Raw genomic sequence first — 72089 nt, 5'->3', positions numbered from 1 at the left:
TATCAGAATCATATTATCCACATATATGAATCATATGAAAATAACTACATAGGATTTTCATATGAATGATTTAAGTGTGTTTCGAGCCATTTACATATGAGAATCATATGAAAAGGACATCATATGTTAATCATATGAAACATTTATGTGTGTTTCAATCCAGTTACATATGAGAATCATATGAAAAGGGCATCATATGAAAATCATATAAAACACTTATGTGTGTTCTCTTTCAATATTTTTTCATTTCTTGTACACATTTAAAAATCAGAAATTTCTGCTTTAGATGAAAATTCATTACAATACAATGATCTATCTACTTTGGTTAAATAATTTAAAATATCTTACAATGCTTGCACAACTTTTTGACAAAATTATTTTCATCAAGAGAAATAACTTATTTTTCACAGTGTACTTTCTAAACAAGAAAAATAAATTACCAACAAGTCGGTAGCATTTGTCGATACATGTATTTAACATATTCTCCAATTAATACAACTTATTCTTAAGATATCAGCAGAAATGATTAACATGAACATGTGCGTATGTACCAATGTAGAACATAATATTATATAGATCATGTAATAGAAAAATAACAAATGACTAGGTAGTGCCTGTAGAAAATTGAAATATCTGCAATAATATTGTCAATACATGTCTTCCCCATTTTATCTATCTGATAGTTCATTAGTTATTCAGATTACATATATATACAGAATATTTAACATAATTGTGATTTAGCAAAAGTAATCTTAATATATATATATATATGAGCCTCAACTGATAGAAATCGACCTTATCGTATGCAACGTCAAAATGAGAAAAAAGCGAATAAGGTTGAGAAAGATATCCCGGTATTTTTACTACACATGGTTTCCACTTTAAGGAAAGTTTTCGACATCGTCAACTGCAGTTCAAAGATATATTATACTAGAAATAAGATTGTACAACAGAAAATAAAGACACTCCAATATACATGGAATCAATTCATTCTGACAAGATTTTATATGTACTCTTGTATGGTCAAAAGAAAAAAATATATCACATTATTTTTAGCTCACCTGAGCCAAAGGCTCAAGTGAGCTTTTCTGATCAAAATTTGTCCGTTGTCTGTCGTTGTCGTCGTCGTTGTCGTTGTAAACTTTTCACATTTTCATCTTCTTCTCAAGAACCACTGGGCCAATTTCAACCAAACTTGCTAAAGTATCCTGGGGTGAAGGGGATTCTAGTTAGTTCAAATGAAGGGCCACGCCCTTTTCCAAGGGGAGATAATCATGAATTAGAGAAAAAATAATGGCATTATTAAAAAATCTTCTTCTCAAGAACCACTGGGCCAGGAAAGATGAAACTCATGTGGAATCATCTTCAGGTAGTGTATATTCAAGTTTGTTCAAGTAGATTCAAGTTTGTTCAAATCATGACCCCCGGGGTAGGGTGGGGCCAAAATGGCCGATCAAAGTTTTACATAGGAATATATAGGAAAAATCTTTAAAAATCTTCTTCTCAAGAACCGCTGGGCCAGGAAAGATGAAACTCATGAGGAATCATCCTCATGTAGTGTAGATTCAAGTTTGTTCAAATCATGACCCCCGGGGGTAGGGTGGGGCCAAAATGGCCGATCAAAGTTTTACATAGGAATATATAGGAAAAATCTTTAAAAATCTTCTTCTCAAGAACCACTGGGCCAGAAAAGATCAAACTCATGTGGAATCATCTTCAGATAGTGTAGATTCAAGTTTGTCAAATCATGACCCCCGGGGGAAGGGTGGGGCCAAATTCGCCGATCAAAGTTTTACATAGGAATATATAGGAAAAATCTTTTAAAATCTTCTTCTCAAGAACCACTGGGCCAGGAAAGATGAAACTCATGTGGAATCATCCTCATGTAGTGTAGATTCTCGTTGGTTCAAATCAAGATCCCTGGAGAGTTGAAGTTCCCCCCCCCCCCTCAACCCCCCATGAAACTTTCAGTTCTGATCTGATATGTGCTTTTTCCTAGCCAATTGCTCAGGTGAGCGATGTGGCCCCTGGGCCTCTTGTTTTCATTCAGATTCATAATATTTATACATTGTATAAATCATACAATCATTATACTGAACAATTTAGTACTGAATTGAAAAAAACAACATTGTTTTGTTATCTATCAAACAGCAGCAACACTTATTCTAAATATTTCTTCATCCTCTTTTCTTCTTTCTCTTGAAGCTTCTTCCATTTGTCGTCCCTCTTGTTTTCGACAACTCTGTTAAAATATTCTTTGAATTCCGTCCAAAAGGTGAAATCTCCTCCTCTTTTTCTGAAGAGTTTGTTCGTGGCACAAAATGATCTCTACAAATTATTTTCAAAAAGAATTAGCAGTGAAATGATAAGAAGAGGCCCAAGGACCACAGTGTTCACCTGAGCAGCAATGGCCAGTTTACTTGAATGACACAAGTGGGTTTTGTTAAATGCAAAAAAAAATACCCTGGAATGAATTTAAAAGTAGTTTTTCTATTTGCTTCATACTGATAAAATTTACTCACGATTCCCTCCTTAGGCCCCACTATTGTAGCAATGTTTAAAGTAAGACTAAAAAATGTTCCTGTATACGAGTATAAATGACTATGTAAAACTATTCAATCCTTAAGGTGCCCCACTGGTGATTTATTTTAGCAAGGAATCAGATATGGTCTCATTACTGCTACAGTGTTAGCCAGAAAATAGAATAACACATTATGAAGATGAAAAGTTAATGCCAACAATGACGATGATAGACAATGGACAATTTTGATCAGAAAAGTTCACCTGAGCCTTCAACTCAAGTGAGCTCTAGACAAGACTTCTACATAAAGATGAATAAAACATCCCTTTACAGACAGTAAAATTATTGTGGATGTTTACATATGGTAGAAAGACTGCGCATGCGCTGATTAGCTAATATGCATAAAATTAAAGTGCACATGTCTGAACTAAAATACTTCAATACAATGCTTAGGAATTTCTACCCTCACATTTTTATAGGTTCAAAGTACAAAAACTGCCTTTATTTTCATTCAATGTACTTAAAACTTTCCATTTATTGCAAAAAATGTATAGGTCACCATATTATTTAAGATGCGAAACATAAATAAATAGAAGTGTATGTCAACATAAAAAAATTGTACATTTTTTGTAAACAATATTCAGAAAAATATGTAAAAACTGGTTAGAATGCATAATTTTGATGCTGATTGTTCCTAAATACTTCTTACTTTAAAGATACTTTTGAATTGTGAATACCAGGTAAAATATTTTACAGAATAGCGAATGCCGGAATGAAGAGACTTTAGAAGGAGTTATTGCCCAGGTAAACATTATTTTAAGATTGAATAAATGATTAAATATAGAAAAAAATGTACTTTTTAAATTCTTTAACTAAACAATATTTATCATTTCACTCACTGTAAAACATTCTTCCAAGAGATATTTTTTCTATGAGGTATAAATTTAAACTAATTACAGTTTTTGCAAAAAACTATGACATCATAGGAGGGAGGAATTACCTTAAGTCCATGTGTCCTGGTCATCATTCATAAACTATTTATATACATAAATTTGTTCTCTAAAAGATTCTGGTAAAGAATTCCAAAGATTAGCAGACTCATATCTAAAAGACTTCAGCCCATATGTTGTTGATCTTGTTTTTGGTTTGGTGTATCTAAAAAAATCAGGTGTTTCTTTTATATGAACAGAATCATGCAAGTAAGACAAGACTTTGCTTGTTTAAAATCTTGAGTTAGGGAGTGATTGACCAATGCTGGAAAGTAAAGAAATTCTCCCTAAAAATCCGCAAAAAATCTTGCGCCGTAAATTGCACCTTTTTGGGAGTTGATTATATCAACGACTCTATGTCACTGGTCCAGACAGGAAGTGCAACTGACAAACAGCTGCCAAGGAAAATGAGCATTACGAATAAGAAAATAGTTCCCCATTATACTTACTATAAAGAAATCATAATTCTTGACAATATAGTCCACAATCACTTTGTATTCAACTTTAGTCTGTCATTTTAATTTCCTCTAAGGCATCTGTCACCTAAATAATCATACCGATTCTGATATGTATTCATACATTGTGCATGTTTTCTAATTTTAAGACAGGAAATTCCCTACTAACAAACCGTCTGCAATGTGATGAGAAAACGTGATGGTATTCTGGTGGTTAAAAACAGAAAAAAAAATTGATACAGTATATTTAGACAATAAAACAGTGGGCTTAGTTATCAGATGTGCTATAAAATTTAAAGTCAATTTGGAAAACAGAGAACAAAAGAGCTGTTTTGTTTACGATACATGCATGTGTGTGTGCACCTGACTCAGGCTGATTGATAACTCAGTGGGCATTGTGTGCTTAAAGCTTAATTTAGATAAGATCTCCCCACTGCTGCAGAAGTAATCTACTGCAAGGACTAATATTACTTCTCGCCTTTTACTTTTGTGTCCGGAGTGATAGTTAATGAAAGCTGATTTATGAAGCTTGTTAATTTCTTTTGCTTTTGGAAATTTGTACAGTTATATATAAAGTATAATGATAGTCAATTTGCGTGATGATGTTTGACCAGGGACCTATATACTAGGTCCCTGGTTTGACTAAGCAAGATAAAGAGTGGAAATAGATTATTGCAAATTTTTGGCACATTGAGTATTTTAAGGACGTGGATGGATGATGGGGTATCCAATTTCCCTCTAATACAGATCTGTGTAATACTAGTGCATAAACATTTTGGAAAAAAAAGTCCAAATACACACGTACTAGTAAATTATGCCTTGTGGTTAAAAAATATCTCGTTTCAATTTCAATTAGATTTCACGGAAATCAGTCTCAAAAAAAATATATAATGTTCATTTTAAAAATGAATTACACCAGGCAAAAAGGCATAATTAATATGTCATAATCTAACGATTTCTATTAAGTATGAAATACATACACCAATCTGTTACATCACAAACTACATGAACTATACCTATATTCAGATTTTTGAACATCATTGAACTTATTTTATTGTATGTACATGAAATTTGGGGGTTTTAGCCATTTACAAAAAATATATATACGTATATATGATAAAAAATTATAAAAAGCAACCTAGTTATTAAACTTTATTTTCAAAATTTACTCCTGCTCAATCTGTGAAAAAAAAGTCAATTTATTTTTTTTAAACTCAATACCTGGTGTGTATAAATTTGTTACTAATTTTGCTGTAGGAAATTAAATGTAATTTCTGAATCTGATAGATTAACCCTACACTTAGAAATAATACTAGCGATGGTAAATTGTTGATATGGGCTTGAATAGTCTTTTCCTATTTTACAAGATGAATATTGTGAACCAAAATCTATATTTGTGAAATACCTTCAAAGTAAAGTTCCGTTAATTTTCTCATCACCAATTTAGATTGTATTTGTTATTTTACTACAATTAAGTTTCATTATATCGAAAAACACTGTCCTCCTTATTCATGAATTGATTGTCATGTCGTAATCGTTTGATGATATTTTTATCAAGTTATGTCAATATTTATCCATATTAGTATTTCCCCATACCTAAATTAAGATAATTGCATTTTCCCCACTGAGTGCTTTATTAATTTTCTCTCAAATTTGTCTTGAGTGTCATTTTCATCCTAAAACAACTTTTTTATCTTAGATACTGAAAGTACAAGTTCCATACTTTCATCTAAGATAAAGACGAAGTCTGTGAGGAAAACAATCAATCTAACAAGATTTCGCATATCGTTCAAGCTATTTTCAAATTACTGTAGATCACTTAATTTTCGCCACACCTTATTTTTGCGAGATAGTCATTACATGTAACTATTTATTAGCATGACAAAATTTTCTTTACGAATTGTGGTTATATCTTTAAAACTGTCAAAAGCACTTGTATATGTGCGAGAGAGAATTTACGCTGTCTTGCTTAGTTACGCAGAAATAAATTTCTAATAAAAAGTGATTTACAGTAGAACAAACCATACCGCTTTGACTCTGTAAGATCACGAAATCCACTTATGCATTTGCTTCTCGAACACATACCTCAATCAAGAAGCATTAAAATAAGTATAATTTGGAAAGTGGGCAAGGTTACACACATCGAATTCAGGTTCGAATCCCATGCACCAAAAGACTTGGAGACTTGTCCTTTAGATGAGACCGTGTAAACGAAGGTCCCTGGTCGCAGTAGGTGCTGGCTCGAAAAAAGACCTCTCTCTCTGGTCATTGGGTGCCGAGTATAAGTAAAAAAAAATTGCAGTTCTCCACTGGCAAGTGATGGCATCTTCATATGAGTAAAAAATTCTCGAGAGGGACGTTAAACAATATAAATCAATCAATCATACATCGAATTGATTTAATAATCAACTCCCATCAGTACTTTCAGTACTTTGATTGCATTTCGGGATTAGTAGCCTCATGGTCGAAGACTAATATATAAAACCATAGCGATACAGTTCTGTAACTAATGGATGAGAGTGCAGGATAACTAGGGCGTTAAGGGAATTTTTATTTAACATATTGCGAATTTCCTTTTAAAAATGATTTGTTCATTTTCAAATTATTCGAGTGTGATATTTCAATTGAATAAATCATTGCGTATATGAAGTATCTCCACTGGCCCGATCGATAACCTTGAATGCAGTCCAGTCGAGGCTGCTTCAGCAAGGGTTGTAACAGGCGGTTTGAGGAATGTATTCTTGAGGGGTTTTTTTCCAAAGGAGAAAGGGTAAAGCTTGTCTCCATGATATATAATAAAAATTATATCTGAGATTAAACACTTTATTATAATGAAGAAATGAAAGTTTTAAATTTAAAAACAGATTTAACTTAAATCTTTTGGTCTAGTTTTACCAAAAATTAAATATCATAAGTTTTACCAGGTCAAAGGTCACTCGAGGTCACCAATAGGTCTGTTAGAAGTCAAATAGGAGATAAGTGTTCTTATTTAGTAATACTTCATTCTCTCTTATCTTTCACAAGTTTTTCTAATAATACAAATGAAAGCGAGAAAAAAAAAATACTAAGTTCACACTAACACAAAATAAAGGAGTGTGAAAAAATAGTCTTTGAAAAAAAATACTCTCTGGTAATTGCGAACAATATCAAAGTATGCTTAGAGAATTCTATAAAACAAAATTAAATGTGCATCGTCAAATATGAGTAAAAACTTGCATATATTGCAAACTTTAACATTGAAGAAATATCCAATCAAGTCCCTTCTCCAACGATGTCCCAGATTTGTGTTCACAGCTGAACCTGTCCAATTCTCACCAATCTCACCGTGGATGCCATTTTGTAACAAGGGTTATAGAAAATCCCTTACTATAAGACTTAAATATTGGTTGCTTACATTTATGACCTGTTAATGGTACTGGATTCTTCGTTACAAGTTGTTCCAATTTATGTAAACTCATCCAACATTTACTTTAAAAAAAAGTTTTTTAAGTCTCAACTAGTTTAAATAACTGAATCGTTAGGAATTGGAATGCAGAAATGAAAGTTTTAAATTTAAAAAAAGATTTAAACTTTAATCTCTTGGTCTAGTTTTACTAAAAATTAAATATTATAAATTTTACCAGGTCCAAGGTCACCGATAGGTCAGATAGAAATCAAAGAGTAGAAAAATAGGGATTAGTGATTATTTAATAATACATCATTCTCTCTTATCTTTCTCAACTTTTACTAATGATAAGCTTATCAACATTTGCCTGTGCATCGAGAGGAAAACACACGTCTTATTCTGTGTTAATCTTACCGGGTACTGGGAGTCATCCAAGGCCATCGATCTTTGAAATAGTTGCCTGTAACAACTGTGTGTTCAAATGCATTTGTACTTGCAGTTGCTCAACTCTAAGTAGTTCACAATTTTCTTTTCTGATGCTAAAAAACAAGACTATAATTTAAAACAGACAACAAGTAGTTTGAAATAAATATTTGATATATTTAAGAAAAAAATGTGCTGAAGCATTTTAAATACCCGATATGGTAGGAACTTGCTCTTCAATTGATTGTTGCATTTACTTTTTGTTGGATTTTGAAGTCAAAGGCTGACTTGGAGGAATTGGAAAACCTTGCAGACTTGGTTGGGCCATAAACGTAGTTATATTCTACCTGTATGATATTATAAAGGCGTTGTAATTCATGACATGATTGATTTATATATCATGTCTATATATGCTATCTCTATTACATGGATAATGGAGCTTGTAAACATTGCGTGGCATTTATATTTTCCTTGTCTAGTCTCTGTGAAGGACACCAAGGCCGAAGTGCAGAAGTATGTACTGATGTTCCTTGCATGTAGAACAAGCCAATGGAGAAACCTATGCCTAGTAAAAACACATGTATCAACACAACAAATGACCAGACAAACCCACTCCATGTTGTCCCCACCCCAGACAACTATGACCCTAAAATCCTCCTCATGGGACAAGTCTAAGTAATGAGAAAGCTACCCATATTTGTATCGACTTAGGTAACTCTCGACTGTCTTATCACAGAGCGAGCGCTCTACCGACTGAGGTAGGTGTCATTTGAAAGAGCTTAATTAGTGATGTATACGTACTAATTATGAAATATCCATCTCTCATGGTTCAATAGTTATGGCGAAGATTAAAGTTGACAACAGGCAGACAGACAAATATACAGGGCAAAACAATATACGGCCCGGATCTTTGTTAAACACGAATGGAAGTAATGATGCAGTAGTTCTAAACCCTACAAAACAATCAAAGTCTTCCAAGAAGGAGAAAAAGGATAAGCAAGCCTAAGGTAATGTAACATTAAAATAGGATAAAGTTACCAATACTTCTTGTTTTGCCTCTTCTTGATTTTTTAATCTAATGAGATGCATGAACTTTCCATCCTTAATTTCCTATTTCAGCATACGTCAGTCGATTTATGTCTGTCATCTTTGGCCACCCTTGCAGAGAAATCAAAATTATCAACATGCTGATTGACATCACTTACAACTTCTTTGATCTGTTCGCAGGCCTCACAAATTTTAGCATGGTTTTGATTGAATTGCGAAGGAAACCGTTTAGAGCTGTCACTTAGAGCATACCTACGGCAGTGATCTGCAACATGTGATGTTCTGCCACAGGAGTCTGAAAAATGAACAAAATGTATTAGTGTGGATAAATAATGAATGATTTAACTTTTTTATACAGTATTGCATTCTAATTGAAATGAATTATAGACAAGTTCTGTCAGGACAGACTAGACCTTCCTTAAGTATTGATAAATTTTTATGCGCCCGGATCGATAGATCCCGGGCGTATATTGTTTTTGTCCTGTCTGTTTGTCTGTTTGTCTGTTTATCTGTTTGTCTGTTTGTCTGTCTGTCTGTTGTCAACTTTAACCTTGGCCATAACTTTTGAACAAAAAAAGATAGAGACTTCATATTTGGTATGCATACTCCACAAATAAAGTCCTTTCAAATGACATCAAGGTCAATGACCTTGTGACCTTGACTGTGACCTATATGCTAAGAATAGCTTTTTCCACTGTTTGTCATAACTTTTTAACCATAGGAAATAGGGACTTCATATTTGGTATGCATACTCCACTAATAGAGTCCTTTCAAATGACATCAAGGTCAATAATCTTGTGACCTTGACTGTAAACTATATGCTAAAAATAGCTTTTTACACTTTTTGCCATAACTTTTGAACCATAGGAGATAGGGACTTCATATTTGGTATGCATACTCCACCGATTAAGTTCTTTCAAATGACACCATGGTCAATGACCTTGTGACCTTGACTGTGACCTATATGCTGAAAATAGCTTTTTCCACTGTTTGTCATAACTTTTGAACCATAGGAGATAGGGACTTCATATTTGGTATGCATACTCCACCGATAAAGTCCTTTCAAACGACGGCAAGGTCAATGATCTTGTGACATTGACTGTGACCTATATGCTAAAAATAGCTCTTTACACTTTTTGCCATAACTTTTGAACCAAAGGAGATAGGGACTTCATATTTAGTATGCATACTCCACTGATTAAGTTCTTTCGAATGACACCATGATCAATGACCTTGTTACCTTGACTGTGATCAATATGCTAAAAATAGATTTTTTGAACTTTGTTGCCGCCGGGTGCATAGTGTTTCACAAACACATCTTGTTCGAAATATTGCTACTTAAACATGTTTACTCACAAAAAAGTGAGGAACCTAACCAGGCATTTCTGCACGATATCAGGGGTAGTTTTTCTTATATTATTCTTTGGGCAAGAAAAATTTTCCAATTTCAAATGTTTAAATGTTTGCATCTTTTAAAAACGTTTAAAAACTGTTTAGAAATCAGAATGTTATTAAAATTTTGAATATTTTTCATACATTACGAAGGTATACAAAACAGATTTTGATTGATTATATATTGTTTAACGCCAAGGTCGGCAATATATCAGCCATATTTCGGCGGGCAGGTATTAACCGGTTTATGAAATATTTTGGTTTCTCTGGCTGCCCAAAATGAGCCTACTCTTTAAAGAACTCTAGAGAAGAAGGATTTGGAAATAACGAACAGTATTCAATCTCAACGTCCATTAAACAAATATACAAAATAAGAGCAGAGCAAACACGGACCTCCGAAACATCAGAGGTGGGATCAGGTGCCATGGAGGAGTGAGCATCCCCTGCTGATCGGTCACACGCGCCGTGTGCTCGTTGTCATAATCAGGATATAACGAACAAAGTCCATGGTCAATTCAGTGTATAAATAATGGACTAACAATTGGTATGAAAAACGTCAGTGAGCATTTCATTCAATGATAAATTGTATTTGCTGACAAGGTCATCGTATCGACCATAGAATTTACGAAAATCTTGAACACCCCTCTTACAGAGGAGACATTTTTTGCAATTTTAGCACCGTCACATGAAAAACGCAGGGTAACAGTAGCATTCTCAATGTACCTCAGGTATTTTTGGTGTTGCAGAACAAACTCTAGAATGTCTGCCTATGTTAAGAAAATATTTTTTTAAATAAAAGTAAATGGTCTATGCTATGAAGTGTTTCATAAAATTGATATTAAAATGATGCAATAAAAATATTGAAAGTGATTAACACATTTAAATGCAGTGCATGGACTTACTGAGGGATGGCTCATTATCTCCAGAGTTGTGTTGAGACGGATTTTTTTTTCATTGATGGTTGACTTGCTTGGAATAATTGAACCAATCATGTGTAATTCGTGTAAAGCTTCATCAGAAATTCTGAACTTGTCCTTGACCGCTATCTCTTTTTGAATTACATCAAGGTCTTACGCATTCTTTAAACCTTCATTTTCCAAAGTACCATTTTCATGAGGGGACACTTTGCGAGGAAAAAAAGGATGAAACTTGTCCATTATTGAAATTAAGCTGAACTTTGATGGATGAAACATCAGAGTGGACAAGACTTGAAGCATCCCGAAAAGCACTTTGGTATTTTCTTTTTAGCTCACCTTAGCCGAAGGCTCAAGTGAGCTTTTCTGATCAAAATGTGTCCGTTGTCTGTCGTCGTTGTTGTTGTAAACTTTTCACATTTTCATCTTCTTCTCAAGAACCACAGGGCCAATTTCAACCAAACTTGGCACAAAGTATCATTGGGTGAAGGGGATTCAAGTTTGTTCAAATGAAGGGCCACGCCCTTTTTCAAAGGGAGATAATCATGAATTTGTAAAAAAAAAATGAATGGTAATTTTAGCAAATCTTCTTCTCCAGAACCACTGGGCCAGGAAAGATAAAACTTGTGTGGAATCATCCTCAGGTAGTGTAGATTCAAATTTGTTAAAGTCATGACCCCTAGGACAAGGGTTGGGTCAAAATGGCCGACCCAAGTTTTACATAGGAATATATAAGAAAAATCTTTAAAAATCTTCTTCTCCAGAGCCACTGTGGCGGGAAAGATGAAACTCGTGTGGAATCATCCTCCAGTAAAGGTAATTTAAGTTTGTTCAAATCTTGACCCCCGGTACTACGGTGGGGCCAAGTTTTACATAGGGATATATAGGGAATATTTTATTATCTTCTTTACAAGTACTTCAAAGCTATGATTAGTGGTATTTATATGGAATCGTCCTCAGGTAGTGTAGATTCTAGTTTGTTCAAATAATGAACGCCCGGAGGGGATAGGGTGGGAGTAAATTCAAGCCTGATGTGCTCAGGTGAGCGCTGTGGCTCCTGGGCCTCTTGTTCTTTCTGCCCTTTGTGAATGCTTCAGCTCAAAAAATCCTTTTCCTTTACGTGGTGTCTTGTTCTTGCATGTATTTTCCGTATCATAGTGGTCCTATTAATATTTGCAAGAAAATGTGTTCAATGAATAATAAATCATTTTACCTTATCAAAAAAACAAATACAAACACAAACAAACAAACACTCAACCCCCCCCCCCCCCAAAAAAAAACAAAAAACAAAAAACACACACACACAGTAAAGCTTCAATCCAACACTCTATTACTGAGTTTTTAAAAATGTGCATTTGTCAAATATATATACATTCATGTGAATTTTTCGAATTCACTTTAACCTCAATTTATTAACATTTGAAGTATTCTCAATAGGCGCCTTTAATCACAGGATCACCGATGAAAGAAAAAATGCGTACGTACCTGCCTGTTGGTATTCAATGGAAACATTACACGTGCTTGCACAGGTGCAGACGGTCGTGCCTCCATTCATGGTCGAAAAAAATTCGAAATTTTCCAAATAAAAAACTTTTTTCTTATTCTTACTTTTTAGTTTTGCATTTCCCACCAATACATAATGAAGCGCTGTCTAAAAAGCGGAAAATATTCAGTAGTGACAATTATAAAGTTTTGGATACATTTCACAGCATAAGTACAAAAATAATATATTATTAAATTACATTTATTAACACATTGCAGAAAATGACAACCGTGCAAATATGATCATATTTCTGATTGAATTTTTTTTAAACTCATCATTATTCAGTTCTCTCTTATACGACGTTACTTATACATAATCTTAAAACTCTCTAAACAAAACATATCTGTGTAATGGTCATTTCATCATAATACAAATCAATATTACTTGTATCAGCTTAAATGTATAGAATATTTACACGTATGTAAATCAATAAACACATACAATATTTTGCATTTTAAAAAGCTTTTCCATGAAAATGTTTTTGAGATTGTGTTTCTAAGTGTAAACAATATGGAGGCAATGAATAGTAAAATTATAAGTCATAAGAATGATTTTTTATAAAATTACTATGTGACCGTCTATGACTCTTTGCTACCATCATAATTTCTCTAATTTCTCAACGCATATCTCCGAGTTATAAAACTTCATCCTGAAGCCTGTTGTAAACAGCTGCTGACCTAAATTTCTATACTTTGATATCACTGCTCTAGTGCCTAGCGGGTTTTCAAGCAAAATCGGCAGACCTTAATTAAGTGTATAATTGAGGACAGTTAACTAGGCTTATTCTAAACCGGACGGCATTTCTTTGCATGATACATAGAAATAAAAAAACTGATGTACAGAATTCTGTATCTTAGTGTAGTCTACTTTTGTGCTAAGTTATAATGAAATTGGACCAAAACTGTAAGAGAAGTAGCATTTAGAAAAGTTCACAGAAATTTCTATTTTTAGAAACCATGGCAACACCGTTCATCGAAATCAAAAACCAATGCATAGAATTCTGTATCTTAGTGTAGTCTACTTATGTGCCAAGTTATATTGAAATCGGACCAAAACTCTAATAGGAGTTGCATTTTTAAAAATTGTTTACAGACAGACAGACAGACAGACGGACGGACGACGGACGCATTACTCTTGCATACGCTCTACTGGTCTCTTACAAGTAGAGCTAATAATCAGCTTTTTCTTTCAATCTCATATCAACATTAATATCTTCATAAGGCCACAATGAAAGGAAATTAATTAACAATATCCAAGTAAAATCAATTTACCTTTGATTTTTTGAGTGCATAGTACCTTTCCCGAATTCCTCATTTCCTTTCTCCGATTTCTCATTTCCTTTCTCCGAATCTTGAGTATTTACTTCCTGAAAGAAATTTTTTCAAGTGCTCTGAAATTCAGGTAGCTCTTGAAATCAAAGCCTCATCCATATCAATGAAAATACCACAGACACTTTCAAACAATTTTTTTTGTATCTTATAGCTAAATGTAATTCTAAATTAATTTAAAGTGCATTTCATAATTTGCATTGATTTTGGAATATCATGTTTGTCAATACACTCACTGTACTACATCTATAGATTCCACTATTTAATTAATAACAAAATAACTGAACAGCGGTATGCTAATATTTTTGCTGGTCATCCGCATTGCATATAGAAATAAGGAAATCAAAAATTATAAACAGGGTATCAAAAATTTTCTTAGAGATTCTTCAGTTTTCTATAACAGAGGTGTGAGGTTATTGTCACGATATGTATATACCCTTCTAGAGCGTACCTCTTACAGTATGGAGAGTCACATACTGTGTGTTTGTTCAGTAAGAGACCATTCATAAACATCAGAGACACATAAATCCAGAGATTCGCAACTCTCCGAAATCTCGCGGGTCCTATTGTTAACAATTTTTCAAATCTCGGACTGTGCGAGAGTTAAAATGGAGGCTACCGACGATGTAAAAAAAAAATTACTGATATTTTGGCTTGAGAAGGCGATAAACAGGCTTTTTTGTTGTTTTAATTACAGAAGAAATATAATTCACAGGTGCTTGTGGACAGGACCCACCCACCCCCCCCCCCCCCCCCCCCCGATATTCAACCCCAGGGCTTATTTGACATTTTTTCACAATTTACATTTAGTACACATATTCAACATGTTTCTGATAGAGATGTTTCTGAATATGAATCGAATCCGAATCTGAAAATGAATATGAAACGAATCTGAATCGGAGGGATTCCGATCCCGATTTGAAAATAGCTATAACTCTAAATTATACACTGAGAGTACCGGTATGATTACTGATGTTTTGTCTCTGATGTATCAATAAATACTTGTAACCTGTATAAAACATTAATGCATGTGTAGCCCCCCCCCCCCCTCATAAATAACAGATATTCTTCATGAAATAAGTCTGATTTTATTTGTTTTATTATATGGATGTTACAAATTAAGTGAAAATAAGGGTCTAGATTAGTTCTATTTTTCTTTCTCGTGGCTTAGGGAGTGTGTTTGTAATGCCAACGGCGAACCAGGGATTTTACTAAGGGGGGGGGGGGGGGCGACGAAGGGGGGAGGTTATATCAATAAACTTCCATTGGCATGTTTGTGGAGTTTTAATTCTCTTCGACAAAATTTGGGTATATAGCGCGATATTCTGATATCTGGGCGCTAACATGTTCGCACTAGGGAATAAGTGAGGGGTACAGTTGTATGTGATTCCCAAAGAAGGGGGGGGGGTGGAAATAATTGATTACTAACATGTATATAGCACACAATATTGAATTTATAATGAACAACATAATCAAAGGCACTTTGCTCTCATGGTCGCTACTGATCGGCTTCTCATTAGAATTCGTCGTAACTATTGACATGATACAAAGTCTATAAGAATGGGGGGGGGGAGTTCCCCACCCTTTCTATTAATTTTCGCATTGTAAACTTCAAAATATCTACATTTCCACTGTCTTTAAGTTTTAAAGAGATAAAATTACAAAAAGTTACTGAACATAATTTCTACATAAATGTACAGACTCATCAAAAGGTGCTGCATGTGGATTGGCGGAATCAAGAGCAGGTAAATATAAGTAAAAACTGTCAGATTTTTCAATTTCATGACTATGATCAATCAATTTGCTTTCGACAAAAATTTGGACAGCGAGACATTGCATGACCATAAGATAACGTTGTTAAAAAAATATCCGATACATGATATTTTTAATTACTTCTTAATACCTAAATAAGATTACTCCTTTGAATGCATTTACTCTTAATAAGGTTCAGAACACAATCCTTGCGAAAAACAAATAATGTCTGATAATGTAAAGTACAACAATGACATTTTCGAACAGGATTTTCCATGAATTGAAAGGGTACTTGTTCTGTTATTCAGTCTATAGAATTTGACTTATCCAATTTAAAACAATAACAATCCCAGTGACAAAAATATAAACACCGTACACTATTTATTTCCCTTATTGTTAAAATGCGGATTTAGGAAATATTCTTTTTCTTATGTTTTAATCAATTTTCGAATCGGGATCGGGATCTCACCGATTCAGATTCATTTTCAGATTCGATTCATACTCAGAAACATCTCTATCAGGAACAAATCGTCAAAACCCCAAAATAACCGCTCCACAAAAAAATACCCCTCTATACATTATAAGAGAGAAGGTAAGCCCTGGGGTTGAATATCGGGGGGGGGGGGTCCTGTCCACAAGCACCTGTGATATAATTCGGCATTTAGGAAACCGATCCATGTTTATTTTACGCTTTAAATTGCCTTGAATCCACTATTAATATTATGTATTTTCTTCCTGTCTTAATTATTATACCCCCGCAAACGAAGTTTAGGGGGGTATATTGGAATCTTCATGTCCGTCTGTCTGTCCGTCTGTCTGTAGACGAGATTTTGTCCTACCATTACTCAGAAACTATTGGGAGGATTTGTCTGAGAATTGTACACATATTATTCACCATATGAAGTTGTGCACCTGGTATTTTCATCTTGATTGGATTATTATTTTGAATTTTAGAGATGTTTTTTTTTCATTTTTATTTTGTGGTTTGGTCTGGACCGTTTCCCAGAAACTATTGCAAGGATTAATCTGAAAATTTGTACAATTATTATTCACTGTATGAAGTTGTGCACCTGGAATTTTCAACTCTTTTTCTTCATTTTTCTGCATTTTACAGGTTTTTTAAAATTTTAATTGACTTGTTCATTTTGGGCTCATGTATAAGGTTTGAGAAATAGAATCTAGACGTCAGTTTATTTTTACAAGCCAACTAGTTCATCGGCTATGGTACTTTTCTTTGAAGACAGCAATAAGACCGCCATTTAAGGTATGTATAGATATAGTTTTGATAATTAGAAGACGTTGGTAGCAACACAGAAAATATAATATTTACCATTATTAATTTATTATTATTAATATTAATAATTATAATTTTAAAATCATGTATATAATTATTCAAATGTTTGTGACCAAAAAAAAATTTTTCGAAGACATTTATACCACTGAAATAATAAGCCAAATGTTTTTTAGAATCTGCAAAAAGTGAGATAACAAATAACTCATTATTTTTTATTCTTTTTCAGCACATCAACACAAGTTGAAGAAAAGTTCCTCTGAGTATGCCGAGAACAGCCCTACACAACCAAGCAACCCCTTAGATGCTCACGCCATTGAGAACATTTTCCAGCCAGCATTCGAGATGAGCCTGGAGACCATAGCCAAGGATCCCATGAACCAGTTATTTGGGGACAGCGAGATTATCAAACTGTGCCGTGTTATCATGTGTTTGTCAGTTCATCAGTTTTTCCTGGACATTTTTACCGACATTTTCTCTGCCGGTAAAACCCTATGCAGCACCCTTGACCGAGAGTTCATGTTTCAGAAGTTCAACCAGACCAGAGTGAGTGAGGAATTCATACGAGGATACATGCTCTTGTTTGCAACATTAACTTTAAGTGACTTTGTCAACATTCTCATGATGGAGCTCATTGGGAACCTCATCAGCGAACGAGTGAAAAGGGGACTGAAAACGCAGTGGTAGAACATGACAGGATTTCCGACAGTGATCAGTGCATATTATTCTACATCTGTGGTTTTATTGCTCGTTCCCTGAGGAAACGCTATCTTAAATTTAAAAGTGTGTGTTCCCAGAAGCAGAAGTGCCTGGACAAACTAGTGATCAAGTCACCAAATTCAACCTTTGTGAGCCAGTTTACAACATGGACTGCCAAGAATAACCGTAGTGGCCTCCTACATCCATGTGATGAGTTGTTCTTACTCATTAGAGAATTTGAGACACTCATCAGACAACAGGTTGACATCAACAACTTATCCGCCAACTCACTGCTGTATGACCGCTTAAAAGAGGGTGTTCTTGAGGCATTTATGGTGAAACATTATTGTGAGAAACTCTTTCGTGAAATGGATGAACACATCGAGGAAGTGATGCTGGAAGACATTCTCAGTCTCTTTCTTACCATTCGAGGGTATTCGATTACTCGTGTTCAACGACAAAAGATTGCCAAGAACACAGTGCCCAGGAAAAAGTCATCAGGACTCCGCCGGGTGTTGCTAAAACGCGGAACGGAAAACGGAACGGAACGGAAAACAGAAAGTATAATTTTGGATTAAATCACTAAAAATACATAAATCTAATCATTAACGATATATCTTATACATATTCAATTCCCCAATATTAAATACAAGTTGATTTATTCATGATCAGTCTCTTATTTACGAAAAACGCTGATATAGCATGCAGTGACCTAGAGTCGAATTTGAAAACGGGGGGGGGGGGGTAAACTTGCTTGAAAAGTATTTGACAAGCAAAAAACAAAAACAAAAAACAAAAGAAAAAGATGACAATTGTTTGTTTTAAGTGGGGGGCTTACCCCCCCCCCCTAACCCTCCCGAAACAAACAATTGTCATCTTTTCAACATCTTTCAGTACTATGTTTTTACACAATTTACTACATTATATTGATTACATTAACAAAACAACGGTGTCAATGAACATTTTTATAGTAAAAATTAAGGTTATGACTGGAAAAAGTTGGGGGGGGGGATATTTGATATCTAGATATCGAACCATGGAAAGAGAAATAAAGTGTAAAAAAAATTATGAAGATTGGTAGATTTAATGAAGCATCTTTACATTCAATGAAGTTAAAGTTTGTTTGTATGCGGTGTTTTTGTGTAGGGGGTGGGGTGAGTTTCAATTTTTTCCCGCTCATCGGAAAGGTCTGATAAGTTCCAAAGTGTCCGCTCCCCTTTTTCTGCCTAAAATATATACAAGTTTTAATAAATTGATTTCTTTTAATGTGGCTGTGGTCCCCTACCCATACCCAAACTGCCCCTTTCAATATTCCTGGATTTGCTACTGCTTGCATAATCTGAATGACAAAACTAGTTATTTTTGTCTTTACAAACATTGGCGTCGGAAACAAATTGGTAGGAGGGGGGAGGGGGGATTAAGTGGAAAATTCCAACGTACAAAAAAAAAAAAAAAAAACTTGACAAGCCAAAAAAGGAAAATATATCCTTTGCCCAAACATGAAAATCCTATTTCTTGGGGAAGGGGGGGGGGGGTTGGAGGTGTCGAACTTCTTTCAAATGGTTTCCACACACTACCACTTAACCTTCCTTGGCTTTCTGCAACGTTCCTGTTGAAAGTGGGGAAGGGGGGGGGGGCTAAGCCTACATGTACGCTCCAATATCCATTGCCTATACCATAGCTACCTTTGCAAAAAAAAATAAAAAAATATATATATATATATATATATATATATATATATATATATATATATATATATATATACATATGCATGTACATACTAGTACTTTTTTCCTTCTCCCTATTTCAAGGAATATCTCTTTTAGAAATGAACTTTCTTTTAAAACAGAATTTGTTTGAAACGCTTAGATGAATACTCAGGATTTTGAGTCTATTTAGTATGTATTTTATAGATCTTTCGCTCGTACACCAGTTCTGAGCGGAGGGTGTGTATGATTCATGAATATCTAAAATAGTTTACAATAAATTATATTAAGTATGACTTCTGCATCAAGAATGTTGCTTTTATATCTGATAAATATATCGAATCTATGTTATTTGATTGACATAAATTTTCCGTTTTCCGTTCCGTTCCGTTTTCCGTTCCGTTTTCCGTTCCGCGTTTTAGCAACACCCGACTCCGCCGTACCCTAAAGGACATTAACTCTTGAGTTGTACATTGTTTATGCTTTGTCAAGAACTGCACATGCTATTATGAACTGTATGCTATCTTATAAACTGTATGCTTTGTTATGTAAATAATGTACATTTTCAGGAAAGCATTATTTATTTCTAAATTTTACAAATAAATAAACAAATATGTTGTCCAGTTTAAACTTTAAGTTAAAATAAATGTATTGAAATGTCGTAAATAAAGGTTTGAGACTTATTTTGGGAACAAATAAAAAATGATGCTACATCTATGTAAATTTAAATACATGACAGAACCCAAAAAAAGCAAATGGAAAACAATAAAAACTCAATAATTTATTTTCAAAGGTATTTATAGATATTCAAAACATGTTTTAGTATAGTGCTATTCTTCACTTGTTCAATTGTCATGCATTACAAAATATATAGTTGAATGTTTATGCATCAGTTTAAGTGCTTTCTTTGTTCTATTTACAATGCATTTAATTGACTGTTGCAATACATTGAATAAACAACTGTTGAATGCTTATATTGTCAATAAAGTATATAAAAAAAAAACAATTTACTTTCTTCTCAGTTCAAAAACCAGTTATGAGACCATTCAGTCAAGGAAAATGTAGTTAATAATAAATTCTCATATAAAAAAGTACAAATATTTTGTGTCAATGTGATACAAAATGTAGAATATTTGTGGATTAAAAAGTGCTCTGACAAAGAATTATCGACATGAAATTATAAATATTGGACAGGGAAAAAAGGAGATTAAAAATATGTACAATATCAAAAATGGTATAGTTGTGGCTTTGTGGCTTATTAAAGGTATATATACATGACATAAATATATACATAAGCACAAGAATTGAAAACAAAAGCCAACTGCAGTCTTCCTTCAAAGAGAGTGTTGTACTCATATTTACAATAATTCAAGAAAGTATCAGATGAGAGTCTAATTTGCACACTTCAACTGCATACAAAGTACTATAAGCATTGGATATATACCGAATACAGTTCTGTATTAAAAATTATATGACAGTTTGAGGCCCGTTAGGGCCAACGCATACCATTTTTTCCAGCACTGGCATGTTTCTGCTGTTGGTTCCAAAAAAGTCTCTGGAAACAATGCTCGTCAGGAAATGTTCTTTCTACTTCCTCTCTACAAGTTACCATCAAGTCTTTAATTTCACTTTCTTCAAAAGTCTCCTGTGTGATGCCCTTATTCTTTATCTGTCGGTCACATATCTTCTTTAATCTGTCCACTTCGCTGGTGAACGACTTGATTTCTTCTCTTTGCTGCCTTATTTTGGTAAGCAAATTTTCCCTGATCATCACTTTATGTGCCATTCTGCTATGAACGTAGTTCTTTTCTTGGGTATCGCCACGTCATTCTTCCTCTCTTGACTTTCTTTGCCTCAGAATTCGTCGAATTTCTTGACACGGCTTGCATCTATTTCCCTCTACCATCAAAGTGCAGTTTACAAATCGTATGCATGACCTGTAGGATACATCTCCCTTGGTGGCACAGAAATCCCCCTCTCTGTATGCAATAATATCTTCAGTGATTCCACTGCTGACACCACAGTCGACAGGTGTAATGCTCTGAAAATCTTCATCTGGACTCCCAAAACACACAGAGAATGTACATAGTCGTCACATCAGGTCATCTACAGTTGCTGCTGATGTAAACTCAGTAGGCATTCCTCTCCAGCATGAGTGGGTTCGTGAAACTTCTTTTCTGTGTACAAATAAAACTGCATGGAAGTCGGCATCAATGACAACTGAAAGTTTCACACCTGATTTCCCTGGTGAACTATGGTACATTTCCATGATCTTCACAGTGTCAATTCCCAGGTTCACAACATATTTCGTGCAAACATGTTGAATATGTGTACTAAATATAAATTGTGAAAAAAATGTCAAATAAGCCCTGGGGCTTTTTCCATTCTGTGATTTTATGCTATTGCAATTTTAGCTGCAAACTGAAATTATGAAGGAAAATTAATCTTTTATGTCACTTAATCTTAAATTAATTATTCGGAAAAAAAACTATTTTAATTTAATAAAAAATTACAGAGTGGTGAAATTTTAGTCTTAGTCGTAAGAGTTTTTGTGTAAAGGACCACAGATCAGTCCTGGAGTCGTTACAACTCCGGAGAACTGTCCTGGAGTCGATAGAATTCAGGAAAACTGTCCAGGAGTCATTACAACTCAGCGGAACTGTCCTGGAGTCGTTAAAACTCAGGGGAACTGTTCAGAAGTCGATACAACTCAGGAGAACTGTTCAGGAGTCGTTACATCTCGGGAGAACTGTCCAAGAGTCAATACAAGTCAGAAGAACTGTATTGGAGTCGATTGAAGTCATGAGAACTGTCCTGGAGTCATTACAACTCAGAGGAAATGTCCAGGTGTCGATTGGAAATTTAATGACGTTTAAGAAATACTGCACTGGAGAAATGGACACTTTCAACAGAAATGTACACCGAATTGTGTCAATTTGTTTTGGAATATTAATAAAACTAGACAGCTCATCTCTCTTCTAGTTCATTGTGTGTAATATGTTACACTTCCAAGTTTATGATATTTAAAAAAAATTATTTCAAAGTGCGCTGTGTGAATTTCGGCTTTAAAATCAACATGCATTTTTTTTCATTTTGTTAATATAGTGGTGACACCTTGCGTTTACGCGAGTTTTCGTTCATGGCTCCTTGAGGCGAAGGACCATCCCATTTAGTCGCCTTTTACGACAAGCAAGAAGGTGCTGAGGACCTATTTTTACTCGGATCCCCAACGGGGGGGGGGGGGGCATTATTTAGAGAATATATATTTAAAAGATGGAAAATCCTTAAACACAAAAGAGAAAAAAAAAATCTTTTTGAATTTGAATGAAACAGAATAAAGACTGTATTTCCATATTCTGCATTTGTTTGATTCTATATTTTATGCTTCAAAGTAGTATGGTTAAGATGAAAACAATAATTATAAATGGATTGAGAAAATGCAAGTTGATCAAGTCACAATGTGTATAACGTCAATATGTATATATGAATAGGCTCAGGATTTATTTATTTGTTTAAAAATATTTTTGTATATAAGTAGGGTTTTTAGCCTGTGCTATAGCATGCACCCTTACAATTCTGTTGATCATCTTAAAGAAATACCTTTAGAAATAAAATGCTATCTATGCAATTGTGTACGAGCACAATCAGCCCAAAACCAGACATTACTTTATCAACCATCCACACACCACCTTCCCTTGCAACAACCCCATCATCAAACCTCAGCACACCCCAACAGTCTGATACCTCAGCTCAAACACCTTCCTCAACAAATCCTCTTCTCAACAACCTACCAGTTAAGACCTCAACAAATCCTCTGGATGCAAGACCAGAGGAAGAGGCTTATGTATACATACAAGAGGAAAAGTCCCCTTTTTGAACAATAGAATTATGAGTTCCAGTCGTGAGCAGATGTCAGTACAAAAAAGGAACAGTGGACACGGTCAGCCTACTTCGGAATCCAACACTAGCGGTATATCCTTTGTTCCTCAATTCATGCCGCCGTTCACGCCTGAGTTACTCGGTGCAATGCAGACCCTACCGAACTTGCAGATAAGCCTGGGGGAAATAACAAAATCTTTAAAGGCAATTAAAGGCCTAACACAAGATATAAGTAATATAAGGAAAGATCTATGGGAAGAAGATGGATTTGATTTTCGTATATGTCATGTTGCTCAACAACAGGAAGAGAACATTGACAATATCCAGATGCTTCAGCAGGAAAACAAAATGTTAAGAGAAGATGTCAACATGTTAAAATCAGTTGTCATTAATTTAGACAGAACAGTCAGAAAACAGCAATCTGAAATTACAGATTTAAAGTCAAGGTCGATGAATCAGAATATTCTTATTCACAATCTACCAGAAGAGGAAGATGAGGAAAATTTATTTGAAAAAATTCCCCGTCTTATAAAGGAACATTTTGGAGTAGACACTTCCTTCGCAAACATTCATAGAAATGGGCCAAAAACTTCAGGTAAGCCTCATATCACTGGCAGGCTTTCAAAATTCAGTGATAAAGAAAAAATTCTCCAAGCGCAAAGAGAACTAAACAAAAGAGAGCGTGAAGCCTCTGACCAGACGGATCAGACTGCAGAACCAAAGTCACCCAAAAGAACCTTTTACGTCACGCCACAGAGACCAATAGAAGTCGCGGAAAACCGAAAGCAACTTCAGGAAATAAATGATCAGTACTGGAAAGAGAAAGTGAAGACACGATTCGTAGGAGACAAGCTAGTATTTCCAAATGGAAATGTGTACAGAGACAAAGTATTGAAACCAAGGCCAGAAAATATCCTAGATATGACCAAAGCAGATAAGGAAAAGCTTCAGCAGATTCCTATGTCTACCATTGAGTGCTCAGACGAAGGAAATACTTTCAAAGCAGCCGCAGCAACATCAGATACATACAACCAGGTTAGAAACTTTTTACAAAAAAATTGTTATAGACCCATCATACGCAACGGCAGAACACAATATTTTAGTGTATCGTTTCAAAGATGGTAACGGCGCAATCCATGAGGGCTACAACGATGACGGTGAGTACGGTGCAGGAAGGCGGCTTATTCAAATTCTACGATCGATGAATGTTACAAACATGACATGCGTGATTTCCAGATTCTATGGGAAACATTTGGGCTTTCGCAGGTTTCAAATCATGGAAAACTTAATGGCAGACATTGTTCTTGCACATAGTGGCTAATTATGTACTCAGGTCAGGTAATCAGTATATTGGAACTGTCGTGCTAAATGTTATGAGATGTATTTATAGTTAACCATCGTTAACATGGTCAGCAAATCATATGTAATATATGTAATGTATTTATTTCCTCTTTATCAAAAGAACTGGTTGCATAGTAAATGTAGTAAAATTATCAATGATTATTATTATATATACTTACGAATTTCAGATTAACGTCTAAATTGAAAATTGAGTAAATTTTCAATCCATTTCTAATATTTAACAAAACGGAATTTTCAGATCCGTTGTGTTTTGAGTCTAAAATTTGTCACCGTTTTTCCTTTCCGGTATCGAACCCGATTCAAGATGATAAACACATTTTGGGTTAAAAGCTAAGGTACTCTGAATAAAAATGAACTATCCATTTTTGTATATAAGCTGTATGTTTATTTTTTTGTGTTTTTGTTATAAACCTGGCTCTTTGTTAAAAAGGATTTTTTTGTTTACTTGCAACTGCATTGGTATAGACAATGTTTATCGCATTCGTTTTTGTTTTTTTTATGGTGAGCTTGTGTTGACGTACTATAACGAAATGGAAATAGATTATGTCTTTTAATATATCTATTATATCTCTGAATGTAAGGGGATTACGATTAATTAGTAAAAGAAGATGCTTGTTTACATGGTTTAAAGAAAAATTTCCTGATCATTTTATTTATTTACAAGAAACACATTCTACTGAGCTAGATCAACAAATATGGAAAACTGATTGGGGATCTGATATAATTTTTTTGCCATGGAGAATCAAATAACAAAGGAGTAGCAATTTTATGTCCACATAATATAGATTATAAAATAATTGAAAAAATAAGTGCAATATTGGCAGATTTTTAAAAGTATCCATTTTAATAGATGATTCAAAATTTACATTGATAAATGTGTATGCTCCAACAAAAGATAACTCAGCTGAACAAGTTGAATTTTTAGAATTTTTGTTGACTCATTTAGATGAAGAGAGTGATAAGAATTTGATATTAGGTGGTGACTTTAATATTACTTTAAATCCTACCATAGACAAACAGGGTGGAAGCATTGAAGGAAAATCAAGATATAGGGATAATCTAATTGCTGCAATGGAAGACCTAAATTTAAGTGATATTTGGAGAGAAAAAAATCCTGACAGAAAACTGTTTACATTTTTGCGAAAAAACCCAATTATTTTGTCAAGATTAGATTTTTTCTTGATCCCATCTTTTTTGGTACCTTTTGGAACTGCAAGTATAAAACCATCGATAAAAACAGATCATAGTGTTATAATCATAACTTTGAAAGGGAAAATATTTGTGGATAGAGTGTTATGGGTCAGAATAACCCTAAATGCCAGCAAAGATCAATCACACAGTTTAAACTTAACAATAATTTATTTACAGTAATATACAAATCATTAAGTACAAACTTAGCAAAAATCTAAAAATACATACTTCAGAGTGTCCGTTGCTGCACACAATGTCCCAGTGAAATTATATCCCAGTAATACGTACCTCAATGATGCTTGTATGACAATCGTATCTATGCATCAAATTGTCAGGGTATTTATACAGTAATATAAATCTATAATATTCTAGAAGTTGTAAGTACATGATATTACTGGAAAGTTCTGGATATACAAAGTTCAAGAATGTTCTAGAAAATTACCGAACATGTTGACCACTCTGGAATGTTCAAGAAACTTAATGTTACTAATAATAGACACGATGAAACAATACAAATACAACACACCTCACAACAAGAGGCCCTGGTTTTTGGAAATTCAATGCATCCTTACTACTAGATGAGATATTTGTAGAGAAAATAAAAGAAACAATTGTACTGTTAAAAGAAAAATACTCTAGATTAGAAAATAAACAGTTAAAATGGGACACAATTAAATGTGAACTAAGGGGTTTTATTGTAAAGTATTCAAAACTTAAAGCACGTAGAAATCGAGAGAATGAAGAATGTCTAACTAAGAAATTAGAGGAACAAAATGTAAAATTAGCAACAGACCCAATTGAAGAAAATGTAAACACATATAATAAAATAAAAGAAGAGTTGGAAATAATAAATGATAACAAAACCAAAGGAATTATATTAAGATCTCAGGCCAAATGGCATGAAGAAGGGGAAAAATGCACAAAATTTTTCTTATCTCTGGAAAAAAGAAATTATAGAAATAAATGTATTTCAACATTAAATATAAATGACAATATAGTACAATGTAAAAATGAAATATTAGAAGAGGAGTTGAAATTTTACAAGAAATTATATACATCTGACTTGGATTTTAATGAATATAAAGAAAATCTTGGTTATTTTTTGAATAATTCTAACATTCCAAAACTTGAAGCTGAGGAATCCCTTTCATGTGAAGGCCCAATTACAAATAAAGAATGTGAAAATATTTTGAAAACATTCAAACATAATAAAACACCTGGGACAGATGGGTTTCAAATGGAATTTTATGAGTATTTTTGGAAAGAGATATCAGAACTAGTTATAGATAGCATAAATGAAAGCATTAAAAAAAAGACCTTCTCTGTTGACCAAAGAAAGGGAATAATAACTTTAGTTCCAAAGAAAGATAAGGATAGAACTTTCTTAAAAAATTGGAGACCAATATCTCTTCTAAATTTTGATTATAAAATATAATCAAAGGCATTGGCAAAGAGAATGAAAACTTATTTACCTCATCTAATAGATTCTGACCAAACTGGATATTTAGAAAATAGATTTATAGGAGAAAATATCAGAACAATCTTTGATCTTATAAACTATACTAGTATCAAGAATATCCCTGGATTAATTCTTTTAGTAGATTTTGAAAAGGCATTTGATACAGTAGAATGGTGTTTCATTGATAAAGCTTTAGAACTATTTGGTTTTGGTGAAAGTTTTAGGAATTGGGTTAAAATCCTGTATACAGATATATCTAGTACTGTCATAAACAATGGATATGCAACATCTTTTTTCAAATTAAGTAGAGGGGTAAGACAAGGATGCCCTTTATCACCGTACTTGTTCATTTTATGTGTTGAATTGCTTGCAATAGCTATAAGAGCAAATAAAAATATACGCGGCATAAAAATAGGAGAGACCGAATTTAAGATTAGCCAGTTAGCAGACGACACTACATGTTTTCTAAGTGATGAAAAATCAGGAATTGAAATATTAAATGTTATTCAAAATTTTAAGCATTGTTCTGGATTGAAAATTAATCTGAATAAGACTGAAGCAATTTGGATAGGAAAGAATAAAAACTTCAAACCAGGAATTCTGCCAGTAAAATGGTCATTTTTTTTACCCTTGGAATTTGGTTTAGTTCAAGTGGGGAACAAAAAGTTCTTTTTAAAAACTTAAATACAAAACTAGATGAACTAAAAGCAACTTTGAATTTATGGAAAATGAGGAACTTAACACTTATTGGCAAAATTCTAATAGTAAAAACTTTAGCAATATCTAAAATAGTATATCAAGCACAAGTACTTCCACTTCCCCCACAAATGATAAAGGAAGTGTCTAAAGAACTGAATAAGTTCATATGGAATAATGAAAAACCGAAGGTTAAAAGTTCAGTATCTTGCCAAAAAATTAATAAGGGTGGATTGAAAGTTCCTAATTTTGAAGCACAAATGAAATCATTAAAACTTGGTTGGGTTAGAAGGATATTAAGTAATACAAAAGCAAGATGGAGAAGTACAATTCAATATTATCTGAAGGATATAGTATTAAATGACTTTATAATTAGCAGAGGTTGCTTAAATAGCCTATATACAGATTTAACATTACCACAGTTTTACAGAGAAATTTTTGAAACATGGACACAACTAAGATGTAAGGATATTGATATTGAACCAAAAATTTTTAAAGAAGCTCTTTGGTTCAATGATAACATTAAAATCAATAATGAAACTGTGTTCTGGAAAAAATGGTACACAAAAGGAATCTTATATATTGGAGATATTTTAGGTGATAATTATGATTTTTTAAGTCATGAGGAACTAGGTAAACAGTATGACTTAAATGTATCTTTTTTGATTACTTTTGTTTAAGGAATGCCATTCCATATCATTGGCGAAAATACTTAAGGCAAAACAAAAAAGTTTTAATCAATAGAGATTCTTTGTTCTTAAGATTCAATGATAAAATAAGTCCATTGTCAAAATTATCTTGTAAAGACTTTTGCTGGATTATAATAGAAAGTCTAAATGAAGTACCAACATGTGTACAAAAATTGGTGAAATATTTAACACAAACTTTTCACCTGCAGACTTAGAAAAAATTTTCATGCTACCTTTTGTGTGTTCTAATGAAACATCATTACAGTCTTTTCAATATAAGCTAACTCATAGATTTTTATCACATAATAAACTACTTTTTCAAATGAAAATTCATACTTCAGCACAATGTTTATTTTGTAAAAAAGAAGATACTTTAGAACACAAATTTTATTATTGTACTTGTGTTGCAACTTTTTGGAACCATTTTCTAACATGGTGGAATGATCTATATATATTTAATGTAGAAAATCTTTCTTGTAAAAATGTTATTTAAGGTATATATGAGAGAAAATGTGACTGTTTGAATTAATGCATTTTGCTCGCAAAGTCATATATACATTCGGTGACAGTATCTAATTTGGATGTCATTAGAAAAGTAAATGAACCAAAGTTTCACAACTTTTTAAATATGTTGAAAAAGAAATTACTGCTTAAAAGAGAAGTGTATTGCTTTAATAGTGATTTAGATAATTTTAATGAAATCTGGCAACCAATATTAGATATATTATAATAATTATCTTATATTTTATTTATTTTTCATATACTATGCTATTAAATTAAGTGTTAAAATCAAATGTAATTTCCCCAGTATAGATTTCTTTGTTAAAACAATGAACAGATAATTTGTATAAATTTATGTAGATAGTAAGCTCCACAATAGTTTTTAATGATTTATAAATCAGAAACATTGTCCTAAAGGATGTAGATAGATGTTATTGTCTATAGTTGAATTTGTTGCATGCTTTTCTATTTTATAAATTTGTATATGAAGAAAGAGCCAATGAAAAAATGAAAAAAAAAAAATTTACAATCTTATTGTTCAAAAAATTGACAAGCTACATGTAAATAAATGTAAATTTCGCTTTATTCCTATTTGAACGATTGCAGAATTAAAACGCCTTATAGACTGCCGATTATCAAAAGAAATTTTTTTAAAAAGTTAACTGAAATGCCAAGGATCAATGCCAAAGTCTTTCGAGGAATTCTCACCAGCAAGAATAGCAATGGATGGCACAGAAGTAACAAAAGAAGTACCAGCAGATATGAAAAGTCAGTCTTTAGCGTATAGTAACTATTAGAGAGGCTGCTCCTTCCCCAGAGTGCACACCTTTTCCCGTCAGATGCCAGGAACGTGAACCCTCATTTGTGGAGTGTGACGGCGCCTGCAAGTGCATCCATTATGGATGGAGCAATTGACTAACTGGGAATTTGGAATGAAAAGGGTGCTATGGAAGAGTTGCACCAACAAAGACTAAATGACCCAGATGTATTGTTTCTGAGTAACGAGAGAGTATAGAAAGAAGAAATAAATCCAAACAAATGTTCAATTTTCATGAGTATCTCTGATGTCAGTTCCAGAGGAGAACGTGTCATTGGATGAAATAGAGAATTTAGCAGACGTTTACGAAGCAAATGTCCAGTAGATGTGTCTTCATTAAAATCCAATGTGTTCTGATTTATACTTGCTTATTTGTGATGACAAAAACTACTTTTAGAAATGTTCTCTAACAATTCTGACGAAAACATGGTTGCTTCCGATAGTTCTGTCATAAAGTTTTTGGAAATGAAAAATCTTTTGTATTGAAATGTTTCAAATTGTGAGCTCTGTATAAAACTGGTTTGAAACGTTGCTACACCTGTCGTCACAATTGTATCGGCAGTCCCAGTTGAAAATGAATTACAACTTCCGCCGTGCCCAACGTCCTAGATCTACAGAGACGTTCATTGAAAAGGAGGGGAAAAAACCTCAGTCAGTTTTTGACTTATTTATGATTTGAAATGTATTTGTAATTGCCCTGACAACCCCATACTGGTATTTTGTTTTTGCTTTTAAAATGTGACCTGTATTTTCTAACTTTAAGACACCTTTTTCGGGGTATACTAAGGGATTTCGCTAACGAAGGTGGTAAGGCTTAAAGATCCAAAATCTTGGTCTTGTCGAGCCTAGTGATTGGTTCGGGAAATGTGGCTTACCATGGCATATTACAAGGGCTTTCCATAAAAAAGAAACTAGTGTTGAGAGTCTAGGCTTTGTGCACATCTTCCATGATCATTGATGTAATGGAAAATACTTATTCTAATGATGCATCGACTTCCCCTTTTACATGTCTGGTCAGACAATGCAGGCTACTATAAGTAAACAGAGATGATGGCCCTCCTCAAGTCATAAGGCAAGGTCAGGTCCTTTATTCTTCCTCTGTGAAGCACAAAAAGGCTAGGGCCCGTATAGGTCTGGGGCAACTTTAAAGGTAGCTCTCCGCCGCTTTGTGAACCATGATCATGATGTACCCACAGCATATTTAATGAGAGGTTTAATATCTCACCAATTTACTTATTAGATTATCTTTTCTGTTAAAATTCAAAATGTTCATCGATGTGAACTTGTTTTCTCAATAAGCCTAGATTGTGTCATGGTGCGGTACTTTTTTATGTTCGTCATACATTTAATCAAATAGAAAAACTTTGTCTGATTTTCAACGTACGAGGGGTGATCAAAAAGTTCGCGAACTGTCTCTATATCTACAAAACCGGAATTCAGATTAGAAGAAATATTAAACTCACGTAGCCCGACACAAGTTTTATAATTGGCGTATGTTGAATAACGTTTTGTTCCTTGTCTATGACGTCATAATGTGAAAAATGACGTCAATATTAAAATGGAACTGGAACTGAGTTTCTCGTTCTACTCTTAGCACCACGGGGATGGACGATGGGTTTCTAACTCCCTGATCCCCCCGAACCCAAAGTTCGCTACATGGGGGGAACATCTTAGGCACCGTTATTACGGACGATAGGTCCCCTCTACAATCCCAAAACGTCTGTTTGTGTATACAGGGCAAAATGCTCCGAGAAAACGAGATAACTACAAATAATGACACTCCACTTGACCGCCGTCCTGAACGTCATGCACGCTAGTGATCCCCGGATGAAGTCCGTGCAACTTTCCCGCTACCGCGAAAAACGTTGAAAGGGTGCGGATCCGATCATACATTTTAGGATTAATGTCTTTTTTTTAGCTTCTTGAAGTGTATGCGTATGTAGCAGTAAAAAAAAACAAAAACAATTTTAAACAGAAATGATCATATTAAGGCTCTCTCTGAGCGCTTTTACAAACATTTTAAATTTTATTTTTGTTTCATTCAATTATTTTTAAAAGTTACATGACAATAATTTTTTGTTTGTTTAATTGAATTATATTTCATAATTTTTTTCTCCCTCTCAGAGGGCAGAGATTTAAAGTAAAATCACTACGTTTCATAAATTTACAGTAATACATTAATGAAATCCGGTCAGGGTGTCCCAGTTATGTAAAAAAGTATTTGTCAAGTTATACAGAAATATATGTATAACCTTTGGTTAAATAACCTAGATGTCCTATATATGTTACAAGTATTGTAGAGACCTAGTTTTTTTTATTGGACGAGTTTGAAATTGGAGGGAAAATGAAATGCGAACAAACACTATAAAAAGACACGTTTCCTCCCCTCTACCCCCGTCTTCTCTTGGAAGTTTCTATAACTACTTGTTTAGCTACATTTTATTATTACCATTTATTTTTGTGGAATTCCAAAATGGATCAAATGAACAAGTGAGTTTTCTCAGTTTATCATTAAAAACAACTAAAGGGGGGTATAAAGATCCTATTTATATATGTTTTCAAATTCTCGTTAATTTTAATACCCGTAATTAAGTTAGAACAAGGTTTTTATTTTCATTTATTCTCAAATCATTTAGACAAGTCGTTACCGCAGACGTTCACCGTGGCGAACCGGTTTTGGACTCCCCCCTCCTGATGGAAAGTCAGATGGATAATCTTATGAGAGAGATAGATGGGTCTCTCTTCGGAGAAATCCAGGACCTAGACCCGAATAAACCATCGGTTAGGAGGGAACTGTTTCCGTGTGAGGAGCCCGTGGCTATTTCTTTGCCGGAATCAGAGTACGTATAAAGTAGATACAAGTATAAAATAGAATGTTTTTTTTATTTAAAATAACTGGATGTCTTTATGTCCTGTTTATTTTTTTTCAATTCCTAGAGAGGATGCCCAATCCATAGAATGGCTAGATAACATAGAGCTGGAGTCAGGCTCCGAGGCCTCAAATGACGCCTCGGATGTAATAGTCATTTCCGACGGCAGCCCGGATGACGAGAAGTGGGGTGTCTCAATGCCCGACCACAGGTGTGCATTTTGACGTTTCAAAAGATGATATATTCTTTCACATACGATATTAAGAGTTGAAATTTTTATCAGCATATTTATCTGTTTTCAAACAGATATTACTTAACTACGAAGAGGATCTGATCGAAAAAAAAAATTCAAATAAAAAAAAGACATTAAAAAACTGAAAAAAATACTCGCCAAAGTGAACGAGGAGCTCGAGGGAGTGCAGTTCACCTTGTAGTCCCTCTACTCCGACGAGTGAAATTACATGAATATTAGAAAAATAATCATTTTGACACTTTTTCTCCCGGTCATGAATTACTAATTAATGGAGTACTTGATGTTTTTTTGTGTGAAACATATATATCCAGGGAGCAATTACACCGCTGAGACATTGTGTGTGCCTGTGATAAGAAATTCTCTTCGTTGTGTTATTATTAATTTTCTCATTTCGTGGATATAGCTGATGAAATTTTTTCCCCAATTATCTTACTGAGGACTATGTGCGGGTTTGATTTAACATATCTTTAAGCCGTGTAAATATATGTTTACAGTGAAGTTGTTTTCACTAGGGATTTTTCTGCAACATAAATATTTATGACGGAAAGTCAGATGGATAATCTAATTAGAGAGATGGATGGGTCTCTCTTCGTGGAAATCCAGGACAAAGACCCGAATAAACCATCGGTTAGAAGGGAACTGTTTCCGTGTGAGGAGCACGTGGCTAATTCTTTGCCGGAATCAGAGTACGTTTAAAGTAGATACAAGTACAAAATAGAAATTATTTTTTTTCAATTCAAAATAACTGGATGGCTGTATGTCCTGTTTTTTTTCAATTCCTAGAGAGGATGCCCAATCCATTGTATGGTTGGATAACATCGAGCTGGAGTCAGTCTCCGAGGCCTCAAATGACGCCTCGGATGTAATAGTCATTTCCGACGACAGTTCGGATGACGAGAAGTTGGGTGTCTCAATGCCAGACCACAGGAGTGCATTTTCACGTTTCAATAGATGATATATTCTTTCACATACAATATAAAGAGTTGAAATTTTATCAGCATATTTACCTTTTTTTCCAGACAAGTATGACTAAATTATGAGGAAGACCTCATTGAAAAAAAAATCCAGATAAAAAAGACAAAACTGAAAAAAATACTCGCCAAAGTAGATGAGAAACTAGAGGGAGTGTAGTTCACCCAGATTTTATAAGAATGTTACGTAGTTTATACTTTCAAAAAAGATTTTTTCATCACTTTTGTTATATAGATTTAAAAAAAACTTTTATATTGTGTGAAAATAAACATACCTATAGATGATAAAGTGTTTGGTGATTTTTTTCCCTTTACATCTGAAATTTGACTATGAAAAGCTTGTGAAAACTTGGACTTTTTATACCGGTGTAATCATAAAATTGTCTTGGTACAAATTTCTTTAGAAGTTGCATTGTAATTTCCTTACAAATTGCTATGTCATTCCCCAAAATGTTTTAAAGGTGCATTGTCATTTCTCTAAAAGTTACAATGTCATTTTCCCTGAGTGTTGCTATGTCATTTCGTAAAGATCTGCAAGTTACTATGGCATTCCCCGCAATGTTTTAAAGCTGCATTGTCATTTCTCTAAAAGTCACAATGTCATTTTCCCTTAGTGTTGCTATGTCATTTCGTAAAGATCTGCAATATCATTTCACCAATTGATAACATCAGTGACTGTAGAGTACACCTTGACTGTAAAGTCACCTCTATCATGTTTGGAAAACCCCACGACGTCATTGACTGTAGACTCCTTGTCTGTAGACTCATTCTTTGCACTAAGTTAACCCATGACGTCATTGTCTGTAGACTCACTCTTTGCACTAAGGTAACAATGACGTCATTGACTGTAGACTCCACCCTTCACTGTAACCTCATATGACCTTTATGGGAAAAACCCATGACGTCATCCTGACTGTAGACTGACTGTTCTCTGTCCCCCTTTCTACTAGCATTCCATTTGACTACAAATTTCATTTGCAGATAGAGGTGGTAATTCATCTCAATGTGACAGATAAAGATAATGCTTTGAATATTCTTCAGGAGGAAATCTTAATAATCCCAAGGGACTTATTGCAGTATTCAGTTTACAAAGGGAACATATTCAGTATCAATGTAGAGATTTTTTTTCTCTCGATTAGTTATTAATTAGTTTTAGCATTTATTGAGAATGGACTTATGACAAGAAAGATTGATGCACTAAATCATATTCAATTTGGGAGGGGGGGGGGTTGGTGTATTGAGGTTAACTTATTTGTCAATTGTCCTTAGAATGACACAATGCTAACAGGGTTTGTGACCAAGAAGGTAGTTTACTGACATTTATTTAAATACATGGAGAGTCTTTCACTGAGTGTGTGCGTACTTTTTAAAAACACTACATGCATTATGGTCATGCGGGAAGAAAATTACGAAGTTAGTTATTTACCAAAATCCTGAAAATGATACAATAGTAGCAGGGTTTATGACCAAGTAGGAAGTACACTCACTTTCTGAAATTTAATTGATACATTTAGTGTCTTCTTATAGGCCCTACTGGAGATATTATTTTTTTCTAAACATTTCATACGTACGATATATAAGTAAATATTGCATTCAAAATATATGATTGAGTCAAAGGAGTTTCAGAACGTTCCAATTTTATTTCTGCTGTTTGTAATAGAAGTCGTTAACTATTTCCATTTATATATTTACTAGTTTTAGGAGGATGGCTCAGTACAGGGAGAATTGTTATTTTGATTTTGTCATATGCCCTTATGACGAAACGCTTGTGATCCGTAGGGAAAGACTATCTCGTCATCTTATTAAATGCCGAAAGAAAAAAAAATCACCTCTTGTCAGTATAACTTTTCTTAAAAGATTAAAAGGGTAGAAGTGAAAAACATAACAGTAACTGTGCAGACAAAAAGAATCATGAAATTTGGATGGAAAATGGAGAAAAAAATGTGAAAAAGGTCACACTTCTCTCCCCAAGGATACAGATGTGATAGAGGGTGAGAATTGGGATTGTTACTTGGAGCCCTTTCCATCAGAAAAATACTGTGGTTCTGTTCGGAAATCAAAAAGCAAAACAAGTGTTTATTTACACTTTTTTTTAAATCATGGTCATGTATGTCTTATTATTCTTTCAATATTATGTATCTTAATGTTTCTTTCTTAATTTACACTTTTTTTAAATCTTGGTCATGTATGTCTTATTATTCTTTCAATATTATGTATCTTAATGTTTGTTTCTTAATTAAGCTTAATTTGAAATCATCTGAAGTCTTGTTTTTTATCATTTGGTTGGAGTCAGAACTTGAGCCTTCTCTAAGGAAATGCTTTAAGCCTTCTGCTAATAAGTATTAAAATATGCATCTTTTATTTAAGACTGTTTTAGTACAAGCATATTAATACTACTAGTGGGATATTACTGAACAAATTATTAAAGAAAAATAGTCCGTTGATAAATGTACTGATATTACGTCATGTCGGGATAATCTTCACGCAGGTCTGAAATGAATTTTTTTTTAGATTTTTAATTTTTTAAATTTATTTCTAATTTCTTGATTTCAAAATATCGACAAATGTACATGTGTTCATAATTTCGTGATAAAAACGATAATAAAATATGACGTACTATTTCCGTTGAATTGGATCATTTGATTGCAAGTGATGGCTGTGCATAGAATCTCAAAACTTGGCCGTTTTACATGTAAAGCAGGCAAAAAAGGATATTAAATTCTAGAAAAGTCCATTGACTACTGCTAGGTGAACTAAGGTGACCCTGATAGTAAATTTTTATGGTATCATCCTTTTACTGTTGCTACGTGGACTAATTCCTAGGCTTTGACTGTTTTTTTTTTTGTTTGTTTGTTTTTTTATTTCCACATTTCAACTTTCAAATAGCAGTATATTTATAAAATCATTGTGGATTTTTATTCAACATTCACTCACTGATTCTTCCACCTCACTCATCCATTTCAGTATCACCTATGTATGAATTGTACACAAAGATAATTCAGTATACATATCAGTATATATGCATGTTTATATATTACACTGTGTTTACTATCACTGATATTTTTTTTTGATTTGTTAATACATTATAAACGTATGATTCATATAAGAAATTCATAATTATGATTTTACTCTGAAAATGAGGTTGGCTCTCTGTATTTCAAAGTACTTTGATAAAAAATGAAATTGAGTCAAAACAATATTGTGTTATAGAAAGTAGAAATTCGTGTATTTCTAATGGATTAAATAAAGAAAATCACACTGAATGTAAATATTTTACTTAAACTCCCCCTTGACTGTGACCTCTATGACCTGTGTGAGTGATATAGACTACCTTTTGACTGTAGACTCTCCCTTGACTGTAGACTCCTCCCCCCATCCTTGACCTCGTGACCTTACTGGGGAAAACCCATTACGTCATCATCCTGACTGAGCTCTGCCCCCCCCCCCCCCTTACTACTTATAAGTAAATCAAGTCTTTTAATTCCTTTATTGCAAATTTATTCTCAATTAAACTGGCAATCGAGCAGTAAAAAAGTTAACACTTATAACACCGTTCTCTCTCTCTCTCTCTTTCTCTCTCTCTCTGCGCGATGTAAACATGGAAACAGTTTCAAATTTTGCTTTAGTTTCATTCAATTATAGTTAACCAGAAGTCTCTGTCGAGACTGTAGCTCTTCTGGTTTATACTGAAATCAAAGGAATAGAAATTTAGCAATTGGGACTTGAAAATTGTAAACAACAATAAAGAGCAAAATGATCCTTGCCACTCATTTATATAACCTGATGTAAAGTATTATGTATCTAAGTATAGTCTACTTGTGTGCCAAGTTATATTGAAATTGGACCAAAACAGTAAGAGGAGTAGAGTCATAAAAATTCTGATTTTATTTTTGTAACCACGGAAACATCGTTTTACGAAATCAAAAACCGATGCACAGAATTATGTATCTACAGTTTTGGTCTGATTTCAATATAACTTGGCACACAAGTAGACTACACTAAGATACATATTCTGTATATCGTTTTTGATTTTGATGAACGATATTGCCATGGTTACTAAAAATGGGAAATTCTTTGAAAATTCTTTCAAAACGCTACTCCTCCCCCAGTTTTTATTTGATTTCAGTATAACTTGGCACACAAGTAGACTACACTAAGATTCAAAATGTGTGTGAAATTCTCTCAAAATGCTACTCCAAATACAATTTTTGTCTGATTATATCCTAATGTGGCATTCATGTCAATCTAATTAAAATTAGATGTTAGACCCGCTCGCATACTCGTTACATCTAATTTTAATTAGATTGCATTCAAGTAGACTACACTAAGAACTTAAAAGAGACTTAAACATGGGTCATTATTCTATTTATTGCTGTTGTAAAGTTACAATTCCCAACTGCTGAGATACTTTTCTCTCCCGTCACATTGACCCCAATAAACCATCTGTGGGGAGAAAACTCCGAGTGAAGAGCCACCCATTGCTCTTTCTTTGGAATCAGAGTACGTATAAAGTAGATACAAGTATAAAAAGGAATGATTTTTTTATTCAAAATAACTGGATGTCTGTATGTCCTGTTTATTTTTTTTCAATTCCTAGAGAGGATGCCCAATCCATCGAATGGTTGGATAACATAGAGCTGGAGTCAGTCTCCGAGGCCTCAAATGACGCCGGAGATGTAATATCTGACGACAGCTCGGATGACGAGAAGTTGGGCGTCAAAATGCGCAACTAGGTTAATGGCTACCCAAAGTAGATCAGTGTATGCAGAACCTCGGGAACTCGATTATGACGTCATAGTGAAATTGTTCAAATGAATATCGGGGAATAAATAATAATTTCCTTTTTCATATACTCTTACATACTTTGATTTCTCATGATAATTGTAAATATTAATCAATGTGTAACGTATCTTGTCATTTCAACACTATTCGAATGTAAAATCAAAGCCAACTTGATCTCGCTGTACTAACAGATATGACGTCATAGGCTTGTTTGACACGCAGTTTATCTGTACTCGAGACGCAGATAAAGCTATTAGCTGAACTGAAAATATGAAAATTAAATCTAAGTAAGCATGATCTGACTTTAATTTATTAATATTTTTGAATGCATTTATCAATAGTTCACAGTCTTACTAAGTATTTAATTGATAACTATAAGGTCTCTTATAAAGCCGCAGTCATGCACTTTTATACAGAAACGTACCACAATCACATGTACAGCCCCTCCAAAATCTCAAAAGTTCAACGATATACGCTTGATTATAAATTATAATATTTTATACACATGTAGCTATTGTCCCTACTATTTTGAAAAGTGCTGGGAGCAAGTTGTGCGCTGTTGAGTTTTTCCGTAGTTTTACATTTCTTCAGTGCGTGTAGTGTAAATGCACATAGTTTATCAAAAGCCAGCTAAATTTTATATATATTTTGGGCATGGAGAAGTTGCTCCCAGCACTTTTCGGGTTAAGAAATTTGTCTTAAAGAAAATACGATCAATTTCATGCTGAAAAGTTATCCGTATATCGTTGAACTTTTACGATCTTTATATCCGTACATTTTTTTTTTCTAATTTTGAACATGTCACGTGACAAACAGCTGATGTGCACGTGAAGTCGCGTTGGCCGAACTCGGTTGAGACCCCATACAATCATATGCATTAGTAAAGTTTCTATTAAATTTAAACTCATGCTAATAAAAAAAATATCAACATTATATTTATTTTATGGGAATATTTTAAGGCTTATATCCTATGGGCGGCCTTAACCTAGCTGCGTGCCCGACCACAGGTGTGCATTTTGACCTTTAATAGAGGATATATTCTTTTACATACAATATTAAGAGTTGAAATTTTATCAGCATATTTATCTTTTTTTCCAGACAAATATTACTAAATTATGAAGAGTACCTCATTGAAAAAAAAAATATAGATAAAAAAGACAAAAGACTGGCCAAAGTAGACGAGGAGCTAGAGGGAGTGAAATTCACCCTAAACTCCCTTTACTCCGACGAGTGAGTTGCAAGTATAACAAAATTATTACGGCAAGTACACGTAACTTGGAATAAAAGATCCAGTGTAACATTTAAGTAAATTACTCCTTTATTGTATATTCATTGTTCTCTTTTTATGATGGAGAGTATTGCTTCAATTTATTACTATCAATAAGATTCAGCTTAATGCGTATTTTTTAATGATGGATTGTATTGCTTGCCCCATATGGCTGACTTAAACCACGCTGTGAAGATTTATATAATGCTCATAATAAATTTTAATTTCAATTGAATCATGACACCATAAATACCCTGTCAATTGTAAGTAAACTTAAATATGTCTCTCTCCCACCCAAAAAACAAGTTACACATGTATCAGACTCTGTATCATCGATGAATGCTGTGGTTTTATGTTCTTACTACTACTTAATTTATGGTTTGTTGATTTAATCTATCAATAAATTCAATATTGTGAATAGTTAATTTTTGAATATAGCGTATAAAACAATGGCGAAATTCACAATGTAGATAGTTACCGTTACGGGCGTTTAGGCTCATGTGTGTTCTCATTGCTCTGCTAATACTTCAAGGCCTTAATGCTGCTAGACTATTGGAGGCATGTTCACATGGAAGGTGTAACTGGACGGGAGGGGGTAGGTAGTGGCTGTATTGATTTCAAGTTCCTATCGTTTACCTATTTCGACCATGGCGGTGCTCTCGTTCTCCCATCAACAGCTGTACGTGTTGTTGAGATCGATCTAGAATACCCCGCTCCAATGTGAAGATCTGGATGCAGTTGTATTAGATTTTGATCGCCCCATCACCTTTGATTCAGAGGGAAAATGTGTGAGTACACATTATTTGGTTGTTTACGTTTCATAGATTGATATTTAAGCTCCATGTACAAACTTATATTCTATGTTTCATTTCCTAAATAAACAAAGTAGGTATAAGATTATGAAGATCGAATAAGCAACCCATCAACTTAAGTTCACAAAAACATATATTGTGTGCTTTCACATTGCACTATATAACATCAAATTATTATAATTAAATTGACACAAAATGAGTTTCATCATTGTTCATATTAAAACAACACTTTTTTTTTATTAAACGTGGATTTTAAAATTTCCGTTTGAAACCCTAATTTTGAATATCATAGTTTATACAGCGTGAAAAAAGTACATAAATTTCTCACAGGTTCTTGCATCCTCCTATAGGACAATCAGTGCCACCCCAAGCAGGGTCAGTTGAGTCAGCAGTGTCACCCCCAGCAGGGTCATTTGAGTCAGCAGTGTCACCCCCAGCAGGGTCAGTTGAGTCAGCAGTGCCAGCCTCAGCAGGGTCAGTTGAGTCAGCAGTGCCACCCCCAGCAGGGTCAGTTGAGTCAGCAGTGTCACCCCCAGCAGGGTCAGTTGAGTCAGCAGTGCCAGCCTCAGCAGGGTCAGTTGAGTCAGCAGTGCCACCCCAGCAGGGTCAGTTGAGTCAGCAGTGTCACCCCCAGCAGGGTCAGTTGAGTCAGCAGTGCCAGCCTCAGCAGGGTCAGTTGAGTCAGCAGTGCCAGCCTCAGCAGGGTCAGTTGAGTCAGCAGTGTCACCCCCAGCAGGGTCAGTTGAGTCAGCAGTGCCACCCCCAGCAGGGTCAGTTGAGTCAGCAGTGCCACCCCCAGCAGGGTCAGTTGAGTCAGCAGTGCCACCCCCAGCAGGGTCGGTTGAGCAGCAGTGCCAGCCTCAGCAGGGTCACCGGTGCCAGCCCAACAAGTGCTACAGTCACCAGTACTACCCCGTTAATTGTCAGCAACATCCTGGTAAGTCTTATAGCACAAAAAAACTATACAGTCACACACCACAGAAAGTAGACAATGTATGAAAGTGACCATAAATATGGAATTACTTTCAACGAGCCTTATGTTAATGTGTAAAAAGTATAATAGTAAGTCTGAGTATCCCCCTATAATATATTCTGTTAAAATCCTCCTACAAGTTTCATTCTTTTAGAGTGATTCCAATGATGTTGAGGATTAAAGTTCCTATATTGGTGTACTTATGACCAATGTTGTCAGAAAGTATTACTCGCAGTGATCTTAATTATCTTAAACAGTAGAATTTAAAAGGGCAGAGAAGTAAATATCCTGGTGGAATTCCTTGTTTAACAATCGCTGAACCCTGGTAATTAATTTTTGAGATGAACTAATCCTAAAATGTTACATTTTTACGATATTTTTAACGAAGCGGGGGCTCTTCTCATTTAATTTTCATTGAAAATCGTTGTATTTTAAAGCTGAAATATCTAAACTTTCCTTATATGAAAATCTACTAATTGGAATTCAGCTCTTCGCAATACACTGTACTGTAGGCATAAAATTATTCAAATCATTCGATTGTCACTACTGTTAACAATGCCATGTGCCCAGTAATCTCGGGAGATTTGAGCCTTCTCGACTCCCCCGCAAAAGAGCGGTAGTAAGTTTGATAACACCGGGGTAATCGCGATTTTAAGTATTGTTGGTCTTGATAGTTTAAAATCTGCTTACTTTACATATTCAATTAAGTTGATTGGACTAAATATTTTATCAAGAATATACTTACTAAAGTATTATAGACATACTTTCAGGTTCACATATAGTTTTATATTACATGTATCTCAGTTCTAGACATTTCAGGTAATGATTTCTTATATGACATGACTTTATTTTCCTTTTTTACTTCCTTAATAAACTAACAAATACTTTTTGTTGAATTTTGTTGTTGTGAATATGTGGATAAAAGAAAGAATTGTCACAAATTGTTTCAAATTAAAGTGACGGATGTGTTGGGTGTAATCTGACTTCATATTGAAGACTATCAGAATACACATAAAATGTTATAGTTTATAAAAGGTACTTAAGGTATCCGACCCATAATAGGATCAAAATTTGTAATATTAAATATCAATTGTTTGTAAAATATACTGATATTATTTTAAAGCATTTTAGGGTAGAAAGAGATTTACCAAGAGAAATTTTCAAAAAAATTATAACCTAAGCAGAAATTAATTATTGAAGATTGCACTGAAGTCTATGGAAGGAAGTAAGTTTTTTTTAAAATAAAAAAAAAATACTTCAAATATCAAATTCATTACAATATGTGAGAGTGAAAATCAGTTCCGAAGAAGAAATGCCAAAATATTTGAGATAAGAGCTCAATAACAACAAAGAACTAGGGCGCATGAGGGACAAACTAGAAGCCGTTCAGCATTCCAAGCAGAATTTTAAGGTGGGTGACAGGGATATGGCATTTGAGTAAAGTATCCTGAAGGGAGTGGTGAAAATAAAGCCAAACATCTTATACTGAATATGGAGACTTTTAAGAATGAAAAAAGAGCCCTCGTGCAGATACACAATCTTTTGGATAAGTGTTGTTTAGCAAGAGCTATTGTGGTCACTCTATTGTACAGTAAAAACCAGAGCACCCAGACCCCGAAGAGATCATTTGCTGTCTTGCTTGGCAGAAAATAAGTTGTGTCTTTTTCCAGCTAAAGAAAGAGATGTGCAGAGAACGGTATCAAAATCGCTGAAAGTACCACTGTATTGCATTTGCAGGCTCCCAGATAATAAAGAAGAAAAAAATAAATGCAAAGCATGGTACCACAAGTCCTCCATCTTCATACCAAAACATTTATTTGTCTTGCTTGGCAGAAAATAAGTTGTGTCTTTTTCCAGCTAAAGAAAGAGATGTGCAGAGAACGGTATCAAAATCGCTGAAAGTACCACTGTTTTGCATTTGCAGGCTCCCAGATAATAAAGAAGAAAAAAATATATGCAAAGCATGGTACCACAAGTCCTCCATCTTCATACCAAAACATTTATTTGAAGACAGAAAAATGGGTTCATGGTACTGCACAAAGTGAAGATCTAATGTCAATCAGACCAAATAAATTGTCATGCATATCTAACAGCTAATCTTTTAACTGCAATCTTTATCAATTAAGATGCAAATTGCTCAAAATTTGAATTCTATTAAAGCACGTATTAACTTAATAGTATCTTTCCATTTTCTTTCCTCACACAGTATCAAGATCGCGAAAATTTCATTAAAAAATTTGACTCCAATATTTCAGAGTAGCATTTTTCTATTACATAATATATATAGATAATCATAACAGTAGATTTTTTTTGATAGGTTTTGTTTCCGTTGATCACTTTATAACTTTGTGCCCTGTCCTTGTTGAATGCATTAAAAAGATTGTTATTGTAAACAAATATACAACATTGTATAAGTGGGCTTAAGTATACAGATTATTACCCTTTTCTAAAACATTTACTTTTTACAATGTGTAAATTTTTGCTACCTAGCTTTCACCAAAACTCAAATTAATGCTAAAGCCTAAATTTATTTTGGCACATGTATATGCGAATGCATTTATCTATTAATCATTTGTTAACAAATGTTTATATATTCCAAATTTATCCTTTACCTCTAAGAAGAAATATATTGTGGATTCATTTTTAAAATTATTCTATTCAAATAGAAGTTATCTTTTTTAATTGTGAGTAATAATGGCCAGTGTTTTATTTTGACTGCATGCAGTGAAATAATTTTATTTTTACTGCAGTAAAAATAATTTGAGTGGAGTAAAAATAATTGTAAGTAGAACGGCCAACCTAGTCTTGTTTATATCTAAACAGTTTGCAATAGCTACAGTCATGTACATCAAATTATACGTATATAACCCAATCTTTAGAGTCCAGTAATGATTAATAATCCTCTCAAAGAAGGCGCACGATCTGTTCATTATACTTTCATTAAAACAATCCTCTGGTTCATGCCCTCCCCACCTCTCCCTAAACTCAAATTCAATAGAAACGGCTGATTATAAAGATTTGTGGTCAAATTCAGGTTGTACACACTTCATCATCTTAAGGCGTGACTTGATTTTGTTTAGTATACAAATGGACATAATTTATCATTAGTTAGGTTTGGTGACATCGCTCATTTGGCCATTTAAGGACATGAACCTTTTCACCATACCGACTTGTTTAGAAGGAACAGACGGGATAATAATTTTAACAAAATACCACTTGGGATTTTGAATCTCCTTCTTCTGTAATATTTCATTAACTAAAAATTAAACCTATGAATTACTGCCATAAATACATAGGAAAAGTTACTTAACGATCAATAAATTTCAATGAAATTTTTGATCCCGGGAATTTTTTTTCTTTGCATAGACGTTTGTAATTATCTATTACTGCCGAAGTAAGTTGTACACAGTTGATTCCATTGCGAGCTTCTTGTTTAAAGGTGCAGAGAACAAAGGAATCCTGACATACGACTGCTAGAATTGGACAGTTTAAGAATTTATTGACCAGTTAACAATACAACAGTCGTACTGTAAAACTTAAACTCATTCATTAAACTCAGTTTTTATACGCCCGTCTTAAGACGGGTCGTATTATGTTATAGGCTTCATGTCCGTCCGTCCGTCCATTCCTGTCCGGCTCATAACTTGAATACTATTAGGCCTAGGATTATCAAACTTTGTCAACTGATACTTCTTGGGTAGACGGTGTGTCGCGCACAAAAAGTAGGTCGCTCTGACCTAAAATAAAGATGCTATAGCCAAATATGGATAAATCCTGTCCGGCTCATAACTAGAAAACTATAAGACCTAGAGCTTTCAAACTTGGCAAAAGTATACATCTAGAGTAGAAGGTGTGTCGCGGCCTATTTCAAGGTCACTGTGACCTTTTATTAAAGTGATTTTTTTTTAAAAACTATGTCTTTTAAATTCTAAATTTCATAATCCTAAAAAATGTAAAAATATAGTTGTATCCTAATTAAAAAACGTTAAATTAAGTAAAATCTTATTTTTTCATTATATACTTTACAGCAATCTGTAACAAATGTTTATGCTTTGAGAGGAATTCAGTTTGTCCCATGGGCATAATTATCAAGCACTGGTCAAGAAGAATTTCGATAGCAGAAATTTGTATGTCAAATTAGAGAGAAATTAATGAGTTTATTGTCAGGAGCTAAGAGGGTCTTTAGATCTGATGCTGAGTTATCTTAATTTATCCCTTGAGAGTTGGGTAAAAAGAAATGGCCTCATGGTTGCTTGTGTTAATTAAGAGTTCTTGATGGTTAGTCCAAGATCTTTCAATTGGTGTAATTAATTTAAACAAATTGATGGTGTAGTGTATGATTAAAACTAAATTAGTATTGCACAATATGATTAAAACTAATTATACATGTTCATTGAAAAAAAAAATTATATTTCAATTTTTATATATTTGCAACAATTTGCAGTCATGCCTCACTTAAAATTTTATAGTCTGAAGAATAATTTATGTTTGATTTTTGACTAGCATTATTTCATAAAATATGCAATAAACAATTTTAAGCTGCAGATCGATGGGTATTTGTTATGCTCTAACATAGTTTAGAAGTATATGATGTTATTATTTGTTATAATCAATCCCTACACTGTAAAGTCTCTTAGAGATGTATGATAAGAAATGGAAATTAGATAATTGAAATTTGTGTCAATCTGTTAATCAAGGCTACCTGATTTTCTTTCATCTTAACCAATTCATGATTATTGAATAATATTTGACGGGCGTATCATGCTGTGGCGGGGCACTTTATTAGCTCTACTGGTCAGAGACCAGAAGAGCTTATGCGATAGTAATGCGTCCGTCGTCCGTCCGTCTGTCTGTCTGTCTGTAAACAATTTTTCAAAATGCTACTCCTCCTACAGTTTTGGTCTGATTTCAATATAACTTGGCACACAAGCCGACTACACTAAGATACATAATTCTGTGCATCGGTTTTTGATTTCGATGAATGGTGTTGCCATGGTAACCAAAAATAGAAGTTTCTGAGAAATTCTTCTTAAATGCTATTCCTACAGTTTTGGTCCGATTACAATATTATTTGGCACACAAGTAGACTATACTAAGATACATAATTCTGTGCATCGGTTTTTATTTTGGTGAGTGGCAAGGATCATTTTTCTATTTATTGCTGTTTTAAAGTTTCAAGTCCCAACTGCTTCTTTTCTCTTCCTTTGTTTTAAGTATAAACCAGTAGAGCTACAGTCTCGACAGAGACTTCTGGTTAAAGGAAATGATCGAATTCCTTCGAGCAGAACGGGTAGCCACTTCCATTTAAATGAAAACGCCCAGGACTTGTGGTTTCTATGTCTGTTCCTGTTGCACCATACCAACGTGAGGAAATTAGCTATCTTTCATTTTCTATGTCAATGGATGAAAACGACTGTCAAAAAATTCGTAAAGATTGAGCAAGGGCGGATTCAGCCATTTTTTAAAGGGGGTGGGTTGGGCTAGGGTTGTGTGACTGTCCCTCTTAACACCCACCCCCCACAATTCAAACTCTCAAGCAAAGCTTCACAGACTTGTATGGAAAAATCTAAGGTTGTAGTAAATGCTATCTTCGTTTTTTGTGCTTTAAAAAAAGCGTATCCCCTAGTTCGGACAAAAAAAACCCACATTTGATAAACTACAGAAGCCTCAAAATTGAATTGATTTGTATCATTTCCGAAGTGAATTTGAAAAAAAAAATTTGGGGGTATAGAATGCGGGTGGGCTTTAAAACAAAGAGTTACAATTGTTATTTCCTTCAATAGATCTACGTAGATATGATAAAAACGGTACAAATATAACCAACACAATCATAGATTGCGGGAATCCAAAATCAATTATTAAACTTCGCATGTTACATATCTATACAAGATATATAAAAATAAGTGAAAAATTTTTGTACCATTCTCTTATAAAAAAAAAAAAATAAAAGCGAAGGGATTGGAGGAAACTAAATGAGCGAGAATCTTTTTATTCAATAAATAGTAAGACGAACAAATATCAAATCTCGAAAATGTTTTATCCTCTCTCTCCCCACTTGGCAAAAAATAAAGGGGGGGGGGGGTCTAACCCCCGGTCCCAACCCCCGCCCCCTTCTGGATCCGCCAATGTTGACCATGAACGAATATCATGGAAAGCCTTTCAGTTTCCCTTGCCATCCAGCAAATATATGAAATATATGTTGTAGAGACAAATGTATTCACTTCAGGATAAAACATGGAAATTACAAAATGCCTAGAAAAACGCAGATTTTAAGCAACCACAAGACAAAAAAAGTATATGGATAGCAACCCTAGATATTTTATACGCCCTTCTTAAGATATGACGTATAACTAGTACTTTATATGCTTTATGTCCGTCCGTCTATCCATTCCTGTCTGCGGCTAATAACTTGAATACTTTTAGGTCTAAGATTATCAATTTTTGTCAACTGACACTTCTTGGGTAGACGGTATGTCGCGCACAAAAAGTAGGTCGTTCTGACCTTTAATAAAGATGTTTTAGCCAAATATGGAAAAATCCTGTCCGACTCGTAACTAGAAAACTATTAGACCTAAAGCTTTCAAACTTTGCAAAAGTTTACAACTAAGGTAGATGTGTTTCGCGGCCTATTTCAAGGTCACTGTGACCTTGAATTTAAGTGATTGTTTAAATTCTTTTTAATTGTCTTTTAAATTTCATCATAATAAAAAGTGTAAAAATATAGTTGTGTCTTATTAAAAATATTAAATAAAGTAAAAACTTTTATCATATACTTTAGTCACAAATTTTAATGTTTTGAGAGGAATTCAGTCTGTCCCAAGGGCATAATTATCAAGCACTGATCAATAAGAATTCTGATAGCAGAAATGTACATGTCAAGTTAGAGAGAAGTTATCGATTTTTTTGGGAGCTAACCGGTAAGAGCATCTCTAGATTTGATCAGGCAGCTATTATTTTAATTTATCTCTTGGAAGTTGGGCAAAAGGAAGTTGCCCCAAAGCTGCTTGTGTTAATTAAGGGTTCATGTTGGCTTTAGTCCATATAAAGATCTTTTAATCGGTTTAATGTCATTAAAAGAAATTAATGTTTAAGTGTATGATTAAAACTCAGTTAGTATCGTATAATATAATTAAAACTAATTACACGTTTTTTTTTGAAAAGAATACTTTTTTTTCAATTTTATATATCTGAAACAAATTGCAGTCATGTCTCATTTAGAACTTTATAGTCTTAGGAATAATTCATTTTTTGATTTCTTTAATAGTCAGTAGCATTTCCATTATATCATTAAATATGCAATAAACAATTAATTAAAGCTGCAGTTGGATATTTGTTAAGCTCTAACACAGCCAGTTTAGAATTATATGGTATTATTTGTTATAATGTATCCCTACACTGTAAGCCTCATAGATATATGCACAATATTTTAAACATGATAAGAAATGGAAATTAGATAATTGAAATCGGTGTCAATTTGTTGATCAAGGTTACCTAATTATCTTGCACCTCAATCAATTTATGATTATTGAACAATATAACGGGCGTATCATGCTGTGGCGGGGCACTATATTTTATGTTGGGAAATTGTATACATATTCCGTGTCATTTAACGAGGTAATTAAAAGTTGTATAATATTTTTGTTATTTCTTATCTTAATTATGGATATTTATGTTCCTTTATTGTTGTCTATTAAAATAAATTTCCAATTGCATTCAAAACAGAGAATGGTCTCTTTAATATATGCTATTACTATTACACTATTTTTATGCATGAACTACTTTTTGAAAAACTATTTAAATGAAAGTTCAATTTTTTAAAGTTGAACTGCCAACTACGCCCACTTCTACTCCTTGGTACATCCGTTAAATAAGTATGGCGTTTCCTCATTACTTCCCAAACCAGTTTCAAAGTTTGCACTTGTTTTTGAAGCTAGCAGGCGAGTGAAGAAAAAAGGTTTTCGTTTATAAATAGTACTGTTTGCTGCTCATTTAAAAATCATATTGGTAAAAAGAGAGACTTAAAAGTGATCAAAAATCAAATAGCGTAAATATTATAATATATATAAATAAATCAAAAATAGTTACGTGAATAAAGGTTTTAAAATTACAGCAACAAATTAAATGTAATAAATCAAAATGAAGGGTGAGATGGAGTTTTATCCACGTCTGAACATAGATGTGTAAATTCTCTGTAAAGGATAAAGTATATAACTCAAACTAATGAAGTTTCGTCTTTTAATAAATACATATCTGTATTTTGGTTCCGTTAAATAAATTTTACGTGTTCGTTAAAATTTCTGCAGATAGCAATGTAGCGTCGATACTAAGTATAATAGCGTTCTCCCAATCATTAAAACATATCCTTAGATATTACATCACGTATATCCTGGAACAAAACGAAATGTCATTTTCCAAGACCAAGGTTTGCAAAATATCTAATGTCACCATATCTCAAGAATTCGTGAAAACATAGCACAATCGAGTGACCAAGAATGAAAACAAAAGTTTTGCCCATTGGAGACATTATAAATCAACAAATACATGTACTTGATAAAAATGATTTGGGGAAAATGCCCGTTCTCCAAGGCTGTATTTGGTAGAAATGAAACACAACGTGGCCGGAATTTCAGTTGTTTGATTTTGATTGGTCGATCTCTGCCTCCCCTAAGACATGAAACAAAATGACCTTTATAAACCACATTTATAGTATCTACTGTTCAGAATATTTGGCCAAAGTAAAAGTTTGAAATTTTCATGTAAATGTGGGTCAAACTCCAAGTTCAAATTTGGTGGTTCCCAAAGAAAGGTCTACACATGTGAAATATGAAATTCATAGCTCCACTTAATCAAAAGTTATGGACAATGTTAAAGTTTTTGCGGACAAACAGAGAAATAGAGAGACAGACACGACAAAAACTATATACCCCCGAAACTTCGTTACGGGGGCTTAAAATCAATAAAATAAATATTCATGTTTCATTAAAGTACTTGAATATTAAGTGTACATTTATTATTCTCACTAACTTAGTCAGCATTTGTCATTCCTGTAGGCACACGAAAGTTAATAGTTTCTATGGTTTGCTTCTTTGAGGCTGGTAACGATTACCCTTATACTTTGTATAATAACGGCATTGCTGGCAATACTTGTGATCCTCTCGGTTTTTACCTTTTCAGATATGAGAGAGAGAGAGAGTAATAATAAAAAAATAGTCTTCTGATTTCTGTTGGATAACAAATAATAGGTTTAAAAAGTTTTAATCGAATGTACGAGGGTCATTCAAAAAGTTCGTAGACTTTTGTCCTAACTTTTTTATTTAACGTCATATTATATCCAAATTTCGTATAAATATTTTAACAACAGATTCAAATAATTTGAGTGAAAAAATTGGAATGTATCCTCATATTTATTCAAATTACCAAGGGTTTTGAACAGCAAAAATTGGGTCACGGAGCACCATCAAAATTGAGTAATTTTCTAATTTTCACTTTATAGTATTTACAGCTAACCTTTAATAAATGGAGCTGAAACGAAATAAATTTTACATGTATAAATAAAGTATTGCTGTATTAATTAAAAAGAAATCCGGTTATGTAATATCTCGTTCCATTTAAAAGATATCAGCTTCTAAATACATATGGACTTGATTAAAAAAGGCAAAAAACCGTGACGTTGGAGGACGTCACGGAGCAGCAAGTAGCAATGAAATTAGACTTTACATTCAGGAAACTTTTTCTACAAGCTTAAAAAATCCTTATAAATCAGGATCTGTATGAAAAAAAATCTGTGTATTTGTACTAAGTTGAAAATACAATTTTTGAGTGGTAGCGAGTTTGAATCGGACGTTTGATTGTCTGCAAAGAAACAGGTTTAAATTAAAAATATTGTCAAAAGAGTAAGGAACGTCATTGAACGTGATGTGTGCTTCAATGTTGCAGAATTAATAAAGTTACATGGTAAATCAAAGAATTTGAAAACAATAACACTCTAATTCAAGCTATAATTGTACAATTGTTAGCAAACCAGGTGTTAAGTATTGTGGATATGTGTTTTAAATGGAGAAGACGCAACAAACCGTGTTTGAAATAACAAAAATGTGTATACTTTTGACAAACTTTTTCAGCGTAGTTTTTGACGTTATAATATTGCTTAACCGTGCTCCGTGGTAACAAGACATGTTGCTTTTAATTTTGGCTAACGTGAGTTCTATCTAATCAAATGGAATGAAACTTCACACTTCGGCAAAATAAATGTTTATGTTTACGAAAATGTGTTGGTCTATAATCTTGTAATAATCATATGACGATGAGAAGCATTGTCTACGTATTTTTTGAATGACCCTCGTATATTTAGCAGTTTGGTAGGAAAACGCAAACAAACTTTTTAATTGTTGACCATATTAATGCTTAAAGATGAAAATCCATGACACATAACTTATATATTTAGTTATAAATGTCAGTCGTACGATTTGTGATTGTTTCTAATTGTTTTTTGTCACTGTCAAGTTTTTTTTCGATTTCTTCTAGAAGAGCATCTGTTGACGACTTAAGTTGAATCGTTTCAATGTGCAATTCCACCATACAGGAATGTCGCAAAGAGTTGACGTAACAAATGTCTGGCTGCCTTATGATTTTTGATTATTTCTAATTGCTGTTCGTCTACGTCAACTTCTCTTGTTTTTTGTCAACTCTTCCTAGAAGATCTGCCGATGTCTTAAGTTTAATCGTCTCTTGTGTACATTTCCTTTTTTGGCAAACTGATTCTGAGCTATATTTAAGAATTTTACCTATCCGACATACTGTAGTTTCATTAATTTTCGTTGAGCACCAATTTTCGTGGATTTCGTTGTTGAGCCGAAACACGAATTCAAATGATCATTGAATTACGAAATATGACAAACATTTGTAAAGGCAATGCTTTTGTCCACGAAATTACGTATCCTCGAAATTGTCTATTTTACATAATCCACGAAAATTGATGCCGACGAAAATTGATGAAACCACAGTATGTGTTTATTAACTGTATGAATTATCTACACGGCTATATATCATCGTTTAAGCATATAAACAGAATTCAAGAAAGCTTACCATTGGAGTACTTGAGGGTTGTAGACTATTTACAAAGTCTCTTACTGTCGATATTTCTTTCCCCAAACCTTCCATTGCCAGTATTACCTCCCCTGGTAGAGAGGTCGATGTACCCATTGACTTATCTGTCAGGAGGAAACAGAAAAAAAAATGTTAAAATTCAATATTAAAGCCTCATCAGGAATGTAATATGAATTTAATCAGAGAAGAAAACTTAACACGTTTGTTCTCTGGCTCACTGTCGTACTTATCAGTAAGATAACTGAGAATATGTCTTCTTCTTTCTGGCGGATGAGTATAGTCACATGCAATGCATCTCCGTTATTGGAATACTTTTGCATTTTTTATGGCATCTTCTGTACATTTTCTAAATCAAATAGTTAATATAACTCTTTAAAAAAACTGATCTGGGATAGGTCTTCCATGATAAAATATCTGTAGAAGTTTTAAATTCTATAACTTCATAATTGTTTAAACCTTGCCTCGGAAGGTCTCTGAAAGATGATGGCTGTCCCAGTATTTCAAAGTCATGCAATTTGACTCAATTCCCCTTCTTGCATTGAGCTATGTTAACCTACAAACCACAGCATCTATAAACCTGGTAAATGAAATAAATTCCTTATACTGGAAATCATGATGACAACTTTTCAATTGTTATTTTAGAAAAATACCTGAGCATTTTGAATGCTTCTTCACTTGGCAACTTTGTTATATTCCTAGAGACAGTATGACTCTTTTTATAATAACAGATTCCTCTGCACTACCAAAAAGGATGCCCAGACAAACACTTCAGTAAATATATTCATTTCTTGAGCTTCTTGGTCTTCTCTTCCCAGGTAGTAATATGATTTCAAACTTTGCATTTGTCTGTTATAAGGTAACAAAGAGAATTCAAACCGACCTATACTGTATAAGCGGTTTGAAATAGAAGCATATAATCTCGATTAAACATTTTCTGACAAGAGTTCAAGCTGATGGATGAATTTTTTTAGTCATACCTTTCTTCAATTACAAGTAGAGATGTGCAAGTCGTCTAAGATTAGACATAAGTGATCTTCGTATTTTTCCCTCTTCTCTGCACGCAATGGATTTTGAAATTTAAGAAATCCATATCTTTTTATCCAGTCATCTTCTCTGAAAAGTTTTCCAACTTCAGTGAAATCATTTATGAAAATCATGAAAACATTCCAATATCTCCTGTCTATAATTGTCAGAATAACCTGAATCCGGTTTCAGAAGTCTCACACTGCATGACTACGGGTATTCAGTTGTTTCTTCTGCTACAACACATCTTTTCCCAAGTTCTATTAAAACCTTTGCAGAGAGAACGCATTACCGATTCCTCACTTTTAAAAGCCTTTATTTCATGTAAAATATAAGTAAAATCGGGATTTTTCTGTGAAATGACAGAAGCTTTTGCCTTTCGAATTCCCTCCTTTTTGAATTTTCGGAATTCTCGATCTTTTATTATTTATTACTTTTGTAAGTGAAAATGCATTTATGGCACGTTCCTCAGTTTTACATCTTGCAATATGATCACTCAACCCTGACGAAAAAGTATCACAAAAAGGGCATTGTCTCCTAGGCCTATTTTTGTTCACGCCTGTGTTGCATCATCTCCAGTGGCATCAAGTAAGTGTGTTGCATCTACGTTGTCATTTTCCACCTCATCTTTCTTAAGTGTCTAAGATTTCAGTATCACCTATCTATGAATTAGGGGACGACCATTTGATCCTGAGGTTGGCGGTACCTGGCAATTTTTTTTCGAGACGGATTATTTATTTTCAAGATTATCAAGGACGGATTATTTATTTTCAAGATTATCAAGGACAGTTTTTTTTTATTTTCTTCTATGTCTGAACGTACCTTGATCAATTGATTCTATAAGACTAATCATTTACATACCATATTCGGATACAGGATTTGGGGAGGGGACAAGTATAACTTTTTTGGCAAGAGGTCTAGGGCCGCCATAAGGGCCCCAGTGGGTCCTTAGCGAAGCCCTTGTGGAGGCCAAGGGAGTACCCCACACCGAAGCTCTTGGGGTTTTGTGTATTTTAAGAGTAAAACCAGACACTATTATTGTGGTATTGGTTACATGTATTAGGGATCCAAAGTATGATATAATAAATACTGGTCATACCGTACTTTGAATGAAGTTAGTTCAGGGAGCAAACCCACCTTAAACTCTTTGGTTTTCAATATTTATATGAGTAAATCTTTTGTAGGAATTAATTAGATGTGTACCAAAGTATGACATTAAGTCATATCATACTTTGGATGAAAAGGGCCCAGGGGGCAAGCCCCCTGAAGCTCTTGGGTTTTTGAGAATATTTAGAGTAACACTAGGCACAAAAATATTAAAATTGGTATAAACTATTGTCCAAAAGTATGGCATTATTATTATTCGTATTATACATAGAAATTTTAAGGGAGGGCCTGGGGTCGTACACATGTTTGTGTACCTTCAATCCGCCAGTGTATATATTTTGTATTAATTTATCCGGAAAGTATAATTATTCGACAAGAAAATTTATCTTTTGTGCGCAGGTACGATAAGGTTTCCGAGAGAATATTGTAGTGTACTCTGTGCATGAACTTCTCTGAACTACAAATGTATGACGTCATACTTGAAATAAGGATATGGAAATAACGAACAGTATTCAATCTCAACGTCCATTAAACAAATATACAAAACAAGAGCAGAGCAAACACGGACCTCCGAAACATCAGAGGTGGGATCAGGTGCCATGGAGGAGTGAACATCCCCTGCTGACCGGTCACACCCGCCGTGTGCTCATTGTCATAATCAGGAATGACGTCAAGTCACAGCATACTTGAGCTGTAATGATGGGGAGAATGTCATAAACTTTACATCTGTATTTCAATCTGTATATAAAGTTGCAGAATTCTAGTTTAAAAAAAACGTGTTTTATCCCTTTTTTTAACTGTAATATATCCGAATAATATAGATAACCTTGCTTTGTTACTCTTGCTTAAGAGTCAGCGTGTTCAAACTCCCTACGAAAATATACGTTTGACATTTACCCTTTTTTATACCCGTGGACAAAGGCACAATTCAAAATATGTGTGTAAAAGAGCCTGGCGCAGGTTGGTTATGAGGATTTATTTAACATCTTTTATGGAATTATGTAAAAGAAGTTCCACTCTAACTGAATCTTGCTTGGGAAATATGGATGGTGGCTTTGTTTTTAAACAGTTGACGATATTCGGTGGAAAATACCCTCAGATTTGCCGGTAAGTTGAAGTTAATCTGAAATAAATTGTTCCAAAGAAATAGTATAACTTTTCCCAAGCACATTTCGGTTTCACAAGGATGCAACGAGTTTATTTATGTGACAAATGTAAATAATAATTGTGCTTACAACCTGCGCCGAAGCGATTTATGTGAAACATTTCAATAAAGAAGAAATGACCGTCACGTGATCAACAAGGTCATGTGACATCGTAACAAATATGTTTATATATAGCCTTGGGGATCCTCTGTATGAATTTGGCGCACTTAAGTACTTAAAACTAAAACTTTAAAATAAAACTAAAAATCGACTTTGCAAAAGAATGTTACGTTTTTGCGTGTTGTATTAGAATTGGTTTGTATTTAAAGTTACTCATCACTCCTACTAAGTGCACATTGTCATGTTGATAAACTGACTTAATTATCCAGCCTGATAATCTGATTATAAATATTATTTGGTTCTAAAATGGCGAGCGAAGCAAGGCAAAAAAATTGAATTGAAAACTTTTAAAATTAAATTACACGTAAATAAAAAAGGTATTTTTACAATATTTAATTATGAGAAGTCAAGGTCAGATTATTTATTTTCTCTGTAGTGGAGGACAGATTATTTATTTTCAAGGACAGATTATTTATTTCCAAAATCTGCCACACCCCCCTTCCCCCGAATGAATAAGATGGTCGTCCCCTTATACAAGAGAGATTATTCAGTATACATATACACATACATATATATAAAACTTAACGTCGATGTGTAAAATTAAAACCATATCCTTAAAAGTATTGGTCTTCCTTAAATACTATAATACCCCATTCATGCAACTTTATAAAATGTTTTAAGATTAAAAACCTTAGTTTATAATAATTAAATGTAAAATAAAAAATTAAAGCATATAATTTTAAACAAACTAAGTTTTTTTAGATATATTAAATTACTGTGAAATAAAGGAAACATGGTCACATTTATGAGTATCAATGCGAATCAGATGAATCAGTGTTAAATTTATACAATTTCACTTCCTGGTCAAAATGACTGCAACTGTTCTACCCTCAGCCAGACGTCTTTGTCCATACTTTCCCCATAAAGAAAATAAAAGTATTTGAAAGGAACTAGACACACAATGATATTACTGTTAACATTGCAAGTGTCACATCACTGCCAAAAATGCAAGTGTCTATCACTGCAAAAAATGCAAGTGTCTATCACTGTTAAACATGCAAGTGTCATTTCACAACATCACAGAGTGCTTATCACCCACAGAAAAAATTAAGGAAACATGGTCATATTTCCTGAGTGTGGGTATCACTGCGAATCAATGTTGAATCAGCGTTAAATAAATACAATTCCTTTAACCTGTCCAAAGAACTGCAAAGGTACTGCCACCATCAGTACAGCTGATCTGCCACCCTCTATCAATCAATTCTCCAAGGAGGAATATTGTAAAAGTTCACTGGAATCCTCACACAAGAAACACAATGGTAACGCTAGTAAAAATACATGTGTATCACTGCTTGTTTAATATCATAATAACACAGAATATATGTCACTTCTATAAGAAAAATGAAGAAACTCAATGACATTTCTCGAGAATGGGTATTATAATCAAGTTGACATCATTGTTAACAAATCAAATAATTTCACTGCTGAGAATGCACACGAATGCTGAAATCACAAGTGTAAGCTTCACATCACTTTAAAAAGCTTCTCATTACTGTAAAAAGCGTCATTTTATATTTTATGAATTAATTTATCATATCCTTGGGAAAGGTTAAGGAGAAAACAATCGCATTTCAAATAAATCAGGAAGACTTCTTTTTCCCATAGATCCTCCTCCTCTTGAGCTCCTATAGCCAGCATTTAAAAGACTGTGTGGCTGTTTTAAGGTAGTATACATTTCCATAACATTGCCTATTGCCAGGTGTATGTCTGTTTTTCTTCCACTTACTGCACAGAATTCCACCACTTTTTCTCGTATACGTGCTGTGGGTTCCTCCAGCTTCCTCGTCCTTTCCTGTATCTGTGGGTGGAATACGATACATCGTGAATAAACAAGATAGTCGGTCTCCTAAAGCGATATCTTTTGTGGAGTTCCTCGTCAGAGTAAGACAAGAGGTCCCTCGTAGCTCTAAAAACCCCTTAAGCACGTAGTGCCCTTGCATAACGATGATTGCGTCGCAGACGTTTATGAACAGCAGCCATGTCCAGTTTTCTTGAGAAAAATTAAGTATTCTTAAAATTAAACTTAAAAATTTAATTGAAGTGAAAAAAATGTCAGAGAATTTTTTATAGGTCAGTAGTTTTGCTCAAAGCTGAGAAAAAAAAACTGAAAAAAAATTGAGTTGAGAACTAATTTTGTCTTGATTTTTTTATGGACACAAAGACAGAGTGTCCAAGGTTCCTTCTACTACTGGAGTGTCCATGGTTCCCTCTACCACCCGAGTGTCCAAGGTTCCTTCTATCACATGAGTATTCAAAGTTCCATCTACCACCTGAGTGTCCAAGGTTCCTTCTACCACCTGAGTGTCCAAGGTTCCTTTTACCACCTGAGTATCCAAGGTTCCATCTACCACTGGAGTGTTCAAGGTTCCTTCTACCACTGGAGTGTCCAAGGATCTTTCTACCACTGGAGTGTCCAAGGTTCCTTCTACCACCTGAGTGTCCAAGGTTCCTTCTACCACTGGAGTGTCCAAGGTTCCTTCTACCACTGGAGTGTCCAAGGTTCCTTCTACCACCTGAGTATCCAAGGTTCCTTCTACCACTGGAGTGTCCAAGGTTCTTTCTACCACTGGAGTATCCAAGGTTCCTTCTACCACTGGAGTGTCCAAGGTTCCTTTTACCACCTGAGTATCCAAGGTTCCTTCTACCGCTAGAGTGTCCAAGGTTCCTTTTACCACCTGAGTATCCAAGGTTCCTTTTACCACCTGAGTATCCAAGGTTCCTTCTACCGCTGGAGTATCCAAGGTTCCTTTTACCACCTGAGTATCCAAGGTTCCATCTACCACTGGAGTGTTCAAGGTTCCTTCTACCACTGGAGTGTCCAAGGATCTTTCTACCACTGGAGTGTCCAAGGTTCCTTCTACCACCTGAGTATCCAAGGTTCCTTCTACCACTGGAGTGTCCAAGGTTCTTTCTACCACTGGAGTATCCAAGGTTCCTTCTACCACTGGAGTGTCCAAGGTTCCTTTTACCACCTGAGTATCCAAGGTTCCTTCTACCGCTAGAGTGTCCAAGGTTCCTTTTACCACCTGAGTATCCAAGGTTCCTTTTACCACCTGAGTATCCAAGGTTCCTTCTACCGCTGGAGTATCCAAGGTTCCTTTTACCACCTGAGTATCCAAGGTTCCTTCTACCGCTGGAGTGTCCAAGGTTCCTTTTACCACCTGAGTATCCAAGGTTCCTTCTACCACTGGAGTATCCAAGGTTCCATCTACCACTGGAGTGTCCAAGGTTTCCTCTACCACTGGAGTGTCCAAGGTTCCTTCTACTACTGGAGTGTCCAAGGTTCATTCTACCACTTGAGTGTCCAAGGTTCCTTTTACCACCTGAGTATCCAATGTTCCTTTTACCACCTGAGTATCCAAGGTTCCTTCTACCGCTAGAGTGTCCAAGGTTCCTTTTACCACCTGAGTATCCAATGTTCCTTTTACCACCTGAGTATCCAAGGTTCCTTCTACCGCTGGAGTGTCCAAGGTTCCTTTTACCACCTGAGTATCCAAGGTTCCTTCTACCGCTAGAGTGTCCAAGGTTCCTTTTACCACCTGAGTATCCAATGTTCCTTTTACCACCTGAGTATCCAAGGTTCCTTCTACCACTGGAGTGTCCAAGGTTCCTTCTACCACTGGAGTGTCCAAGGTTCCTTCTACCACTGGAGTGTCCAAGGTTCCTTCTACCACTGAAGTGTCCAAGGTTCCTTCTACCACTGGAGTGTCCAAGGTTCCCTCTACCACTGGAGTGTCCAAGGTTCCTTCTACCACTGGAGTGTCCAAGGTTCCTTCTACCACTGGAGTGTCCAAGGTTCCTTCTACCACTGGAGTGTCCAAGGTTCATTCTACCACTGGAGTGTCCAAGGTTCCTTCTACCACTGGAGTTTCCAAGGTTCATTCTACCACTGGAGTATCCAAGGTTCCATCTACTACTGGAGTGTCCAAGGTTTCCTCTACCACTGGAGTGTCCAAGGTTCCATCTACTACTGGAGTGTCCAAGGTTCCTTCTACCACTGGAGTGTCCAAGGTTCCTTCTACCGCTGGAGTATCCAAGGTTCCATCTACCACTGGAGTGTCCAAGGTTTCCTCTACCACTGGAGTGTCCAAGGTTCCTTCTACTACTGGAGTGTCCAAGGTTCATTCTACCACTTGAGTGTCCAAGGTTCCTTTTACCACTGGAGTGTCCAAGGTTCCTTCTACCGCTGGAGTGTCCAAGGTTCCTTCTACCACCTGAGTGTCCAAGGTTCCATCTACCACTGGAGTGTCCAAGGTTCCTTCTACCACTGGAGTGTCCAAGGTTCCATCTACCACTGGAGTGTCCAAGGTTCCTTCTACCACTGGAGTGTCCAAGGTTCCTTCTTTCACCTGAGTGTCCAAGGTTCCATCTTCCACTGGTGTGAACAAGGTTTCTTCAACAACTGGAGTCTCCAAGGTTCCTTTTACCACCTGAATATCCAAGTTACTTCTTCAACATGAATTTTAAAATGTCTGAACATAATTATTTAAAGACACAATTTTTATTACACCCCCACCGGTCACGGTAGCCTAGTGGTAGAGCGTTCGCTTCGTGATCGGGAGGCCCGGGTTCGAATTTCGTACGCGGTGCCGCGTCATACCTAAGACGTAAACAAAGGTAGTGACTGTTCCTTCGCCAAAGGCTCGGCACTAGAAGTGAAAGTCACGGGTCTTTCGGTTATGACCTTAAAAACGTAGGTCCCGTGTCAGCGTAGGCGCTGGCACGATAAAGAACGCTCACTGCTCAATGGCCCTGAGTGCCGAGTATAGGTCTAAATTTGAAGCCCTTCACCGGCATACGGTGACGTCTCTATATGAGTAAAAAAATTCTCAAGTGGGACGTTAAACAAAAATCAATCATTCAACACCCCCCCTAACCAAAAGTACTAGTTGCTAAAAAATCTTCTTCTGAAGAACAGCCAGTGTTGGATATTTACGTAGCTCTGCATGTTGAAGATTAAAAATTGTTCAAGGCAAGACCCAGAGGCAAAGGGCGTGTCCTCAAGGTCACTTTGAAGTTGACCTAAATCTACAATTTATAAAAATGTTTATATTTTGCATACTTCCACAATAATTATGATTGTTTCCCCACATTTAAATGAGTACTTATGTGTTTCAATGTTTAGTAATTTGGTAACTTTCATTTGTAGCTGAATAAACCTCGTTCTTTATCATCCGGTACACATACCTTGAGACTCATGAGACGCAAGGATGCTAAGCTGAAACGAAAGCGCCTGAGAAATGCACAGCCAAGCGTGAAAAGAATAAGACTGGAACTGAAAGTTGAAAGGCAATATAAGAATGCATCGCAGTCTGTTCTTGAAGGAACATGTGCAAGTACATCTATTTAATATTGGCTAATTTTTAGCGGTTTCATTATCTTTAATATATTTACTCGTACATGTATATTGATACAATTTAAAAAAAAAGAATTGTTTTTCAAGGAGATACATATAAGTCAAACATCTGTTTAGAGGCTGAAGAGAACATAAGACATAGATGATATTGAACTGGATGCCCCTGTTGACAATATGCATACACGTCCGATGGTGTTCTTTGATTTGGAAACGGGAGGATTAGGTTTGTTTATTTTTTGATTTCAGTCCATGTAAAATTTATAGATGTTTGTTAATCGTACAATATATTATCAAAATCCTCTTGTTATCCTTACATTGAATATTCCAATATCATAAGATCACACATTTTGATTTTTACTATAGGACGAACATCTGATATACTCCAAATTGCAGCAAAGTGCCAAGAAAAGAAGCTCTCAGTTTATGTTTTGCCGACTCGATCCATCAGCAAGGAAGCATCTGAAGTAACCTGTTTGACCGTTGATGGAAATAGCCTTTGCTATAAGGGAGACGCAGTGGCTGCAGTTACTCCACCCGAAGCACTTACCAAGTTTCTGATATCTTTGGAGTCTTTTAACCATCCAGTATTAGTGGGGCATAACATTCAAAACTTTGACATACCAATTTTGCGACACCATTGAGGAGATTGTGATCTTCTTGAAAGATTTTGTAAAACTGCAACTGGATTTTTTGACAATCTAAAGATTTCCAAGAAGTTACTGAAAGATGTCTAGCTTCCTAACTTCAAGCAAGAGACACTAGTTCACAATCTATTAGGAGAGGAATGTGGGGCCCATAATGCAATGGCAGATGTAACTGCATTGGAAAAATTATATTACTCTAATTTATGTTTGTTAGAAAGTGCAGTGTCTGAAAATGTTTTTTTATTTATCATATTACACATGTAAAGAGTCTTTAGAGCCATTATTAAGAGGCAAAGTTGTGTCAGCTTAACACTTCGAAAATTGGTTATTTGTGGACTTAGTTTGCCAAAACTGAGACAAATTCATGCTAGAGACACAAAAAATAGTATAAGATATAAATTTTCAGAACCACTGAAAGAAAATTCTAAGAGTGTAAGAATCACAAAATCATCAAAGATTATTCAAAAGGTTGTGGATTATCATAGAGTAGATCTGCCAAATAATACCACTATTATTGACGAGAAAGAGCAACAAAGTATGAATTGCATGGGGAATTGGAATATTTAGGCAGTCTTTATTTGGACATAAATTCACTTTCGTTACAGATCATAATCCATTGCGTTGGCTTATGGGGATAAAGAATCCAAGTGGAAGATTAGCAAAATGTGCTTTAGCTAACTTTATTCTGTTGTACTATGTTATATGCATCATCATTTACGTACTACGTATAAAATATGTTTGAAAAAGCTTATTTTTTAATTCCCAAATGTACATACAGGCCTCAGAGGTAAAACTAAGTTTTAAAAATAAAAAACTGTATGTAGAAAGTCAGCTTAGTAAAATTTGTTCATCAAAGAACACAATTTTAAAGCATTTAAGTAAATTATTGAGCTTTGAGACTTCACTGTGTTGGTTAATTGATGCATTGAATTACTTAAATGAACTGTGGTGGTCCTGGAGGTACTGGGCAAAAATTGCCCTGCTACCTCTGATCACAGGGTATACGTCACAGCACCTGTCGTGACGTATACCTATCCTCGCTCTCTTTTCTGTTATACGCTGCAGAGTACAGACGTGTCTCTGTCAGCTCCGCCATTATTGTAATCTATACTGTATATTATATTGCGGGCACTAATAAACAGCGGAAAATTTTAACATAGTGTTTTCTCTGTTCCGTTTCACTTTAGTAACAGTATATAATATAGAGAAACGCTATAGAACTTTTGTTTACGTACGTCAAGATGAGGGGGTAGAGCGGATATTCACCTCCTCCTTACACGGTTCCGACGACAAAGTGAAGATGTTTCGTATGGTAAAATTACAAAAAAAGATGTACCTTTTTTATCCTGCAACTACTCCTTGCATTGACCTAATAAAGGTAACCTAATAAACCAAAGCTTTATCCGGTCACTGCCCTAATAGAGCCTTTGATGTATTCCGACGTTCCAAAAGCATTGTGACGTCACGTATACTGCAATGTTCACGCCATGGCGTCATAGTTTCAACTGCAGATATGTGCCTAAATGGGCCAGTTTCATTTGTCGCTGATCGGCGTACGCCGAATTGCGCCGGTCATATGACCGGCGTAGAAAGTCTAAGAGGCAAATGAAGTAAACAGGCGAAATGATTTTTTTTTAAATGAATAATTACGTTAAATGATTATCAATTAAAAAGTGTTATCATTTTTTACAGTATATCTTAGTTAGAAAAATTCGAAATTCAATTTGAATAAAACCATGGACCTCAGGAAAAATTTTATTTTTCAGAAAATGAAGACATATTTTAATAATATGAATACAGATTTGCTCAAAATATGCAAACAGATAAAGAACATGTGGATCTGTTAAAAAGTATCTGCATTTTCACAGTTGTTTTCTCTTCCTGCCATATTTCTAAGACCGGCGATCTCCTTGCCGGTCATTTCAGACCGGCGTACGCCGGCGAACCTTCGCCGGTCAAATGAAGTAACAAGCCGGGTTACGAAAGGTCAAGCGGCGCATTCGGCGTACGCCGGTATGACAAATGGAATCGTACCAATATGTCGGAATTAGCTTGTTTTGGACGCTCAAATGTAAAATTTTGTTGCAGGATAAATAAAATACATGATAAATGTCTTCAAATATTAAGCGATATTTGGGCTCGGGTCGAAAACGTAAGAGGGCTCGGCAAGCCTCGCCCTCTATCACGTTTTCTTACCCTCGCCCAAATATCGATTATATTTCAAGACAGTAACCATGTATTTTATATTTCTTTTTATTTTCTCGATGGGGTGTTTTATCATGCTGTATTTTGATGCGTTTACTTAAATAGACATTCTAATGCAATTGTTTTGTAAAACACTCTTTGATTGGCTAATGCACTGATGTTTGAAGCAGTAAAACGAGCATTTACGAACTTGAAAGCTTTTTCATTGTGATGTCATAATAGAGCGACGCAAAAACACAATGCTCCGTGACGTATTTCTTATAACAAAATTCATCAAAATAAGACGTAAACAACAAACAAAATGCATGGATTTCATTAGAATGGGAATAACTGATCTTTTAATTTGGTATTTGCGACCGTTATTGCTGATTTAACGGTCGCAAACATCCGTTTTACCGGCTCCGCTTACACGTCGCCGGTAAAACTCAGTTTGCGACCGTTAAATCAGCATTAACGGTCGCAAATACCAAATTAGGAGATAGTTATTCCCTAATTACCAGAGTTCTTTAATTTTTCGTTTTCAATTAAACCCTCACTTTTGTGCGTGAGTTTCTGGACCTGGTCGGCAAATCTCTCTAAATTTTCTCGTATGACTTTTCTGTATACAAGAGCTGAACCTTATCTGGTAAATTTTCCAGCTCAGCAGCTTTTACCTCTTTGTATAATTATTTGCGGCCAATAACTACGATTGTTTGGCGTAGCTTCTCAAGATGAGAATTTGCTCGTCTGTGGAAACCTCCACGTGGCTTCGTTTTTCCATGCCAGCTATCTTTATCCGCAGGTATGTTAGGGTTACAACCAAATATTCTACTTGCCCATATGATATGACGTCATAGTAAGCTATATGACGTGAAGATTAGAGATAAGAATTCTTTTAAATCCATATCTTAAATTGGTTTCAGGTTGTATAAATGAATCAAAATATGCAATGGCATAATAAGATATCTTAAATTGGTTTCAGGTTGTAAAAATGAATCAAAATATGAAATGGTGTTCTTTTAGCGAAGAGATTTAAAATTAATTGCAATAAAATTGCAATATTGAACTTTACATCAAGTAATTTCAAAATCTAACAGATTCACTTTTTGCATTTTTATGGCGTCGGGCTTGCCCGATCGTCATATAGGGATCAGTCAGCTAGGTTCCCGCGACCGCATGTGTCAGTGGATGCATCCGCAATAGAAAATAGCAACAGCTGTAAAACAATTTCTTTTAAAACGTTCACAATGAATAATAGCTTGAATATAAAATTAAATTAAATCAATTGTATCTTCAATTAATACTACTACAAAACAACGATATTATGTTTACTTTTTACGCAAGAAAAGCGTTATGGTTGTTGCGGATGAATTTCTTCTGAGAGGGTGCGTCGAATGTCATGAATCACATTTTTGGACCGATTACTATAATACAAACAATTTTAAATACGGTAAAATAATAACAAAGTAAACTCGAATACAACAAGACTATAAAGATTGAATTTCTTAATCTTAGCTTTACTTTTACGATCTTCAATCCAATTTTAGCCGAACAACCTACGATATTGACCAGTAATGCCAGTATTACTGTATATATCCATTTCCTCCATTTGTTTACCGCGCCGTATCGTAAGTCGATCGTACTTGTAACATAAGAGTCATGGTTGTAGTTAAGATGCAATCACTATACAACAGAACAACACTCTGACAATGGCAATTAATTAAAATAATTTATGAAACCCTTCATATGTCTTCGATTGACTGAAAAGAAATTAGATTGATATAGAGGATAGACATTTCTGACGATGTCTGGTCAATTCGAACCCTGACTCATTCGGACCAGGACACAAGGCTATCCGGCCCAATACTGTATTTGTGTTAAGATTATTTTTTAAAGATTTTATTTTATGTTTCTGGAGTCACTCACTTGACCTATTTGCAGATCTTTTGAAATTGTTTTTATTTTCCGACGCCATTGAAGCCTTTCGGGCTTTTGATTTATTATCGACTTTTGATTAAAAATACATTTTTTGTTTAAAAAACAGAATAAAGTAAACATGGATTATAATATCATTGTCATGATATATCAAGACTGGTGTAAATACAGTCACATTCTGAAATTATTCTTAAATTAAATTCAACTATAACTATAACTAATGTGAATCTGGGTCATTTATAAAATAATGATATTTTTTTTATAACAAAACATACAATTAAAACTTGATCTTTGTGTAATTACAAGTACTTCCAGCTTTCCCAAAAAATGTTAATGTAGCAAAGTTTCAAGTATGTCTCTTATTCAGTCTTCTGGGCAGGGCTTCCCCGCATTCTTTGCCTTTTTTGCTTAGTTGCACTAAAAAAGAAGGAAAAGTGTATAAGTTAAGCCGGAATTTTAAACTTTTTGTTTGAACGTTATTAATTGAATAATTCTCAAGTTTAGATTTTGTTGAGTTGAATGATTATTAACTGATATTCATTGCGATAAGTAGAAAATAAAATTTGTCAAATTCATCTGTAAAAGAGCATAATTGCAAAGCTTTTTCTTCAATATAAAGAAATTATTAAAAAAAAATAATATTAAGTAATTAACAACAAATTACTTGACTATTTTGCAGCTTTTGGGACTTAATTAACATCCATAGTAAATGCAATAAGGTATATTAAACTATAGGTAAAATATTTCTTCCTGGTTGTATCGTGTGGAATAACTAGATTTTCGCATAAATGGATTAACATTAATCTTTCTATACCTTTTAAATAATATTATCCGTAATTTCTGCGTGAATTCAATCATTTTTTCATCTAAGTAGGTAGAAAGTTCTGAATCAGCATAAGTACACCAAACAGACTCACATCTCAATAAATGTCAACCATCTGGATTTCCCCTTCCTTCCTGGAACGTTTCATTTGGGAATAGCTGCCAGTTGTGTCGATATAACTTGTGATGTCGGAGTCTTCAGTGTTATGTAGCTGTATTCTCTGGAAAATATAAATAAAAATATTGAGAGTATTAAAACATTTAACTTAATGATGAAGTGCAAGAGTTTTCAACCCCCTCCCCCCAGCGGAAGGCTTAAGTAAGTTTTTTTGATTGAATTGAGTCTGTTGTTGTTGCCACAGTAAACTTTTCCCATTGTCATTTATTATCAAGGACCACTAGGAGAATTCATCGTATTTATTCTGGATGAGGAAAACAACGAACCCAAAGTTAATCCTTAAACAATATCAGGAACTATTCCTACAAGGAAGGCCGATGGACGTCATCAGCGAAGAGGATATCATCGTGGGGGAAACAACAGTCGTGTACGTCAGCAGGAATTCCCTCCTTACCGACCAACTGGAGGAAATACATCATATGGTAACCATAAAATTTCCCATAGAGGTTGTTTTCCATGGAGAGGCAGCACAGGACTTGGGAGGTCCAAGACTAGGGTTCTGTACGCAGCAAACAGTGAGCGCAAGGAAAGGTTCCTGAAAGAAATAGAACCCTACTGCTGTATAGGAATAGGAGGATCTCGCCTATAGAAGATTCTACTTTGGTGGAATTTTAATAGGTGAATGTAATTATTACAAATTAACAGCCAATTCTCTGTAATGACCAACCATATCATATATAGAGCGTGGCACACTAGTACTCAGAAAATCAAAATAAGTTTCCATATACCTTGTATACATATATAAACATAAAAAGTGAAACAATTATGCTGCTATGGATTGCCGTTGCCATGGTAACGAACTCACCTACTTTCCCTTCCTGAAATGCTCCTTTTTCTCACAATAATCGAGAAGATTGGAGTGTTTATATTGCCGTTAATACATTCATTAAAGTTCTGATCATGATACGTGTTGTTAATATGATGAAAAATGATTAGATTAAAATAATAAAAAAAAATTCTAAAAAATGTTACAATATTGGAATATTGTATGCTATTAGGAGTCCTTGAGTAGCTTTTGAAAAGGTCAAATTTGGTCATTTTTCAAAGACGTTTTACATTCGAATGCAGCCATGCATGAGCTGGGCATGATAATATCTATGAAGGGGACATACTGTACTATCAATATATGCAACAAAATTTTTGGGATAATTGGGTTTAAGAGTAGTAACCATGGAAACAAAATTGACATTTTCCCCCTTTTTAAAGTGAAGATTTGGGTCATATTTCAAAGAAGCTTTACATTCGAATGCAGCCATGCAAGAGCTGGGCATCATAAAATCTATGAAGGTGGCATACTGTACTATCAATATATGCAATAATATTTTTAGGGCAAATAAGTGTAAGAGTAGTAACCATGGAAACAAAAGTGAGATTTTCCATTTTTTTCAAAGGTCAATTTGAGGCATATTTCAAAGAAGTTTTACATTCGATTGCAGCCATGCTGGAGCTGGGCATAATAATATCTCTAAAAGGGGCATACTGTACTATCAATATATGCAATAATATTTTTTGGGCTAATGGGTTTAAGAGTAGTAACCATGGAAACAAAATTGACATTTCCCCCTTTTTTTAAAAGTTCAAATTTGGGTCATATTTCAAAGAAGCTTTACATTCGAATGCAGTAATGCAGGAGCTTGGCATCATAAAATCTATGAAGGGGGCATACTGTACTATCAATATATGCAATAATATTCTTGGGGCAAATAAGTGTAAGAGTAGTAACCATGGAAACAAAAATGTATATTTTCCATTTTTTTTCAAAGGTCAAATTTGGGGCATATTTCAAAGAAGTTTTTCATTCGAATGTAGCCATGCTGGAGCTTGGCATAACAATATCTATAAAGGGGAACAATCAATGTATGCAATAATATTTTTGGGGCTAATGGGTTAAAGAGTAGTAACCATGGAAACAAAATTGACATTTTCCCCTTTTTCGAAAGTTCAAGTTTGGGACAATTTTCCCATTTTTGAAAGGCCAAAATTACAAAAAAAAGTTAATTCAAGAGTTCAATTGTATTTAATTTAATATCTGATTTGTCCATTTAAATGTATCTAAAGGAAGTAAACACAAACACAATCAAACAAACATTTGATCATACAATCTGTATGTTGCCATAGAAACATATAGGCATATCATAACTGGCAAGTATTAAAATTGACTGATTGTCTGATTGTTTGAATTATAATATATCAATAAAAACGTCAAATATATCAAATTATTAATCAACAAATGAACATTTGTTTGTTACAGTTATATATGAAATTTGGCTATCGCATGTGCATATCGTCAGTGCATACCTTAAAGAGAGAACTGCCAATTCTTATAACAAAATGACATGAGATCTATTTTGACTAGCGGGAGCTTAACGTACTTAGCATGTGGGAATGAACAGTATGGTATTTTCCAAGTTGCAGAAATATTCAACAACAATCATATTACATGTACATAAAAATTTTATAACTTTCATTTGAGCTGCATTTTCACAATCTGTCAACTTTTCAGCAACTGGTAAATAATTCAAATGTTAGGCTTTATATCACAGTTGCAACATGAGTTTATAATTTACATTGCACAAAGGCATATATTTCTAATACATGTAGCTGGTCTTACAGTAAAATTTTGACTCATATGTTGAAAAACTAGTACAATGTTGTATTACATATCAAAGAGGTCCAGGCTCTAAGGGCCAAAATCGGCCCCAAAATTACATTTTTTAAAGTTACCCAGGAAAAGGGACTCTATTTATTTTTTATTATTAAGAGTTAGGATTTTCCAAATATAGACAATATTTACATAATGGGTTGTTTATGACGTCATATTTATGACGTAAACTTGACATGGTTTAACAAAAAAAAAAAAAAAAATCATCATTTTCGTTATTCATTGATCATATTAAATACCTCCGCAAGCATGCACCAAAGTGAGATTTCTCTCAAATGTGCATTTCTAAAGTATCTATCAACAGTTGAAGTGTCGTGTTGGTGCACGCTTGCGGAGCATGAAAAAATCATAGTCGAAGGAAAAGTGAACTTGTGTATCCGAATCAAGTTATCAATAAATTGGTCATTTTTATGCTATCTAAAGGCCTGACATTTAGAAATATTTTGTGTACTATTATTTATTTTGTAGAATACTTTCGTATGGTACTCGAAATTGCAGATTTCTTTTTTTATTGTACGAGTTTACGGTCACTGATTAGGATGTACAGCAACATTAGATCAATATGAAATCAAGATCCACACATCACTTTGTGTAATTGTTAATATATCTTTTTTGTTTAAACATTAAAATAATTACTCTTATCTATACATTGACAAGAAACAATTGATGTATTGATAAATATTTAATCAGCATTAAAAGTGTCAAATCGTCTGATGTCGAAAATCGTCTTCCATATGTGTCATGTGACACTGTATGACGCGACGGATGTTTACGTCTGCAACTAAGCTAGCCGACAGAGCTGCATGTGGGCTGCCTGTCTGTAAATGAGAGGTTTCAATTTACTAAAGGTGAGTTTATTATAATGAATTAAGCATCATTAGCATGTAAATTATTCGCAATATTTTTAAGAAACCGTAACGTGCACACTGTCACGTCGGCCCTATACACATGATATACGTATGGACCCATGCAGTAAACAGAGATGACACTTGACAGAGATCGTTCTATCGGTTTACATTGTAACAGTAAGATTTATTCAAACTTGTGGGCTGTAAACACTAAAAAATTCTCAAGATTCGTTGAAATTTAAAAAAAAATACACGCTAACACCTTTCACAAATCTTACGTGTCTATGAACAAACATGAAAGTACTGATTTTTGCAGAATGAATGACGGGGGCTCGTCACGACTTATTTGTCTTTTTTAAACTTGAGCATCCGTATATTATAAAATGACCCTTGCATACAGGGGATGGTCAAATTTAAAGAAGACAAATAAGTTGTGACGAACCCAGGGCTCTGAATGAATCAACACTGAATGAAATATTTTATAATGTGTACAGTGTTTGTTTGTATGTTGTTTAACGTCCCTCTCGAGAATTTTTCACTCAAATGGAGACGCCACCACTTGATAGTGGAGAGCTGCAGATTTTTTAACTATAGTTGGCACTTCCAGCCGTATAGCAGTGAGGGATCTTTATCGTAGTGCCAGCAACTATGAAAAACACGTGCGGGACCTCAATTTAAACAGTCTCATCAAGATCGAGGACTGGTTTCCATGTCCCATATTGGAATATTAACCCGCGACGTAAAGATCTTACTTTCGGACTTCAGAGCAGACGCTCTAACCAATAACTACTGTGCTATGCGGGTGACTACATTTCATAATCACGATAATGTGTATGTGCATGATCATATTGTGTATGGCTGTGTAAGTCGTTGAAGTTTTATTGCTTGGCATAAGACAAGTCATCATGTTTACACTGCTATTGCCTAATAAG

The 72089-nt window shown here is 34.4% G+C and overlaps 2 protein-coding genes, 1 long non-coding RNA gene and 1 pseudogene across 3 annotated transcripts in view; all 4 read left to right on the top strand.

Annotated features, from left to right (window-relative positions):
* The first annotated feature begins 23333 nt into the window (after positions 1-23333).
* LOC134262856 (uncharacterized) lies at positions 23334-32753 on the top strand. The gene is made up of 2 exons (XM_062745180.1): positions 23334-24359; positions 32676-32753. The coding sequence occupies exons 1-2, from the start codon at positions 23334-23336 to the stop codon at positions 32751-32753; spliced, it is 1104 nt and encodes a 367-aa protein (XP_062601164.1).
* A 982-nt stretch (positions 32754-33735) lies between these two features.
* Positions 33736-42148, top strand: LOC134262855 (uncharacterized). Its single transcript, XM_062745179.1, has 6 exons — positions 33736-33848; positions 33946-34062; positions 38731-38841; positions 40014-40145; positions 41325-41931; positions 42122-42148. The coding sequence occupies exons 1-6, from the start codon at positions 33736-33738 to the stop codon at positions 42146-42148; spliced, it is 1107 nt and encodes a 368-aa protein (XP_062601163.1).
* Positions 42149-61725: 19577 nt separating this feature from the next.
* Positions 61726-62525, top strand: LOC134262854 (uncharacterized; annotated as a pseudogene).
* Positions 62526-71053: 8528 nt separating this feature from the next.
* Positions 71054-72089, top strand: part of LOC134262852 (uncharacterized) — a 4951-nt gene continuing 3915 nt past the window's right edge. Inside the window, exon 1 of the long non-coding RNA XR_009991126.1 lies at positions 71054-71157. This is a non-coding gene — a long non-coding RNA (uncharacterized LOC134262852). The remainder of the gene's footprint in view (positions 71158-72089) is intronic.

Source organism: Saccostrea cucullata, unplaced genomic scaffold (genome assembly GCF_032062105.1).
Source record: "Saccostrea cucullata isolate Sc308-1 unplaced genomic scaffold, CSIRO_AGI_Scuc_v1 ctg2990, whole genome shotgun sequence".
Classification (NCBI taxonomy): Eukaryota; Metazoa; Mollusca; class Bivalvia; order Ostreida; family Ostreidae; genus Saccostrea; species Saccostrea cuccullata.
Note: the sequence above shows the minus strand (reverse complement) of the source record. Positions and strands in the feature narration are given on the sequence as shown.

Bases quoted from the DNA above. Each gene is read 5' to 3' on its own strand.
- LOC134262856 (XM_062745180.1), top strand. From the start codon at position 23,334: ATGAGTTCCAGTCGTGAGCAGATGTCAGTACAAAAAAGGAACAGTGGA. The intron at 24,360-32,675 runs GTTAGAAACTTT...CAAATCATTTAG, and splicing joins CATCAGATACATACAACCAG to ACAAGTCGTTACCGCAGACG.
- LOC134262855 (XM_062745179.1), top strand. From the start codon at position 33,736: ATGGATGGGTCTCTCTTCGTGGAAATCCAGGACAAAGACCCGAATAAA. The intron at 38,842-40,013 runs GTTGGGCGTCAA...CTTTTTTTCCAG, and splicing joins GACAGCTCGGATGACGAGAA to ACAAATATTACTAAATTATG. The intron at 40,146-41,324 runs GTGAGTTGCAAG...AATTTCTCACAG, and splicing joins AACTCCCTTTACTCCGACGA to GTTCTTGCATCCTCCTATAG.